The following is a 72,089-nucleotide window of genomic DNA, read 5'->3' on the forward strand; positions in this document are numbered from 1 at the left end:
GTAATGCTGAAGAAGCTGAAGTTGAACGGTTCTATGAAGACTTACAAGACCTTCTAGAAATAACACCCCAAAAAGATGTGCTCTTCATTATAGGGGACTGGAATGTAAAAGTAGGAAGTCATGAAATATACGGAGTAACAGGCAAATTTGGCCTTCAAGTACAAAACAAAGCAGGTCAAAGGTTATAGAGTTCTGCCAAGAGAACACACAGGTCATAGCAAATACCCTCTTCCAACAACACAAGAGAGGACTCTACATATGAACATCACCTGACAGTCAATATCAAAATAAGATTGATTATATTCTTTTCAAAGATGGAGAAGCTCTATACAGTCAGCACAAACAAGACTGGGAGTTGACTGTGGCTCAGATCATGAACTCCTTATTTCCAAATTCAGACTTAAGTTGAAGAAAGTAGGGAAAACCAGTAGACCATTCAGGTATGACCTAAATCAACTCTTTTATGATTATACAGTTGAAGTGACATATAGAATCAAGGGATTAGATCTGATAGAGTGCCTGAAGAAATAAGGATGGAGATTCATGACATTGTACAGGAGGCAGTTATCAAGACCACCCCCAAGAAAAAAAAAATGCAAAAAGGCAAAATGGTTGTCTCAGGAGGCCTTACAAAGGGCTGATAAGAGAAAAGATGTGAAGTAAAAGGAGAAAAGGACATATATACCCATTTGAAAGCAGAGATCCAAAGAATAGCACAGAGAGATAGGAAAGCCTTCCTCAGCAACCAATGCAAAGAAAAAGACAAAATCAATAGAATGGGAAAGACTAGCAAGCTCTTCAAGAAATTAGAGATATCAAGAGAACATTTCATGCAAAGATGAGAATAATAAAGGACAGAAATGGTATGGACCTAAAAGGAGCAGAAAATATTAAGAAGAGGTGGCAAGAATACACAGGACTGTAGAAAAAAGATCACGACCCAGATAATCACAATGGTGTGACCAGTCACCTAGAGCCAACATCCTGGAATGTGAAGTCAAGTGGGCCTTAGGAGGCATCACTACGAACAAAGCTAGTGGAATTCCATTTGAGCTATTTCAAATCCTGGAAGATGATGTTGTAAAGTGCTGCACTCAATATGCCAGTAAATTTGGAAAACTCAGCAGTGGCCACAGGACTGGAAAAGGTCAGTTTTCATTCCAGTCCCAAAGAAATGCAATGCCAAAGGATTTTCAAACTACCTCACAATTGCATGCATGTGACATGCTAGCAAAGTCATGCTCAAAATTCTCCAAGCCTGGCTTCAACAGTACATGAACTGTGAACTTCCAGACATACAAGTTGGATTTAGGAAAGGCAGAGGAAGCAGAGACCAAATTGCCAACATCCACTGGATCATGGAAAAGGAAGAGAGTTCCAGAAAAACATCTACTTTTGCTTTATTAACTATGCCAATGCTTTGAACTATGTGGATCAGACTGTGGAAAATTCTTAAAGAAATGGGAGTAACAGACCACATGACCTTTCTCCTGAGAAATCTGTATGTAAGTCAAGAAGCAACAGTTAGAACTGGTCATGGAAAACAGACTTGTTACCCATCAGGAAAGGAGTACATCAAAGCTGTATATTGTCACACTGCTTGTTTAACTTATATACATATTACATCATGAGAAATGCCAGGCTGGATGAAGCACAAGCTGAAATAAATATTGCCAGGAGAAATATCAACAACCTCAGATATACAGGTGATACCACCCTTATGACAGAAAGCAAAGAAGAACTAAAGAGCCTTTTGATGAAAGTGAAAGAGGAGAGTGAAAATGTTGGCTTAAAACTCAACATTCAGAAAACTAAGATTATGGTTTCTGGTCCCATCACTTCACAATAAATAGATGGCAAAAGAATGGAAACAGTGAGAGACTTTGTTTTCGGGGCTCCAAAATCACTGAAGATGGTGTCTGCAGCCATGAAATTAAAAGACACTTGCTCCTTGGAAGAGAAGTTACTTCTAACCTAGACAGCACATTAAAAACCAGAGATATTATTTTTCCAACAAAGGTCCATCTACTCAAAGCTATTCTTTTTCTAGTAGTCATGTATAGATGTGTGAGTTGGACTGTAAAGAAAGTTGAGTGCTGAAGAATTGAGGCTTTTGTACTGTGGTGTTGGAGAAGACTCTTGAGAGTCCCTTGGACTGCAAGGAGAGCCAACCAGTCCATCCTAAAGGAAATTAGTCCTTAATATTTATTGGAAGGACTGATGCTAAAGCAAAACTCCAATACTTTGGCCACCTGATGGGAAGAACTGACTCATTTGAAAAGATCCTGATGCTGGGAAAGGATGAAGGTGGAAGGAGAATAAGGCGTCGACGGAGGATGAGATGGTTGGATGGCATCACTGACTTGATGGACATGAGCCTGAGTATGCTGCAGGAGTCGGTGATGGACCGGGAAGCCTGTCGTGCTGCAGTCCATGGGGTCACAAGGAGTCGGACATGACTGAGCAACTGAACTGAACTGAGAATAGTTATATCACCTAAGAATGAAAATCTCTCACATGAAGGATCACCTAACACTGTGTTTACTAAGCAACGAGGAACGTACTCATGAGAAGATACCTTCATCACTGAAAAGCTTAAAGGTGCCTATCTTCCCCAGGCCAGAACTAAGACTGGAAAATGGCTTCACTGAAGTTGGTCTCCTGATAAACTAAAAGTGTAATAAATGCAAGAAATATTAGAGACTTTGTGATAATATTTAACCATTAGAAGGAAGTCAGATACAATTATCACAATGAGTTACATACAGTGGTCACCAACCTTTTTTGCCACTTAGATCAATTTTGTGGAAGACAGTTGCTTTCACGGAATAGCATCGGGGTGGGGGAGGATGGTTTTGAGATGATTCAGACATATTACATTTATCATGCTCTTCTTTCTAATTGAATGCCACTCATCATCTGACAGTAGATATCAGTCCACCACCTGGAGGTTGGGTACCCCCTGAGTTACAAGATTAGATTAGGAGTCAGGAACACCTGAACCACACAGAGCTCCAGAGATGTTACTAGAACATGGCATATTATGGGCAAGACTTATGTCTAACCAACAAGAGTTTTTTCAATTTATAGAACCAAAGGAAATGATTACATATATAATCAGATGGCTGAGGGAAGACAATAAACCGTCACCAGACCTTGCTATTTGGTTCATTGATCTGTGGGATAAGAGATATGGTAGTAGAAGAAGGCAAGCTGAAGCCTCTGAAGCCAACATAGAAAAACGAAATCCTATCCTGGAAGGAACTGCAGACTCTATCATTACAGTTAAAAACCTAAAGGATGTAGGGATAGTGAGCCTCATTATGTCCTTGTTTAGTTCACTAGTCTTGCTCCAGTAAAAGCCAGGCAGCATAAAGGACAGCAGTGGCCTTTCACAAACTCAACCAAAAAGCAAATGCCTATAACAGCATAGGCTTATGCACTAATTTTGCTGATATATGAACACTGACTCATGCACATGATATTGGGCCATTGATATAGCAAATGTATGGCTGTCACAAAACAAACCAGAAACTGTACACTCACTTGGAATAAATGAAAGTATACATCTACAGTCATTTCCTAGGCTTTTGTTACTCTTCCACTCTCTATAATAATAGAGACTAACAGAACATGTGCCATTTGGCCATGCAACATAATATCATAATTGGTTCAATAAAAGTACGCTGCTGCTGCTGTTTAGTCACTAAGTCATGTTCAACTCTTTGTGACCACACGGACTGTAGCCCGCCAGGCTCCTGTATCCATGGAATTTTCCAGGCAAGAATACTGCAGTGGGTTGCCATTGCCTTCTCCAGGGTATCTTTCCAGCTCAGGGACTGAATCTGCATCTCCTGCCTAGCAGACCGATCCTTTACCACTGAAGCACCTGGGAAGCCACTAAGTCACATGTGAGCTGCTGCCGCCAAGTCGCTTCAGTGTCCGATTCTGTGCTACCCCATAGATGGCAGCCCACCAGGCTCCTCCGTCCCTGGGATTCTCCAAGCAAGAATACTGGAGTGGGTTGCTATTTCCTTCTCCAGTGCATGAAAGTGAAAAGTAAAAGTGAAGTCGCTCAGTCGTGTCTGACTCTTCATGACCCCATGGACTGCAGCCTACCAGGCTCCTCCATCCATGGGATTTTCCTGGCAAAAGTACTGGAGTGGGGTGCCATTGCCTTCTCCAGCCATGTGAGCAAGAGGTAGCAAATATATTGGAGACCTTGGTTAGACACACTTCAGAGGATGAGAGATAAACGTTGTGAAGATTCATGGTTCTGTCATATTTGTGCCATTTTAGGAGTATAGTTGTTCAGGGGATGCTGATGTACTCCCTCCAAGGTAAAGGATAAAATATTGCATCTCTATTATAATATCAATCTATTCTTAGGAAAGAGGTTATTGTATAACCTAAAGTTTTTGAAATTAACATAAATCAAGTAATGGCAGCAATTTGGGGGCATCATTCTTAGATTTTTCCCTCTTTTTGAGAGGAAAATATTGTTAACAGAAAAATGTCAAATGGGATTCTACATAATAGCCCAGCATAGATATCATAAATCTATATATGTCTGAAAATTTTGAAATGCTATTTTTAAATATATAGCTCTGGAATATGCAGAGATCAAGGAAAATTCTGCAAAGGGACAGTCGCTATCTACTGGGAAAAAAGGCAGCAATAGTGTCTCTGATTTTAGAAGTTCTACAAAGAAAAAAAAATGAAACAGCTGTTTAATAAAAATAAGAGCTAAAGTTTATAGAGGACTTAACACTGGGGCTTCCCTGGTGGCTCATAGGGTAAAGGATTTGCCTGCCATGCAAGAGGCCCGGGTTCGATCCCTAGGACAGGAAGATCCCCTGGAGAAGAGCATAGCAACCCACTCCAGTAGTCTCACCTTGAGAAGCCCGTGGACAGAGGAATCTGGTGGGCTATAGTCCATGTGGTCACAAAGAGTCAGACACGACTAAGTGACTAACACACAGCCAAGTCTCAAGCACTGCCCTACATACAGCTTTACATTCGTTATCTCCTTTAAGTCCCACAACTCCACGAGATAGCTTATTCATTAGTTCCACCCTTTCATAATGCGGCAACCAAGTTAAATGTCTCCTGTGTAACCTATCCAAATTCCTACATGTAAGAGGTCGTAAAGCATAGATTGGTACCAAATCATCTAATTCTTATATATACATATATATGAAAGTGAAAGTCGCTCAGTTGTGGCGACTCTTTGTAACCGTGTGGACTATAAAGTCCATGGAATTCTCTAGGCCGCAATACAGGAGTGGGTAACCTTTCCCTTCTGCAGGGGATCTTCCGAGTCCAGGGATCAAACCCAGGTCTCCCGCATTGCAGGCGGATTCTTTACCAGCTGACCACCAGGGAAGCCTATATATATATATATAGCCTATATTTATATAAACGTATGGAACCTTACATGTATATGGAACATTACATATATATGGAACCTAACACTTCAATTTTCACAATTAAAAACAATAACTAAAAATATTCAGGAGATATGGGGATGACAAAGTAAAGTCTATCAAAACAACAGAGTCACATATATTCTGAATGTGGCTAAATAAATACTATATTCCTTTATGTTCTCTCCCTAGCATTTTGATTATCTTCAACATAATTAAGCCAGTGTTTTCCTGTGAACTCTGGAGGCCTTGTAAGACACTATACCAGAAGAAAAGGTATTTGCTGGTGAAGTGAAAAGTCTCCTTTGAGATTTTATTCTTTGGGTAGTTAGCATTCAGAGATGTAGGTGCCAGTGTTGGATCACTCTCCCAGGATTTATTTTTTCCTTGTATTAAGGACATTTCAAGTGTACCTTCTCTCACCTGCCATTCAAAACTTCCACATGCATGCATTTCTTTTGGGGAATTATTTCCCCGTGTCCTATTCCATATTATTTTCATGGGGTTCAAGGCAAGTCTTTAGCTGACTGCAATCTATTTCCCCACCTCTTATAACTGTGCAGGGAAAGGTTGTTTGCAGTAAAAGAGTGCAAGATGAGATCTAAATAAAGAGAGAGAGAGAGAAAATTTAAGTCCCTATTTCATATGGTGTGAAAGTCACTTCATTCCTAAATTTTCCTTGTTACACTATTCTTTTTTTTAACTTATTTATTTATTTTTAAATTTTACTTTATTTTACTTTACAATACTGTATTGGTTTTGCCATACATTAACATGAATCCTCCACAAGTGTACACATGTTCCCAATCCCAAACCCCCCTCCCGCCTCTCTCCCCATACCATCTCTCCAGGATCATCCGAGTGCACCAGCCCCAAGCATCCTGTATCCTGCATCGAACCTAGACTGGCGATTCGTTTCTTACATGATACTATACATGTTTCAATGTCATCCTCCCAAATCATCCCACCCTCTCCCTCTCCCACAGAGTCCAAAAGACCATTCTATACATCTGTGTCTCTTTTGCTGTCTCACATACAGAGTTATCATTACCATCTTCCTAAATTCCATATATATGTGTTAGTACACTATTCTTTAAATTCTCTTTTTCCCTAAATTAATCCCAGTTTTGCTCATGTTTAAACAAAAGGGAAGTAAAAGAAAAAAGAGTACACTATTTCAGTTCCAGTGACAGATTCTTATAATGTTTCTGGCCACAATGAATATATCGGTGACTTTTCACCATTGCTGTGTACCTAACATCATCTAACATCTAGGAATGTTATGTCCACATTAAAAATGGGAGCAAAACAAAGCCCATGGCTTTGCTCTATCATAACAAAACAAAATGCAGCATTAGTTACTGCTGTCTGTTCCTTGATGGCACGTTCTGTGGTATTTGGATTTCCCTGAATTTCAGGCCGCCTCCAAGGGCATCTCTGTTGGAAACCCCCACCACCCCAAACATCAAGAGTGCAGATGAACTGAGCATTGACTGCTGCATTCAGATCTCTGGTTGAAATCAGAAGCACTTATTTTGGGTGCCACTACTGCTGGAGTGTCTTCTAATAAAATATCCTGATTTAATCAGGTTATGTGTTGAAAAATTATCAGAAAAGAATGCTAAAAACACACAAATCTCAGGCCCTCCTCATACCTTCTGGGACACAAACTTTTTGAGTTCGGACATAGGAATTTGTTTTTGGATAAAGCTTCCAATGTGATTGTGATGCTCATGTCTAATTAAAAATATTTGCCATATTCTTTTGGTACATGTGTCTCAGCAAAGCAAAAATGGCTAACTTTATTCTGGAATTAGCAAGACTCTATAATCAACTAGATATCAATAACTACATTATTTACAATTAATGAGTGCCACAATGGTGGCAGTCAACACAGACAGTTGTTAAATAAATGAACAAATGAATGAATGAATAAGTTAAATGTTATACATCATAACCAAGCTAAATAAATGACTTTGTTAATTTTGACAGCTACCAGAAAGTAAAAAAAAAAAATCTGTTACTATTGTTACACATTTCTATAAAGTGCAATGCTATCCCTAGATTACTGTAGCATCTTTTTAATCTCTTTTACATTGAAATGAACCATTATAGTCCATGCCACTTTTTAGTTTAATAAGTATTTACTATTTTTCGATGATACATGATGCTGAAGTTGGCAGGGCACAGGACAATATAAGAACATAAACGTGGCTAGGGTAAAGCCCAGTTCCTACAGAGCTTAAATTCATACACTTAACACTCAGGTACTTTTATATAGAAATAAGCAGATTTGGCCAGACCTGGATGTGAATCATAAAACCAGGATGGAAGGCACAATGTTTCTTTACCATAACCTCAGAAATGAGAACAAAATGGTGAAGACTGGGCAATGACAAAGGGAGAATCCTGCATTCAACAAAATTCAGAGAATCATGCATACATGCTATTTTAAAAGCAAGTGTACCTACAGTTTATATCCCTGGATGTGAGGAATAACTAGAATACTTCATTTCTGTTCCAGAATAGAATTGACCATGGCAAAGAGTTAATCATGAAATTTGTAAGAAGAACATGCACCTTTAAGACCACAACTTCCACTTCATATGATTCATTTTATGAAATTCACAAAAAAGCAATACAGTAAATAGCTGCTGTGTTTGTTTGTCAACACTCATTTCCCCTTCATCTTTCTTATTTTCCTCTGGGAAAGTAAATCTCCCTTATTCTCCATTCTCAATCTCAGAGAACTTTGGATAGCACCTATGGCTACAACATTTTCATTGCTATATATAAACTAGAGCTGCTGGTGAATTTTCAGTATACTGAAGTAGTCTACATACAGAGGGAAACAGAAGCAAGAGAAAGAGAGTGAGGGAGAGTGAGAAAGAATGGGAAAGAGAAAGAGAGGGAGAGGGAGAAAGAGAAAATATTCTTAGTCTAAATTCCTGTCTTTGAATCTCTCAGTTATGTGACCAATGAATTCCTTATTTAGTTTTAAAAAGTTTTGATTTTTGATCTTGTTACTTGCAATAGACAAATCCTGCTAAGTGCAATATTCCAAATGACTTAAATCAAGGCTACTCTAAAGGAGATTTGACGTTTAGACTTGGTTTCAGGAAGAACTCGGGGTATCAGTCACCACTTCTGGATTCCTGAAATTCCTCTACAAAAAATCAGCAAAACAATGGACATCTCTGAGGAGGATAATATGAATCCATGTACTGAGATCACAAAAGTAGGGCAATCTTATCATTCTAGTTCATTTACTCTGAAAGGGAAAGGGAATCCCAGTAAAAATTACCTCCGGACAGTAGGAATTTACAAAATTTATCCCAGAAAAACCAAGATATATAATCATTTTACCATGAAAAAGAAGATCCTTGAATTTTAAGGCATGTAGCTCAAGTTCAAATCCTGTCTTTCAGGGCACATTATTGAGCACTTTGGCACTTAGACCTTCATTTTCTTCAATTAAAACATGGAGATGACACTTTTTCTTTTACGTAATTATAATGAGGATATATACTGGCTATGAACACACTTACAAACCAAACTGTCCCATGTTACTTTTTATTTTCTTGAGGCCTGACTCTAACAGAAAGGAAGGAACCAAAGCTCTCAGGGAGAGACAGTGAATCCTGAGCATAGATTTTAAATTTTCATCAAGATGTCAATTGTAGCCTATTTTGAAGGCAATGGATAAGCACTGAAGTGAGCATATTGCCGCAGTTTCTGGTTTTCCTAGTAGAGGCATTTTGTAAACACTTCCTTCAGGAAAATTGCTCATTGGAGAGCAGGTGGCCTGTCCAGGGTACTATCCAGAGAGAAGGCAGCCCTTCTGTGATCCACATAAACACTTGGCTCTTCTGTGATCCATATAAACACTTGGCTCTTCTGTTATCCATATAAATATTATACTTTCTACTTAAGGATATACTTGTAAGAAAACCTCCCATTTTAATTATTTTGTTCTACTATTTAGGAACAGCTTGGTATGTGTAAGAGAAGGATTAGACTTTGGAAGCTAGATGCATTACTGGCACTTATCTTTGTACCTTAACTATGTAATACTTGACATTTCATTCACTAAAATGAGTGTGTTGCAGAACTGTAGTACAGCCTTAAAAAAATTTTTTTTCTCCCTTTCTTGAAGAAGGTCTATTTATATTGACCTCACTTTCCATTTAAATTTATCTTCATAAATCCATATTAAAAAGAGATAAACCTGAAACTTTCAAAATAACTCATATCAAGGAATGCTCTCAAATCCTTAGTTTGGCTTCTTTGGTGATTGTGAAATCTTAAAATTTCTTCTTACAAATATACATAGTTATAATATATCATATGAATGTAGTATATAGAATGTGGAAAGTCATTCACCTATTTCCATCTGTTTATGCATTATTTGATACCTAACCTAAAGTTTCACGCAGCTAAAAGAGATCAAAATATTGAAGTCAGAAGAGACAGACTTGAAGCATCATGATAATAAGAGAAGAAGTGAAGAAAGACCACAAAGAGCAGGACTACTGCTGAAAGAAACAGATACTGATAAAAGTTTCATCCAAAGGCAGTGAAGCATAGCAATGTGAACATAATCATATGTGTTGTTTGGACTTGCAAAGATTTAAAGATTCAGAGAATTGGCTTTGGACCTTTTAGAGACAACGTGGTATTAGGAAGAACACCAATTTAGGAATTATGAAACTGGGATTCCAGATACACGGTTAGGACTAATTCAGAGTTTAAGCTTAGCTACTCATTTAATGGGGCTTCATCCAGAATACACACCCATCAGAGAATTGGGCTGCATTTGAAAACTTGTCCTGACTTGAAAAAAAAGGTCCTGGTTTGAAAAAAGACCCAGAACCTTCATCAGAGTCTAAGGGGGTCTATAAGTTTGCAATGTTTAAGAAGCACTGGATTACATAATTAAATGACTTATTTCGCTCGTCACATGGGAAAATCCATATTATTAATAAAAATACTATTCAAACTTTTAGCTATATTATATGGCGAAATTCACTGATGATAAATAAACACTGTATCACAAAGAAAAAGCAGTATGCCTAGAGCTCATTCAAAACTTGTATGAAGAATGTGTGTGTGTTCTTTGTTGCATCTGATTCTTTGCGACTCCATGAACTGTAGCCCACCAGGCTCCTCTGTCCATGGGACTGCCCAGGCAAGAACACTGGAGTGGGTTGCCATTTCCTCCTCCAGGGGATCTTCCCAATCCGGGGATTGAACCTGTGTCTCCTTTACCTCCTGCATTGCCGGGCAGATTCTTTACCACTGAATGACCTGGGAAGCCCATATAAATAATATAAAGGAGGGCAAATATGACATTTCAGAACTGACCCTTCTGTGCTGCCCTATAAAGCTGTATGCTGCTGCTGCTGCTCCTGCTGCTAAGTCTCTTCAGTCGTGTCCGACTCTGTGCGACCCCATAGACGGCACCCACCAGGCTCCTCCGTCCCTGGGATTCTCCAGGCAAGAATACTGGAATGGGGTGCCATTTCCTTCTCCAATGCATGAAAGTGAAAAGTGAAAGTGAAGTCGCTCAAGTCATGCCCGACTCTTAGCGACCCCATGGACTGCAGCCTACCAGGCTCCTCCGTCTATGGGGTTTTCCAGGCAAGAGTACTGGAGTGGGGTGCCATTGCCTTCTCCAATAAAGCTGTATACATCAATAAATTTTAAGTTTTAACTAATAACAGAAAAAGGACTGTTCAATCATAGATCTGATTAAAATAAAATATGCAAATAATAGGTATCCCCTGGTAGGCCCTACAGATGTTTAGTGGAATTCAGTTTTCAGTGACATTTCTTCAGGAGGCTGAAGTAAATTTGAAAATGACTAAGAGAGTTGGTTAGCCAACACTGTGATCCCCGAACTCTAGGAGTCTTTGTGGCACTGTCATTTTAAGGCGTCCATTCACATGTAACTCTTTAAATAGTGGTTCCTTTTAAGAGCTATTTGACTATTTGAATGAAGTCCTAAATGCAGCAATATTCATGCAAGCCATTGTCTATGACTCATTCTAAAGATAAGAAACTCTGTAAAGTTACTTCTAAGAAAATACCTACTGAAAGCCAAGATCTGTAATGTTTCCTGATTTTTACGTAGAACCGATGCTTAATCATTTCAGCATAGTTTTCAGATATTACATATCAATTTCACATCTTCAAAATATATTCACTTCTTTCACGTGACTTACAGAACTCCATAAATTATGGCATCATATGCTGCCTGCAGCAGTAAGAACAGAAAAGGGTTTGGTCATTGCTACTGTTTGGCTTTTCACGTACACAGTTGACAACTAAAATACTACTTTTAAATATCAGATAGCATAAACTATACGTTTCTTAATCTAGATGAAATTTTCTTTTTGCATTCATCTATATGAGCTGTTTTCTCTGAGATATCAAAGTGAAATTTTTAGTTACAGAACATCACCCCATTATTTCAATTACATGTTAAAAATTGCATTAATTATTGGTTAACTGATTGATGTTTTTAGTCTATGTGCTTCATTCAAAAAGAGAAAGGATATTTCTTTTTTTCTTGAACTTTCTTTCAGGACACCTTTGTTAATACAACTTTATTTTGCCTGATGACAGTATGTGGTCTGCTTAGTCCAAGGGAAGGCTTACAAATGCCACATGCGGCCACGTGTTACAGAAGTCTGAGCTTTAGAGAGAAGAACTGACTTAGGTACACTCTTTCCAGGACTTTATTGTTCATAAGGTACCCACATTTCTCACACTGTGCCAAAACGTATTATAAACATGTTCTCCAACCAATGACCCTAGTGTAAAAATAATTTCTTGACTATGAATTGCTGCATTAGAGCTTTAAGAACTGTGAAGGTGACTTATTTCAACAGTAAAAGAGTTGTTAATGCAGGCATTGTTTTCTCTCAGAGTATTAAAGAAGGTTCTGAAAGAGAAAAAGTTAAGTGAGGGGGAAATAAAGCATGAAAATGCTGCTTTAAGAATAGAGAATATTATCCTAGCATAGTTTTTATTAAAACACTTTCCTTCACAATATTCTCTTTATGAAGAAAATAGGTCGGTCCCTTATTGGTTATAACCTGATCTATTAATGTTATTCAGGTTTCTTCAGGAAACACTCTAACCAGTTCAGTGCCATTCTCTTTTGAAAGTTCACACATAAATCTTGATGTGTATTCTCTGCTTGCAAATGTTCATGCTTATGTCACAGTGTAATGGAGGAATGAATACATATTCTTTGCAGTTCTTCTAACATATCATCTCATGTCTTCCGCTTACTCTGTCTCTTCTCTCTCTGCTCCTTAAATCTTGAAAACTCCTCTTCTACCTTGTCTACATATAAATATGACCACCCTTCAAGACTCAGCACAAATCTTATCCTTTCAAGGAAGTATTTTTACTCCCATTACCCATTTTGTCCCAAAATAAAATGCTAATACTTATTTAAGTAACTTCCTATCATAACACCTACAATTTCTTAGTACATTCATATTTACATGCTTCTCTGCAATTAGAATGTAAGCTCATTATATCATGTGCACTTCATTATTGTATCCCAAGGTGTATCAGAGTGCCTGACATAGAGCTAGTATTCCATGATTCTGGAATGAATAGAGATAATGTGAATGCCATAAACTCATGACAACTGATAATCTGGCTTTCTCCATAATTTTTATATCAAACAGTCCTCCAAAGCTGAAAAACCTTAAAATAATCCAACTCTACACTTTAATTTTACATTAAAAAAATTTAAGCAAAGTCTCTAAAACAAACAGTGATTATCTGTGATTAAAGCCTACAACCATTCACTTCCATGTCTTTCCTGTGTATAATATTACATTTCCTTTCAACAAAAGAGTGCATTTAAATGATCTTCAAAATGACATAGCTGTATTATTTTATTGACATTTTGTAGAAGCAATCTTTGTAATACTGAAGTATAGAGTCATCATTTTTTGAGAGACCATCTAGTGTACATTGTCACTCTGCTTATTTAACTTCTATGCAGAGTACATCATGAGAAATGCTGGGCTGGATGAAGCACAAGCTACAGTCAAGATTGCCGAGAGAAAGATCAATAACCTCAGATATGTAGATGACACCACCCTTATGGCAGAAAGTGAAGAAAAACTAAAGAGCCTCTTGATGAAAGTAAAAGAGGAGAGTGAAAAAGTTGGCTTAAAGCTCAACATTCAGAAAACTAAGATCATGGCATCTTGTCCCATCACTTCATGGCAAATAACTAGGGAAACAATGGCTGACTTTATTTTTCTGGGCTCCAAAATCACTGCAGATGATTGCAGCCATGAAATTAATAGATGCTTATTCCTTGGAGAAGGAAATGGCAACCCACTCCAGTATTCTTGCCTGGAAAATCCCATGGACTGAGGAGCCTGGTAGGCTACAGTCCATGGGGTCGCAAAGAGTGGGACACGACTAAGCGACTTCACTTTCACTTTAACTTTACTCCTTGGAAGGAAAGTTATGACCAACCTAAATAGCATATTAAAAAGCAGAGACATTACTTTGTCAAAAAAGGTCCATCTAGTCAAGGCCATGGTTTTTCCAGTGGTTATGTATGGATGTGAGAGTTGGACTGTGAAGAAAGCTGAGCGCCGAAGTACTGATGCTTTTGAACTGTGGTGTTGGAGAAGACTCTTGAGAGTCCCTTGGACTGCGAGGAGATCCAACCAGTCCATTCTGAAAGGAGATCAGTCCTGGGTGTTCTTTGGAAGGACTGATGCTAAAGCTGAAACTACAGTACTTCGGCCACCTGATGTGAAGAACTGACTCGTTTGAAAAGACCCTGATGTTGGAAAAGATTGAAGACAGGAGCAAAGAATGAGATGATTAGATGGCATCACTGACTCAATGGACATGAGTTTGGGTAAACTCCGGGAGTTGATGATGGACAGGGAGGCCTGGCGTGCTGTGGTTCATGGGGTCGCAAAGAGTCGGACACGACTGACTGACTGAACTGAACTAGTGGGAAGCAACCATCTAGTATTTACAAAAATGAATGAAGAGGATGAAGCCTTGATCTTTGAATGCAGAAAGGCGCTCATCTAACCATTGTAGGATGAAAATTCTGCCTTACGGTTTTACTCCATTAATCTTTTTTTTTTTTTCCTAGCCATCTCAATAAAGTCTGGGAAATATAATTTGGATATCCTGCTGCTGCTGTTGCTAAGTCACTTCAGTCATGTCCAACTCTGTGCGACCCCATAGATGGCAGCCCACCAGGCTCCCCCATCCCTGGATTCTACAGGCAAGAACACTGGAGTGGGTTGCCATTCCCTTCTCCAATGCATGAAAGTGAAAAGTGAAAGTGAAGTCACTCAGTCATGTCCAACTCTTTCTGACCCCATGGACTGCAGCCTACCAAGCTCCTCCATCCATGGGATTTTCCAGGCAAGAGTACTGGAGTGGGTTGCCATTGCCTTCTCCGACTGAGCTACTGAACTGAACTGAATATCTTTCTTCTTGCGTGCCTGCATGCTCAGTCATTTCAGTTGTGTCCAACTTTCGTGATCACAGAGATTGTGGTCCACCAGGCTCCTCTGTCCATGGGATTTTCCAGGCAAAGATACTGGAGTGGGTTGCCATTTCCTCCTCCTTTCTTTCTTTCTTACTTACTTATTATTGGTCTATTTTCTACCAACGTGCTGGATAAAGATAACTTTTCAATCTGAAATTCTCAACTTTCAGTTATAGAAATTTACTTGGATTAGACTTTGATGATTTCTTTCCCTCCAGTTCTTTCCAAAATCCCTAGAATGCTAGAATGCATGCAAGAATACTGAAGTGGCTTGCCATTTCCTACCCTGGGTATCTTCCTGACCCAAGGATCAAACTTACCTCTCCAGCATCTTCTGTGTTGACAGGCAGATTCTTTACCATGGTGTTACCTGGGAAGCCCCACTCATTAATTACAAACCTTGAATTAATCCTATTTTATCTTATAATATTTTCTCTTCTATTTTACATCTCTAGATACCCTGGATCTCTAGATACCCTGGATGATATTTTCATCTTATCTTTCAATCAATATATATTTTTTCAATTTTATTTTCATATTTTTAATTTTCAATACCTTTTTATTATGTGACTAAATCTTTTATTGTTGACTACAACATCTTCTTGATGTATATTAATATATATGGAATCATTTAAAATTTTTTTCCTACATGATTTTAATTTCACCCAAATTGTTATGCCCACTTATCATTGTTTCTAATTTCAAAAAATATCTAGTGATCCCAGATTGTATAATCCTACTTAAAAATTGGTTAATTAAAAATAGTCTGAAATATCTGTGCTATGGGTGGAGCTAACTGACTGAATATGCTGCTTCATTGAGGAATCCTGTGTCATTTACTCTTCTCCAGAATGATGAAGATCCCTCAGCTGTTTCGACCACTGTCAATTTTTTTTTTCTCTGCATGGAAGACAAACATCTGCATAACAAGATTTTGTAAATTAAGTGAGAAGAGATGGAGTGAGTTTGTCTAAGAGAGGGGAAACCCAATATTTAATATATAAGCTTTCACTTTGTCTTCCTATTTTTCAATGTGGTCTCTCTTAACTTCAACAGTGACTTTTATCTCCAGCCCAATTATCTTGTTTTATGATCAGTTTTCTGCCAAAATGAATTCACCAACTATGTCTAGAAGTCTTACTGAAAAAATCCACAGTAACAAGTCTCACTGTATCTGCCAAGAAGTTCGGAGGCCTAATCCTTGATATTATGGCAATGTGCTTCATAAAGTTTGCATAGTTATAACCATGCATTTCTCACAGTATTGCAAAAGAAATGAAGAAATGCAATCTCTTCTAAAACATATATGTAAATTTTCCATTGAAACTTTAATTCACCTGTTTTAATTCATCTGTTAAATCTGAATAATTTTATATATGTCTATGTCTCTACATAATAGCAAGAATAAGCATATTACAAGGTAAAAGCTTGAGTTACAGTAAGAACATCAAACAGTATTACATACAGTATTATTCTCTTAAAAATGAAATCATGAGGCATTAGCTATTAGCTCCAGTATCACAAAACAGAAGATCATTTATTTATAACCCTGCAGGGTGAAATGCTACAAAATATGGAAAAGGGCTGACAGGGTATAAGTTACAAAGGTTTTGAATATTTTCATTCAGTGCAAACAGGAACTTCCTGTGAAGTACATTTGTCAAATATTTTGGTCAACATTGTTGCTTTGAAGTTATACATTTATATTCTGAAATAACACAGTAGTGGAGAACTCTATAGACTGTATATTCCATGGGGTGGCAAAAAGTTGGATACGACTGAGCGACTTTCACTCTCAGGACTTTTAAACACAAGAAAGCAAATATCAAACTGGATTTTAGCTATGTGATATTTAAAACTCTAGTCAATTCAGCAAAACAGAAGTAATATCAATGAAAGCATGAATTTATTTTTCTTATGCAGAAATTATACTTTTTTTTTTCATTTTCAATTGATTGCTCTGATTTTATGAAGACTGCATACCTAGGTTAAACAAACTCTATACTAAAAGTTGCTGATATTTAAAATTATGTCAAGTTTGGGCTTCCCTGGTCACTCTGCTGGTAAAGAGTTGAACTGCAATGCAGGAAACCCGGTTTTATTCCTGGGTCAGGAAGATCCCCTGGAAAAGTGATAGGCTACTCACTCCAGTATTCATGTATTCAGTAATACAGTGTTCAGTATATATATACTGAATATATGTATCCAGTATCCAAAATACCATCCAGTGGCTCAGACAGTAAAGAATCTGCCTGCAATGTGGGAAAACTGGGCTTGAAACCTGGGTTGGGAAGATCCCCTAGAGGAGAGCATGGCAACCCACACCAGCATCTTTGCCTGGAGAATCCCCATGGACGGAGTCTGGTGAGGTACAGTCTGTGGGGTCACAGAGAGTTAGACAGACACGACTAAGCACAGCATAGCTTGTCAAGTTTACTAAAGTGAAAGTGAAGTAGCTCAGTCGTGTCCGACTCTTTCCGACCCTGTGGATTGTAGCCTACCAGGCTCCTTTCTCCATGGGATTCTCCAAGCAAGAATACCGGAGTAGGTGGCCATTTCCTTCTCCAAGCAACATTCCAAATAACAAAGGTAAATTACCAATTTAGATTTTGTGGTGGACTCTATACAAGTATGTTGCTGCTACTACTGCTAAGTCGCTTTAGTCGTGTCCGACGACCTCATAGACGGCAGCCCACCAGGCTCCCCCGTCCCTGGGATACTCCAGGCAAGAACACTGGAGTGGGTTGCCATTTCCTTCTCCAATGAGTGAAACTGAAAAGTGAAAAGTGAAAGTGAAGTCACTCAGTCGTGTCCGACTCTGTGAGACCACACAGATGGCAGCCCACCAGGCTCCCCCATCCCTGGGATACTCCAGGCAAGAACACTGGAGTGGGTTGCCATTTCCTTCTCCAATGAGTGAAACTGAAAAGTGAAAAGTGAAAGTGAAGTCACTCAGTCGTGTCCGACTCCTCGTGACCCCATGGACTGCAGCCTACCAGACTCCTCCACCCATGGGATTTCCCAGGCAAGAGTACTGGAGTGGGTTGCCATTGCCCTCTCCGCTATACAAGTATAGACTAGTATTTATCAAATATTTTAAAAAGAAAATGATTTATCTTATCTAATTGCAATGGCTAATACCCATGTGACGATGTTGAAACATCATGGAGAGAGAACGTAGTTTTTCCTTATTTCCAGTGTTAGGAGAAATACCCAATGCCTCTAGTGTGTTTCCCTAATATTTAAAATACCAGCTTTGGGAAATTTATTATTTCTCAATTCCTTTTTAGTTAAGCATTTTTACTAGAAATAGGTGTTGAATTCTGTCACTGACTTCTTAACATTTATACAATTTCATTTTAGTTCTATTCCATCATTATTCATTATTCATTAATAATAATATTTATTATTATTCATTATTCATATAGTAGGTAAAAAAAACACTAATTTTAAATATCAGCAACTTTTAGTATAGAGTTTGTTTAACCTAGGTATGCAGTCTTCATAAAATCAGAGCAATCAATTGAAATTATTCTCCAGGCAATTATTCTATATTACAGAATAATATATCTATTTTTGATATATTGTCTATGTACTATGTACAGTGTTTGATATAATCAGTATAATATTGTCTCCTAATATTTTATTTTATATTTTATTGAGGTACATGAATGATAATTGCAGATTTGTTTTGGTACTGTTTTTATCAGTTTTAAATCTAAATTCCTACTTATTATGTGAATTGGAAAGAGTTCTTTTTCTATGCTATGGAATGTAATACTATAAAATATTTTATAGAGCATTGTAATGATTTAGTCTTTAAAGGTTTAGTAGAATACCCATGTGAAATCATTTTGGGCCTGGTGCTTTTTGATGATATAATTTCTTAAAATCTTTCTCTCTTTGAGATTAAAATAAATGTCTTCTTTGGTTACATCTTCCTCTCCTCAGAGCTTTGAATACAAGTTTCTGGGAGATAAAGGACATCTAAGAAATAATCTGTGTCATAGATAGTGCTGCACTTGGCTTTTCTATTGTAATGAATAATCATCTTCAGATACATTGGCGGTAATATATTTTGTATCCTTTGTAGATAAATGTATTCTTCACTTAAATATGCTGCATAGTTTCCTTTATATATGTTTAAATTATAGGTTATAAAGTTAGAGTTAAGGCTACTATGTTTCTGAATGTGTCTGCTGTTAACTTTATGCACAAATGTCACTCATATTTAAGGCATGCATTTCTCCTGTGGGAGTCTGAGCATAAGAAATGGAAGATGGAGTAGAATGATTAAGTAGATGACATCTTATATTCAACTCAAACAAAACAAAAACTGATAAATATATTTACCATCTCAAGTAATTAGTAGTGGATTGAGCAACCTATTTTTCTTAATCTCAAAAAACCAAATTCAAATCGAAAAAATTCTAATAGATTTGGACTTCATTTGCAGTGCAGAAAAAACACATTACATTATTTAAAAGTTGTATGCTTTTTCTTTACCTGGGAGTATTTCCTTGAATATTTCCATAAATCACTTGAGATATTGTTTTATTCCAATGGGAAAAAAAAGCAAAATGGTTCGTCTCTACCACTTTTTTGCAGGTTGATATTGTCAAGTAAAGACTAAGTTAACTGAATAGAGAATAAAATACAATCATCATTGGTGCAGTCACTAAGATTATTTATATCATTCAGTAGTAAAAGAATCTAAGGGAGGGGTATCATTTAAGAGGTGCTAATGCTACTGAGCAGGACGTATGGTGCTAAACGTTACCCACACTTTCTATGATCCCAAGACCTTCCATTGAGAAAAAATTCTAGTTTCTCAGAAACTGTTTATATGGTAGGTGAGGATTTCTCAACCTTTTAAGCCACTGACTCTTCAATATATACACAAAATCTCAATCTCTTAATATTATTCAAAATTCTAACAATCATATTTTAAACTAAAAATAAAATAATAAGAGAAATGTAATTTTGTTTTCTATCCACAATTTATGCTCTGATTCCCTGGAACAGTTGTTGTTCAGTTGCTAAATCTTGTCCAACTCGTTGTGAGTCCATGGATTGTAGTCCACCAGCTACTCTGACCTTCAGTATCTCACAAAGTTTGCTCTAATGCATGCCCATTGAGTGGGTGATGCTATCTAACCATCTCATCTGCTGCTTCCCCCTTTTCCTTTCATCTTCAGTCTTTCCCTGGAGCAAAGCATGACTCAATTCTGAATTGCTATTGTCTTACTATATATATAAAATCAGGAATTGAAAAAATGGCTTAGAATGAGGAGTGCTATGAAAGCAAAAGAAGCAGGAGATAGAAGCAAGTAGGGTTTAGCATTTAAAAAAAAAAAAAAAACCAGAAGATTAACCAGAGCACTGTGCTATATAGGCACAGAAGGAATGATGTTGAAGAAAAGATGCCCTGCCCCACCAAATCAATATTAGTGAGAAGGCATTGTGATATCTGTCATGAAAGTAGGAGCGTTATTAGAATGTATTAAATAAAGACTGCAATCTCAAGCCCACGTATCTCTATCCAAATCTAAAGACTTTAGAAAGAGGCTATTTTCCCTTATCAGTTTACTTATATGAACTCAACTTTTTCTTATAAATATCTTACCCTCTGAGGAAGTTGTTTATTTGTAGCATTAAAGCATAAATAAATTAGGGAAAGTTAGATATATATGAGGAAGTTGATACAGAATGCAAGTGATTAGGCAAAAACACACATAGAGGATAAATTAGACAAGATGCATCATCCTGAATGATATATGAAGTCATAAGGTATTACTCCTATAAATTGTCTCATCATGTCACGGAAAGTGAACCAATTCCCTAATGAAGTCAGAAGGGGATTTTTAGCATTCGACAAATATTGCTTTAAATCTTGGCTCTGCTATTTTATAGACACTGGCAAATTATTAATACTTATCTTAAAGTCAAGGTAATGCTTATGTTATAGCACTGTTGTAGTATTTAAATGAAATAATGAGTTTTAAAGTCCAAGCAACTGTGTTACCCTCAATATTAATATTAATATTCACATTCCTAAGTGCCTATACAGTTTCTATGGTCCATTACTTGAGTAATTAGAGACAACTTTAAAGAAACACTGGCAACATCAAGGTAAGTATAGCACACTAGTAAAAGAGAGGGGAAAAAAACACCCCTGTACTTACAGTATCAAATGTCTGTGCCAGGGAACCAGAAGCAGTTTCAATGTTCTTATCAGTATGTTAATAAGGAGAAACAATTTCAAGAACAAGGAAATGAACTTAAGTCTTTATGGCAAGTTATAGGGTTATAGGGAGTTCATCCTCCAAAACCTCAATGTCACTGCTGCTCTAGTCAAATCCTATAACTCAACTCTGGAAGGCATAATGGACCACTCTGTCAATGGGGATAAGGACACTGCTACAAAAGGTTCAACTGCATTGTTGATGTGTGAAAGGCACTCAATCAATGCAAATTATCGTTTTACTATTGCATGTCACCCATAGACCTCATCACCAATATGTGGAGGGTCAAAAAAAGTTTTGTTGTGTTATATGAAAGTGAAAAGCAAATAGGTTTATATTATTATTTCAGTTAGTTCTAGGCTTGTCAAATTTTACCAAACCAGTATTTCATCCTCATGCTAATTTAATTCCTTCTTTAAAAAAGTGATTGATGTTACAAAAATAGTTTTTCTCAAGAGTATATGACAGAAGTAAATAGGCAATCAGAATTTTGGTTTTGCTGTTTTGATAGCATGACTCTCTTTGAGCAAATGTAAACTGTTTAGTTTTACAATCATAAAATGTCATCCACTTCCGTTAGTTTCTCTAATTACAGTTCATGGCTGACATGTAATGTGATGTTATTTGAAATGCTTTGCCAGTTCTTGTCTTCACTCTCTCCTGTATCCCAAAGCTGTTCACACAGGCCCATCCTACCTTTTGAGCTACAGTGGGTCATTCACCAATTCATCATTAAGCAGCCTATTCTCTTGTTCAAACTCTGCCTTGCTCCTGATCATTTCTGTGGTTATTGCTACCCAGTTTGTTCTTTAGTATTCTAGAAGAAAGCTGAGTGCTGAAGAATTGATGCTTTTTAATTGTAGTGTTGGACAAGACTCTTGAGAGTCCCTTGGACTGCAAGGAGATCCAACCAGTCCGTCCTAAAGGAGATCAGTCCTGGGTGTTCATTGGAAGGACTGATGCTGAAGCTGAAACTCCAATACTTTGGCCATCTCATGTGAAGAGTTGACTCATTAGAAAAGACCCTGATTCTGGGAGGGATTGGGGGCAAGAAGAGAAGGGGACACCAGAGGATGAGATGGCTGGATGGCATCACCAACTCGATGGACATGAGTTTGGGTAAACTCAGGGAGTTGGTGATGGACAGGGAGGCCTGGTGTGCTGCGATTCATGGGGTCGCAGAGTCAGACACGACTGAGCAACTGAGCTGAACTGAACACAGTTCTTTATAAACTTAAGTGTGCACTTGAATTACCTACAGATTTTGATTGGTGTGTCTGGAGTGAGACTGTTCATTTCTAACAAGACTTCAGGTAATTTCAATACTGTCTGTCCAAGGATCACCTTTTGAAACCTAAGTTTCTTCCCATTGGACTTTCCGCTCCAGGCTGCCTCATATAAGTTTCTGTTCTCCTATAATATTCCCCATTAGACATCACCCTATTTTAGACGAAATGAGAAGAGAGTAGTCAATTTTTTTTTTCTCCTTTGGTCCTTGAACCTCAAAACTGCATGTTTGAGTTTACACCACTGTCTTCAAATCCAGCTAATTCACCTACATCATCAGTACCAGAATGATTTTATTCAAGTAAATGAAATTAATTTGAATCTATGAGCTATTAGCTTTAAAATCTAAAAAATAAATCTACCATTTTATCTCCCATATCTGGAAGCATAGTGGGTAAAGAGTACTGACATATTTGGAATAATTCATTTAGCATCACATACATATTTCAGAATACATTATAAAAGAACACTGATCTTCAAAATGTAAAGAATGTGTTTTCTAAAATCACTATGAATATTAGTCTTCTATCCAAGATTTGAAAAAATGGAACTAAGAAACTCCTCAGTACATTCTCAGATATTGATGTGGCTGTGGTTTCAGAATATAAATTAACTCAAGTTGGAAATGACAAAAACTGTTAAAAAATAGAACACTGATAAGACCTAATAATTCTAGATTTAAAAGATACCTAAAGGTTTGCGATTTCAGTGCTCATATTTAGAATGTTATATAGCTATATAATCCAAGGAGTTCAGGCTTATGATTCACAGTCATTTCATTCTCTGAAAAATTCTACAGACATTATATTTATTATTTGAACATGTACTCTAGTAAAATGGTCTTGTAGGAACAATAAATCATAAATTTTTACTCTGTATATAAAATTCAAATTTAATATGGTAGTGGGTAGAAGACATTTTTTACAGTAATGGGCTATTACACTAATGTAATCCATTGTATGTATTAATTATATTAATGTAATTTAAGTAATGGAACATATATATAACAATGATCCATATTATACACAACATCATAAATATTCTAGCTATTTGTTGAAGTTAGTTTAGGAATAGCCAATAAATTTTATTGAGTAGATATTTATTTATTTACTTAATTTAGATTTCAAATTAGAAAGTAAATGTAATTTCAAAGAATATATGATAAGGGTATAAGCTAAGTATTGCAATATCAAGTGATACAACTAATTCTTATTCTCTTTTCTTACTTACAGATATTAATTCTGGGTGACCTGTGACAAATGACTCCTCAGATCACTCCAAAATCTTCTCAGTCAAGTAAAATTAAGTTTAATAGACTTAATATGATAAGGGAGAATCTCAGATTGATTGTGTCCTGCATTATATCAAAATGAGAAAATTAGTGAAGACTATTTAAAGTGTCTTAAGGCTTGATATGACTGAAATTAAGGCAAGTCTTGCAAGATAGGGACCTAGTTTTGATGAGGCACAATTGATAACAAAGACAGCTCTTGACTGGTAGACAGAGTGAGATGAAGATCTGGAAACAAGTATTAAAGAGCTAACTGTTAAGCATGCCTTTATAATACAAACTTTAAAGAAAGTTGTTTTAGTTAGTTCATAGTGTTATGTTCCAGGAACAGATGTTTCTTGGAAGAAGTATCTAAGTTACTGTTGTCTAGTTTCATGTTGTTTAACGTAAGGATATAAAAGTATATCTGATAAATTATCATTTAACATAAGGATATAAAACTATGTCTGATATATTATTGTTTAACAGAGGCACACAATAGTATAACTCATTATGGTTAGTTTTTAAATCCTTTAACAGCTTTATGGATATTTTATTCACATAACATGTACAATTCTCCCATTTAAACTGTTCAGTTCAGTGGTTTGCTGCTGCTAAGTCACTTCAGTCGTGTCTGAGTCTCTGCGACCCCATAGATGGCAGCCCACCAGGTTCTGCTGTCCCTGGGATTCTCCAGGCAAGAACACTGGAGTGGGTTGCCACTTCCTTTTCAAGTGCATGAAAATGAAAAGTGATAGTGAAGTCGCTCAGTCGTGTCTGACTCTTGGTATATTCCAATTCTTTGCGACCCCGTGGACTGTAACCCACCAGGCTCCTCCTTCCATGAAATTCTCCAGGCAAGAATACTGGAGTGGGTTGCCATTTCCTTCTCCAAATTCTAATGTGACTTGCCTTTAAATGAAAGCTGTCTCTCCCCACTTCTTTATATAATTGCTATGGGTAAAATTTCTGATGGGAGTCTTTCCAGTCTCCTTAAGAATCAGATTTTCTTGTTCCTTATATTGAAAAGTTAGCTGTTTGGATCTTTGCATGGGCCAGAGTTTATGCAACAGCATTTGAGATCACATACCTGAGACTTGATACAGAAAAATACTGATAAAGATTATGAGAGTTTGTAATTTATTTCTAAACCAGGTGTCATAAGTTAATTAGTTCAATTAAAAACATATCTATTTCTTCAATATAAAGAGGCTGCATAAAATATAGTAACATTGACCAAATTACCATGTTTTATGACTCTTTTTTAGTTTTTTAATTTATTTTTAGTAACAGTAGTGATATTAAAAAGATGGAAAGTGGAAAGTACAAAATTTTCTCCCTAAGGCAACATATTTTGCACCTCAAATGACTAATATTATATTGAGAGAAATTTTATTTTAATTTGCTACATGTCTAAAATCATGAAACTCTCAGAAAACAAGTTTTATGGTTTAGTAACATTGTTAGTACTCTTCAAATTTTTCTGACATATATTATCCTAATTTTTCATGCTGTTTGTAAGGCATGAAATTAAGAGACTTTGGGATAAAAGAAAGCAGAACATTCCCCTCTAGGTATTAAAATTATTGCAATTAAATTATGTGTCCATTTTCTATTATTCTTCAATTTAAAAAAAGTAAAACTTTTCTCTTCCAAAGATAGGAATATGAGGGCTAAAATATATCTTAGATTATATCAGGAACTATCCTGCTTATAGGTATGCACCTCTATCTAGTTGTGTGTGTGTGTGTGTGTGTGTGTGTGTGTGTGTGTGTGTGTGTATTAGTCATTCAGTTATGTCCAATTCTTTGCAACCTCATGGACTGTAGCCCACCAGGCTCCTCTGTTCTTGGAAGTCCCCAGGCAGGAATACTGGAGTGGGTAGCCATTCCCTTCTCTAGGGGATCTTCCCAACCCAGGGATCCAACCTGTGTCTCCCGCATTGAAGGCAGATTCTTTACCATCTTAACACCAGGGAAAACCCCTATCGAACTGTGGGTAGCAGCTAATAGATTTTCTGTATTGAAAAATAAGTACCATCATTATGGACCAATCAGTCATTTTAAGGTTAAAATAACCCTGCTTTATTGAATAGTATTATAATAGCTTGCAATAATTCATCAAAAGTGCATTTCAGTGTTAGGTGATCAAATATGTACCTGGAATATCATTGGTTAGATCTAAAACAAACAAACAAACAAAAAAACCAGCTTGGGATTCAACCTAGATAGTGAGTCTTTCTTATAAGATTTATAAAAATGAGACAGCCTCTGAATATACTTCATCTATTCTCCAGCTCTATTTCTGTAAAAGTTTGTTTAGGGGCTAGTTACTATAAAAGGTTCCATAGTGTTGTTTATGAGATAACTGCAATCTTTAGCTCCAGAAGAACTGTACAAGAAAGATCTTCATGACCCAGATAATCACGATGGTATGATCACTCATCTAGAGCCAGAGATCCTGGAATGTGAAGTCAAGTGGGCCGTAGAAAGCATCGCTACGAACAAAGCTAGTAGAGGTGATGGAATTCCAGTTGAGCTATTTCAAATCCTGAAAGATGATGCTGTGAAAGTGCTGCACTCAATATGCCAGCAAATTTGGAAAACTCAGCAGTGGCCACAGGACTGGAAAAGGTCAGTTTTCATTCCAATCTCAAAGAAAGGCAACGTCAAAGAATGCTCAGACTACCGCACAGTTGCACTCATCTCACATGCTAGTAAAGTAATGCTCAAAATTCTCCAAGCCAGGCTTCAGCAACTCATGAACCGTGAACTTCCTGATGTTCAAGCTGGTTTTAGAAAAGGCAAAGGAACCATAGATCAAATTGCCAACATCTGCTGGATCATGGAAAAAGCAAGAGAGTTCCAGAAAAACATCTATTTCTGCTTTATTGACTATGCCAAAGCCTTTGACTGTGTGGATCACAATAAAATGTGGAAAATTATGAAAGAGATGAGAAAACCAGACCACCTAACCTGCCTCTTGAGAAACTTATATGCAGGTCAGGAAGCAACAGTTAGAACTGGACATGGAACAACAGACTGGTTCCAAATAGGAAAAGGAGTACGTCAAGGCTGTATACTGTCACCCTGCTTATTTCACTTATATGCAGAGTACATCATGAGAAACACTGGGCTGTAAGAAACACAAGCTGGAATCAAGATTGCTGGGAGAAATATCAATAATCTCAGATATGCAGACGACAACACCCTTATGGCAGAAAGTGAAGAGGAGCTAAAAAGCCTCTTGATGAAAGTGAAAGAGGAGAGTGAAAAAGTTGGCTTAAAGCTCGACATTCAGAAAACGAAGATCATGGCATCCGGTCCCATCACTCCATGGGAAATAGATGGGGAAACAATGGAAACAGTGTCAGACTTTATTTTGGGGGTTTAAAAATCCCTGCAGATGGTGACTGCAGCCATGAAATTAAAAGACGCTTACTCCTTGGAAGAAAAGTTATGACCAACCTAGATAGCATATTCCAAAGCAGAGTCATTACTTTGCCGACTAAGGTCCGTCTAGTCAAGGCTTTGGTTTTTCCTGTGGTCATGTATGGATGTGAGAGTTGGACTGTGAAGAAGGCTGAGTGCCAAAGAATTGATGCTTTTGAACTGTGGTGTTGGAGAAGACTCTTGAGAGTCCCTTGGACTGCAAGGAGATCTAACCAGTTCATTCTGAAGGAGATCAGCCCTGGGATTTCTTTGGAGGGAATGATGCTAAAGCTGAAACTCCAGTACTTTGGCCACGTCATGCGAAGAGTTGACTCACTGGAAAAGACTCTGATGCTGGGAGGGATTGGGGGCAGGAGGAGAAGGGGATGACAGAGGATGAGATGGCTGGATGGCATCACGGACTCAATGGAAGTGAGTCTGAGTGAACTCTGGGAGTTGGTGATGGACAGGGAGGCCTGGCATGCTGCGATTCATGGGGTCGCAAAGAGTCGGACATGACTGAGTGACTGAACTGAACTGAACTGACGTGGTGATAAAAAGTTTTAGATTTTTGTATGTCTGGACTTCGTTTTGTTTTCTATCTAAAAAGTAGCTAGTGATTAAGTCTAATAACCAAGGATACTAACTGATTACTATAAGAAACTGAAGCTCAAGAAAACTGAGTGGTTTTTAAAAGGATGTTCATACAAAGTCAATAGTATGTTTGGTTGTATAGAAAATCCAACTAGTCCAACCAAAAGGAAAACAGTCCTGAATACTCTTTGGAAGGACTGATGTTGAAGCTGAAACTCCAATACTTTGGCCACCTGATGCAAAGAACTGACTCATTTGAAAAGACCCTGATGCTGGGAAAGATTGAAGGTGAGAGGAGAAGGGGACAACAGAGGATGAGATGGTTGGATGGCATCACTGACTTAAGGGACATGTGTTTGAGTAAACTCCAGGAGTTGGTGATGGACAAGAAGGCCTGGCATGCTGTAGCTCATGGGATCACAGAGTCAGATACAACTATGGCAAACTCAGATATACATTCTACATTTTTCCTAAGGGCCGCTGCTCATTTAACAAGTAAAGCAATTATTAAAATAACTTGGAATAATGATGAGCCTATTTGAACAGAGCAATGGCCCTCTGCAAAAGAAAAACTACAGGCTGCTAAAGAACTTATAGACACACATTAGAATTAAAACATATTGAGGAATCTTGCTCTCATTGGAATTCTCCTATTTTTGTTATAAAAAAGAAATCTAACAAATGGCCTCTCTTAACAGACCTTAGAAAAGTTAATGCATCTATGAAACCTATGGATGCATTACAACCAGGGGTCCCGTCACCTACTACTATTCCTCAAAATTGGCACATTATTATTCCTGATTTACAAGATTGCTTTTTTAATATACCTTTACACCCTTTAGACTGGGAGAGATTCACTTTCTTTCTCCCTTATCCTAATCATATTGGGCCTCATAAAAGGTTTAAATAGACTGTGTTAACTCAGGATATGCTTAACCATCCTACTATTTGTCAAAATTTTGTAGTCAAGACTTCACATCCAATGTGACAGCAATTCCCTCATGCATATATATCATTAATAATATACTGTGGGCGCCTGCAATGGTGCACAAGCTTGGTAGAGAGGAGCTACACCATGTCTGAGGTCAGGGGCAGAAGCCAGGAGGACCCCATGCCTGAGGGGCGGCAGCCAAGAGGAGTTACCCCATGTCTGAGATCAGGGGCAGCGGCCAAGAGTGCCAGGCTGCAACAGTGAAGAAATGGTGGAGAGTAGCTACCCCACATCCGAGGTCAGGGGTGGCGGCCCGGAGAAACTATGCCGTGTCCGAGGTCAGGGCAGCAGCTGAGAGGAGCAAACCCATGTCCAAGGAGCAGTGGCTGCATGGATGCAGGAGGGCCTAGATGAGCTATTCCACGTTCAAGGTCAGGAGGGGCACTGGTAAGGAGATACCCCTCGTCCACGGAAAAGAGCAGTGGCTGCACTTTCCTGGAGCGGCCGTGAAGAGATGCCCCACATCCAAGGTAAGAAAAACCAAAGATGGTAGGTGTTGTGAGAAGGCATCAGAGGGCAAACACACTGAAACCATAATCACAGAAAACGAGTCAATCTAATCACACTAGGATGACAGCATTGTCTAACTCAATGAAACTAAGCCATGCCCGTGGGGCCACCCAAGACGTGCCGGTCATGGTGGAGAGATCTGACAGAATGTGGTCCACTGGACAAGGGAATGGCAAACCACTCCAGTATTCTTGCCTTGAGAACCCCATGAACAGTAGGAAAAGGCAAAATCATAGGATACTGAAAGAGGAACTCCCCAGATCGGTAGGTGCCCAATATGCTACTGGAGATCAGTGGAGAAATAACTCCAGAAAGAATGAAGGGATGAAGCCAAAGCAAAAATAATATGCAGTTGTGGATGTGACTGGTGATAGATGCAAGGTCCAATGCTATAAACAGCAATATTGCATAGGAACCTGGAATGTTAGGTCCATGAATCAAGGCAAATTGGAAGTGGTCAAACAGGAGATGGCAAGAGTGAACGTCAACATTCTAGGAATCAGCAAACTAAAATGGACTGGTATGGATGAATTTAACTCAGATGACCAGTATATCTACTAGTGTGGGCAGGGATCCCTTAGAAGAAATGGAATAATCATCATGGTCAACAAAAGAGTCCAAAATGCAGTACTTGGGTGCAATCTCAAAAACGAAAGAATGATCTCTGTTCATTTCCAAGGAAAACCATTCAATATCACAGTAATCCAAGTCTATGCCTCAACCAGTAATGCTGAAGAAGCTGAAGTTGAATGGTTCTATGAAGACCTACAAGACCTTTCAGAACTAACACCTGAAAAATATGTCCTTTTCATTATAGGGGACTGGAATGCAAAAGTAGCAAGTCAAGAAACACCTGGAGTAACAGGCAAATTTGACCTTGGAATATGGAATGAAGCAGGGCAAAGGCTAATAGAGTTCTGCAAGAGAACACACTGCTCATAGCAAACACCCTCTTGCAACAACACAAGAGAAGACTCTACACATGGACATCACCAGATGGTCAACAGCGAAATCAGATAGATTATATTCTTTGCAGCCAAAGAGGGAGAAGTTCTATACAGTCAGCAAAAACAAGACCTGGAGCTGACTGTGGCTCAGATCATGAGCTCCTTATTGCCAAGTTCAGACTTAAATTGAAGAAAGTAGGGAAAACCACTAGACCATTCAGGTTTGACCTAAATTAAATCCCTTACGATTATACAGTGGAAGTGAGGAACAGATTTAAGGGACTCGATCTGATAGATCGAGTGCCTGATGAACTACGTACTGAGGTTTGTGACACTGTACAGGAGACAGGGAACAAGACCATCCCCATAGAAAAGAAATGCAAAAAAGCAAAATAGCTGTATGGGGAGGCCTTACAGATAGCTGTGAAAAAAAGAGAAACAAAAAGCAAAGGAGGAAAGGAAAGATACAAGCATCTGAATGCAGAGTTCCAAAGAATAGCAAGAAGAGAAAAGAAAGACTTCCTCGGCAATCAATGAAAAGAAATAGAGGAAAACAACAGAATGGGAAAGATTAGAGATTTCTTTAAGAAAACTAGAGATACCCAGGGAATATTTCATGCAAAGATGGGCTCAATAAAGGACAGAAATGGTATGGCCCTAACAGAAGCAGAAGATATTAAGAAAAGGTGGCAAGAATACATAGAACTGTAAAAAAAGATCTTCATGATCCAGATAATCACGATGGTGTGATCACTCACCTAGAGCCACACATCCTTGAATGCAAAGTCAAGTGGGCCTTAGAAACCATCACTACAAACAATGCTAGAGGAGGTGATGGAATTCCAGTGGAGCTATTTCAAATCCTGAAAGATGATGCTGTGAAAGTGCTGCACCCAATATGCCAGCAAATTTGGAAAACTCAGCAGTGGCCACAGGACTGGAAAAGGTCAGTTTTCATTACAATCCCAAAGAAAGGCAATGCCAAAGAATGCTCAAACTACCACACAATTGCACTCATCTCACATGCTAGTAAAGTAATGCTCAAAATTCTGCAAGCCAGGCTTCAACAATATGTGAACCATGAACTTCCTGATGTTCAAGCTGGTTTTAGAAAAGGCAAAGGAACCAGAGATCAAATTGCCAACATTTGCTGGATCATTGAAAAAGAGAGTTCCAGAAAAACATCTATTTCTGCTTTATTGGCTATGCCAAAGCTTTTGACTGTGTGGATCACAATAAAATGTGGAAAATTCTGAAAGAGATGGGAATACCAGACCACCTGATCTGCCTCTTGAGAAACCTCTATGCAGGTCAGGAAGCAACAGTTAGAACTGGACATGGAACAACAGACTGGTTCCAAATAGGAAAAGGAGTATGTCAAGGCTGCATACTGTCACCCTGCTTATTTCACTTCTATGCAGAGTACATCATGAGAAACACTGGGCTGGAAGAAACAGAAGCTGGAATCAAGATTGCCGGGAGAAATATCAATAATCTCAGATATGCAGATGACACCACCCTTATGGCAGAACGTGAAGAGGAACTAAAAAGTCTCTTGATGAAAGTGAAAGAGGAGAGTGAAAAAGTTGGCTTAAAGCTCAACATGCAGAAAACTGAGATCATAGCATCTGGTCCCATCATTTCATGGCAAGTAGATGGGGAAACATTGAAAACAGTGTCAGACTTTATTTTGGGGGGCTCCAAATCACTGCAGATAGTGACTGCAGCCTTGCACTTAAAAGACACTTACTCCTTGGAAGGAAAATTATGACCAACCTAGATAGCATATTGAAAAGCAGAGACAGTTCCTTTCCAACAAATGTCCATCTAGTCAAGACTGTGGTTTTTCCAGTGGTCATGTATGGATGTAAGAATTGAACTGTGGAGAAAGCTGAGTGCCGAAGAATTGATGCTTTAGAACCATGATGTTGGAGAAAACTCTTGAGAGTCCCTTGGACTGCAAGGAGATCCAACCAGTCCATTCTAAAGGACATCAGTGCTGGGTGTTCTTTGGAAGGAATGATGCTAAAGCTGAAACTCCAGTACTTTGGCCACCTCATAGGAAGCAAGGACTCATTGGAAAAGACTGATGCTGGGAAGGATTAGGGGGAGGAGGAAAAGGGGATGACAAGAGGATGAGGTAGCTGGATGGCATCACTGATTCTATGGATGTGAGTTTGAGTGAACTCCGGGAGTTGGTGATGGACAGGGAGGCCTGGTGTGCTGCGATTCATGGGGTTGCAAAGAGTCGGACACGACTGAGGGACTGAACTGAACTGAACTACTAAAAGGAGAAATGATATTTTTGACACTGAACGTCCATGATATTCTTTAAACTCCAGAGAAAACTGATTATAATAAAATCTTTTTTGAAATTGCAAAACCAATTCTTCTTGCACATGCAATTAGGGAAAAGTTAACTTGTTAAAATACTTTTCTGGATCTCCAATTCTGTCTGGGAAACAAAAGCAGGCCTAACAAAAAACCTAAATTTAACTCTTATCATGTCCTTGGCATACACAGCCCACTCTATCTTGGACTCCAGCCATAAACAAATTGGTGGAACTCAAAAAAAAAAAAAAAGATATTTTAAATTTCAGGCAGAAAACCATGTCTGTCTAACTAAAATTATCTATGTCTCAATGTACGTTTGTTTTTGGATAATATGAAGTTAATTAGCTCTATTTAAATTCAAGTTCACATGAACTGAAAAATATTCAATATTAATGTTTATTTAAATATAAATGTATAATTTAAGTATAATTGTTTGCTAATCTATTTAAGACGTGTCTTAAATCATCAACACTATGTAATAGTTTTATTATGCCTAGGTTTAAGTTAAACTAAATTGTTAAAAAAAGTAACTCTTTATATATGTATATATGTAAATATATAAATAGCATGAAAATTTTTAGATAAACTCCATTAAAAATAATTATATTTTAGAAATTATAAACTAAATGCTTAAAGTTTATTAAATAGCTAGGTCATTTCCAAATGAAGTAAGATTTTAAAACATTAATTACTGAACACTAACTTCCTCTTACAAAAAGTTTTCCTTACTGAAAAACTAGTGAGATTTTAAACTATTAATAAATGTATATATAAAGATAAATATATATGCTTTAATATATAATATTATAAATGTACTCACCAATCTATAAAATACTAACATACAAAACACTTCATAATTGCTAAAGAAAAGTAAGATATACGCTTTTAATAAAAAGATATAAGAAACGGCAAATAAAATGATGAATAGACTTTCTGGCTGAGGATGGAGGGACTGGTGGAGGCAGCACCTATGTCCCCAAACCAGTCAGCTGGGCTGATGAAACAGACGATCTGGAAGGGGATGTTTCAACCACTTGGCATAGTAATGATGATGATGTGTATCGGGCACCTCCAATTGACCGTTCCATCCTGCCCACTGCTCCACGGGCTGCTCGGGAACCCAATATCGACCGGAGCCGTCTTCCCAAATCTCCACCCTACACTGCTTTCCTAGGGAACCTGCCCTATGATGTGACAGAAGACTCCATTAAGGAATTCTTTAGAGGATTAAATATCAGTGCGGTGCATTTACCGCGTGAGCCCAGCAATCCTGAGAGGTTAAAAGGTTTTGGTTATGCTGAGTTTGAGGACCTGGATTCCTTGCTCAGTGCCTTGAGCCTCAACGAAGAGTCTCTAGGTAACAGGAGAATTCGAGTGGACGTTGCTGATCAAGCACAGGATAAAGACAGGGATGATCGTTCTTTTGGCCGAGATAGAAATCGTGATTCTGACAAAACAGATACAGACTGGAGGGCCCGTCCTGCTGCAGACAGCTTTGATGACTACCCGCCTAGAAGGGGTGATGATAGCTTTGGAGACAAGTATCGAGATCGTTACGATTCAGACCGATATCGTGACGGGTATCGGGACAGTTACCGTGATGGCCCACGCCGGGACATGGATCGATACGGGGGCCGAGATCGCTATGATGACCGAGGTGGCAGAGACTATGACAGAGGCTACGATTCCAGGATAGGCAGTGGCAGAAGAGCGTTCGGTAGCGGGTACCGTAGGGATGACGACTACAGAGGAGGCGGGGACCGCTATGAAGACAGATACGACAGACGAGATGACCGGTCCTGGAGTTCGAGAGATGATTACTCTCGGGATGATTATAGGCGGGATGACAGAGGTCCCCCCCAAAGACCCAAACTGAACCTAAAGCCTCGGAGTACTCCTAAGGAAGATGATTCCTCCGCTAGCACCTCCCAGTCCAGTCGCGCAGCCTCTATCTTTGGAGGGGCAAAGCCTGTTGACACAGCTGCTAGAGAACGAGAAGTAGAAGAGCGGCTACAGAAGGAACAGGAGAAACTGCAGCGTCAGCTGGATGAGCCAAAACTAGAGCGACGGCCTCGGGAGAGACACCCGAGCTGGCGAAGTGAAGAAACTCAGGAACGGGAACGATCAAGGACAGGAAGTGAGTCATCACAGACTGGGACCTCAGCCACATCTGGCAGAAATGCACGAAGAAGAGAGAGTGAGAAGTCTCTAGAAAATGAAACCCCCAATAAAGAGGAAGACTGTCAGTCTCCAACTTCTAAGCCTCCCAAACCTGAACAGCCTCTAAAGGTAATGCCAGCCCCTCCACCAAAGGAGAATGCTTGGGTGAAGCGAAGTTCTAACCCTCCTGCTCGATCTCAGAGCTCAGACACAGAGCAGCAGTCCCCTACAAGTGGTGGAGGGAAAGTAGTTCCAGCTCAACCATCTGAGGAAGGATCAGCAAGGAAAGATGAAAATAAAGTAGATGGGGTGAGTGCCCCAAAAGGCCAAAGTGGGAACTCCAGCCGTGGTCCGGGAGACGGAGGGAACAAAGACCACTGGAAGGAGGCAGACAGGAAAGATGGCAAAAAGGATCACGACTCCAGATCTGCACCTGAGCCAAAGAAAGCTGAAGAAAATCCAGCCTCGAAGTTCAGTTCTGCAAGCAAATACGCTGCTCTTGCCATTGACGATGAAGATGAAAATGAGGGAGATTACACCGAATAGACCTCTGCATTCTGTGCTTTCTCCTAGTCTCTCTCCAACCTGGAACATTCGAGAGCAAATCAAACCTCTATCCAGACAAGACAAAATAAAACTCACCATCTCCTGGAGACCTTTCTTAACTTTTTTTTAAAAAAACACAAAATGAAATTAAATTCTCTTGCATGCTGCTGCAGCCTTTAAAGTATTGAACTAACAGGAGAATCACCAGTGTAGCCAGAGAAAGAGGCGCACAGCTAATGGGAAAGTTGTGGTGTGTGTTTATGACACGTGCAGTTGCCTGTGTGATTAGTGCCTAGGGGCCTCCGTTTAGCAGAATGCAGTGATGGTGATGCCGTGTCTGGAATCTAGTTGGGCAGTAGACAGGTATAAGGAAGAGTGAGGTTCCTGCCTTTACTTCTTATCCTGTTGTGGCATACATGAATTCTCAAATATTACCTGAATAAATTCTCCATCCTCGGCAAGGTAGGTTTAGTCTCTGATGTTTTAGTCTCCAGAGGCTGCCAGCCCCTCCTCTCATTTAGTTCTGAGTTACTGGGGCCAGCCTACGGGGAGTTCCTTCATTTGTACCCCCCAGGGGGGTAGGTGGAAGTGAGTCTGCAGGCCACTGAAGAATAGGACTGTTTGGTGACCAAAATAAATGGGGAAATTGTGGTTTGAAAAGAAGCTTCGGGGTTTGGTGAATTATTTTGCACCAGTAATAGAGAAAATGGTATATGACCTCCAGTAAACACATGAATGGTTTACTTCCTGGAGCAGGAAGCACTTAGGGTTCGTGGGAATTCCCAGATCTTTTATGTGTCCTGGTTTCACCCTTTCTTAAATACTATCCCTTCTGAAAGTTCAGATAAATCCACATTCTGTTGAAATCTTGAAGTTTTAAAAATTCAGACTCTTGTCATCATCTTAGGTTCCTCGTGCTAGTCTTTCCTGTTACCTTCCCACAGACGGCTTGGACTTCGGTCACACTCTTGGTCTCCTAGGCATCCGCTAGAGCCCCCGGGAGCTGTCCCGTGAGGAATCACTACTGCTTTTCTTAAGCGATTCTTGGCTCCTTCTTGTCTCGAGTCTCACTCCTTCCCTCCAGCCATTCCTGCTCCTGCTGCTTTGACCCCTTTTGCACCTCAGAAAACTTTAGAATTACCAGTCTTGAGTGGTGTGTGTGGTTACGTTGGAAACCTTTCTTACAACCTTGATTGGTGTTGGGGGGTGTGCTTTTTCAAAAAGTTTCCATCTCTGCACTGAAATCCCACACAAATGTTTGGGTTTATAATGTGGCCTAGACCAGTGTTGGGGGGGGGGGGTGGTTCTTTTTATTTTTTAGCATTCCTTGCGAGAATGAATGATAATGGAGAACAATTTAACAAGGTTTTTGCTTCTCTTGCAACACAATAGCTTTACTTGCCCACTTTTATGTGCACCTTGGTACTGTCAGCTCAATAGATGGTGTCCTTATGGGCAGTACTGGTACCTACAGAGAAAAGACACCTTGGTCTCTTACTTGCAAACTTTTTTCCCATCAGTCCTAGGTTAGACCCTGTCCACCCTTGCAGGGTGTTGGTTTATGAGTGCTGCAGCAGTGAGCCTAATGAATCATTTACCCAGTGGACATAAAGGACATACCAAGTGAGGTAACTTTAAATAATTGGCTTGGAGTGGCTAGTAGCTAGGAAGTGGCTTTTAGAGATACCCAAGGTTGAAAGGGTATTTTTTTAAACCATTTGCTATAGATGTTGAAAAGGTAGGGTTTGCCCTCTAAATGTCTACTCCTTCCAAATAGATGTATACAAAAAAGCTGGTTTTTTTCCCCCCGTTCCTCTACTCTGTCACCCTGTTAGAACAAACAGGGATTTATGACCCGCTCCTCATTACATGTAAAATTTGTACAAAAATATCTTCTATGAAAATGATTTGTAATCTGTAGACTTAATACCTGGGAGATGTCTTGAAATGTAAAATCCCATCCTTTGGGTTTTGGGGGTTTTTTGTTTTCTCCAAATAAATCTGATCTTTAAAGTTCAAAAAAAAAACAAAAAAACAAAAAAACAAAAAAAACAAAAAAAAAAACAAAAATATATAAAAAAGGTTGATAACAAATGAAAGAAAATTTTATGTCAAATGTATATAACTCATTGCCCTGAACTTTCTTCCTCTTCTTTCTTATGTGTTTCGATTGATACAAATTCTTCTTTTATATGGGCCACGTCTCTCCAAGGTGAAACTACACAACATATTATAACCCACCTATTAATTTACTTTGCAATAATGAGAACACCTAATTCTTCACTGGAAGGACTGATGGTGAAGCTGAAATTCCAGTATTTTGGCCACCTCATGCGAAGAGTTGACTCATTGGAAAAGACCCTGATGCTGAAAGGGATTGGAGGCAGGAGGAGAAGGGGACAACAGAGGCTGACACGGCTGAATGGCAAAACCGACTCAATGGACATGAGTTTGGATAAACTCTGGGAGTTGGTGATGGACAGGGAGACCTGGCGTGCTGTGATTCATGGGGTCGCAAAGAGTCGGACACGACTGAGCGACTGAACTGAACTGAATTCTTTTTTTTTTATTATTATTTATTTTTTTAATTTTTCTTTTACTTTACAATACTGTATTGGTTTTGCCATACATTGACATGAATCCATCACGGGTGCACATGAGTTTCCAATCCTGAATCCCCCTCCCACCTCTCTCCCCATATCATCTCTCTGGGTCATCCCAGTGCACCAGCCCCAAGCATCCTGTATCTAACCTATACTGGCAATTCATTTCTTACGTGATAGTATACATGTTTCAATGCTATTCTCCCAAATCATCCCACCCTCTCCCTCTTCCACAGAGTTCAAAATTCTGTTCTATTCTATAAAAACAGACAATGGCCTGCCTATATTTCTAAGCAGTTCAAACAATTTTTACCTTCTTTCTCTATTAAACAGATTACAAACATTTCTTATAATCCGCAAACACAAAACATAATTAAACAAACGCATTACACACTGAAGCTACAAATAAAAAATTAAATGAGGAAATACACATGTACACTTTTATCTTCCTTATCCAGAACAAACTTTACTGGATTCTAATGTAATATATTCTTTAAGCCTATAACTACTGTTAATATAGCTTTATTTCTTTTTCTAGTCTGTAAGATTCTTAAAACAAAATAACTTCAACTCCAGTGCCTGTTTCACAATACAAAACAAAAACAACATTAAAAAGACACCATTTGCTGAATAAGCTATTTGTTCCTAAGAGTATCAAAAGTGCAAAATATTCACCTTCTTTTCAGGTCTGTCTTGAAAGTACAATCATCTTCCTTAACACACTGAACAGAGATTCAACAGCCGCTAGGCTGCCTTTGTTTTCCAGGGACAAGGTCAGGTATTTGGATGTGAACAACGTTTCATTTGTCAACTTGTTCTGCATCAGCTTTTCAGTAATTTCACTCAGGAAAAAATGTTTGACTGTTTGCTCCTAATCCTTTGCCCCAAATAACGAAAACCACTTAAAACACAGTCAGATCCCATTTCTTTTTATGTCAAGAAAAATGTATGTACTGAATGAGGAAGAAATTAACCTATTAATTCAAAACCACAACCAAATACCAGTCCCCAAACAGATCACTAGATGACTTTTTTTGGACTGAATATTTCCTAGAAATGTTTTCATCATTATCGCTTTCCTTTATTTCTATAACTATTGTTAATATAGCTTTATTTATTTTAAATTTTTTAAACTTACCACAAGGAGATATTTTGACAAAAACAAAAAAAAACATTTCGAGACATTGAAGGACACCTCCCGTCCTTTGCCCATTTGGTATCAAGATGGGTTAACTAATCAATGGAAATCTAAGTAACTAATCTTACAGGGAAAGGGATATGCTTCTATTTCTCTAGATGGATCCAACAAATTCAAATGGCTTCCGCTTTAGAAGATTCAACCTCAGGGGGCCCCCAGCATTCAAACTAGAGACAAAACAACAAAAACCCCAAGAGAAAGAAATTCCAATACAAGCCATGGCGGCTTTAAAAGTTTCCAAAAAACGCCGCGCTCAACGTCATCGACCTCATGATCTCCCAACTTGGGGACAGATAAAAACCCTTTCTAATTAAGCTGAAAATCTGTTTTCTCAACAGGGAATGCCTCAGAATCCTGAAAATATTTTTGTCTCTATGCTTGCCTTGCTTGTTTTTGCTTCCCCCGCTCAGGCTGACTTGATTGATCACACTTATTGGGCTTATATACCTAACCCCTCCCTTTTATTATTGGTTATAGAATGGACAGATATAGGACCAATCGTATCCACTAATGACTCAACACATATTCCCCTCCTTGGAGCTTGGAGGGGCCCTCTCATCCTGAAGAAGAAGGAAGACTAATTAACATTTCTCTAGGCTATCAAATTCTTCTTTTATGCATGGGCCCAATAAAATTATGTATTAATGTTAATAGACAAACATGGGCTTTCATCCTGCCTCCAAAACAGGAACTTCCACACATTGCTTGGACTGTTTACTGCCCTGTCCTTTTATAAAAACCATGTCAATACTACCAAAACTCTAGGAAAAGGACAAAAGTTAAAGTGTAAGGGGTTTATTTATAAAGACTTTAAATATACTCCTATTTATTGAGATAAATGTCAAGCTAAATCAGGGAAATTAATGTTTATGGCCAAGTACACCATTGTTGATTGGAGACCTCATGATATGTGTGTATCTAACTGCTCAGATGATATTAACAGCACTATGAGGGACTATACTACTCAAATAACATAAAAGGTTACTAACACTACAATGGAACATTATGATGACAAAGGACATCTTTAGTCTTCAAATCGTCCTCGATAAACAGATTGGGCCTAAAAAATGAGACATCTAGAAACTTGCTGTGAACACCAAAGAACATGAGACTTTGACTGGACATTTTGCAGGGACCAATCATAGTCATGACCACAGGAAAAACCATAGCCTTGACTAGACGGACCTTAGTCAGCAAAGTAATGCCTCTGCTTTTGAATATGCTATCTAGGTTGGTCATAAATTTTCTTCCAAGTAGTAAGCGTCTTTTAATTTCATGGCTAGCAGTCACCATCTGCAGTGATTTTGGAGCCTCAGAAAATAAAGTCTGACACTGTTTCTCCATCTATTTCCCATGAAGTGATGGGACTGGATGCCATGATCATCGTTTTCAGAATGCTGAGCTTTAAGCCAACTTTTTCACTTTCCTCTTTCACTTTCATCAAGAGGCTTTTCAGTTCCTCTTCACTTTCTGCCATAAGGGTGGTGTCATCTGCATATCTGAGGTAATTGATATTTCTCCCGGCAATCTTGATTCCAGCTTGTGTTTCTTCCAGTCCAGCGGTTCTCATGATGTACTCCGCATAGAAGTTAATTAAGCAGGGTAACAATATACAGCCTTGACATACTCCTTTTCCTATTTGGAACCACTCTGTTGTTCCATGTCGAGTTCTAACTGTTGCTTCCTGACCTGCATACAGGTTTCTCAAGAGGCAGGTCAGGTGGTCTGGTATTCCTATCTCTCTTAGAATCTCCAACAGTTTATTGTGATCCACACAGTCAAAGACTTTGGCATAGTCAATAAAGCAGGAATAGATGTTTTTCTGGAACTCTCTTGCTTTTTCCATGATCCAGCAGATGTTGGCAATTTGATCTCTGGTTCCTCTGCCTTTTCTAAAACCAGCTTGAACATCTGGAAGTTCACAGTTCACATATTGCAGAAGCTTGTCTTCGAGAATTTTGAGCATTACTTTACTAGCGTGTGAGATGAGTTCAATTGTGCTGTAGTTTGAGCATTCTTTGGCATTGCCTTTCTTTGGGATTGGAATGAAAACTGACTTTTCCAGGCCTGCGGCCACCGCTGAGTTTTCCAAACTTGCTGGCATATTGAGTGCAGAACTTTCACAGCATCAGCTTTCAGGATTTGAAATAGCTCAACTGGAATTCCATCACCTCCTCTAGCTTTGTTCATAGTGATGCTTTCTAAGGCCCCACTTGACTTCACATTCCAGGATCTCTGGCTCTAGATGAGTGATCACACCATCGTGATGATCTGGGTCATGAAGATCTTTTTTGTACAGTTCTTCTGTGTATTCTTGCCACCTCTTCTTAATATCTTCTGCTTCTGTTAGTTCCATACCGTTTCTGTCCTTTATCGAGCCCATGTTTGCATGAAATATTCCTTGTTATCTCTAATTTTCTTGAAGAGATCTCTAGTGTTTCCCATTCTGTTGTTTTCCTCTATTTGTTTGCACTGATCACTGAAGAAGGCTTTCTTATCTCTTCTTGCTATTCTTTGGAACTCTGCATTCAGATGCTTATATCTTCCCTTTTCTCCTTTGCTTTTCACCTCTCTTCTTTTCACAGCTATTTGTTAGGCCTCCGCAGACAGCCATTTTGCTTTTTGCATTTCTTTTCCATGGGGATGGTCTTGATCCCTGTCTCCTGTACAATGTCACGAACCTCATCCCATAGTTCATCAGGCACTCTATCTATCAGATCTAGGCCCTCATATCTATTTCTCACTTCCACTGTTTAATCATAAGGGATTTGATTTAGGTCATACCTGAATGGTCTAGTGGTTTTTCCTACTTTCTTCAATTTAAGTCTCAATTGAGAGTTGGACTGTGAAGAAGGCTGAGCACCGAAGAATTTATGCTTTTAAAATGTGGTGTTGGAGAAGACTATTGAGAGTCCCTTGGACTGCAAGGAGATCCAACTAGTCCATTCTGAAGGAGATCATCCCTGGGGTTTCTTTGGAAGGAATGATGCTAAAGCTGAAACTCCAGTACTTTGGCCACCTCATGAGAAGAGTTGACTCATTGGAAAAGGCCCTGATGCTGGGAGGAATTGGGGGCAGGAGGAGAAGGGAACGACAGAGGATGAGATGACTGGATGGCATCACTGACTCAATGGACACTAGTTTGAGTGATCTCCGGGAGTTGGTGACACACAGGGAGGCCTGGCGTGCTGCAGTTCCTGGAATCACAAAGAGTCGGACATGACTGAACGACTGAACTGAACTGAATTGTAGTCATAGTAATTATTTATTTCACTATAATCAATCATATTTCATACAAGTCTGTGTTCCACTCCCTTTTATTGTAGCTATAAGAAATTTACATTTAGTATGACTTTACATCTGTAACTTGTATAAATTGCAAACTATATACTTGTCTTAACTCTTCTGTTTCCTTAAGAAATGAATCCCTTTTGAGTCTTTGATCTCAACATAGTCTAAGCATTATTATGGTTACCAATAAATCTCCAGCGGCCCTGGCAAGCCTGGGGATGATCCCATGGCTGGACTTGCTCCTCAGTTACTTACTAAATTGCTCCGGTGATCTAAATGATTCATTGGATGGCTGATTTTTGGCATTTGGGGATTAATAGCTATTTGCACCACTGCTGCCATCACTGGCATTACTTTACAAACCTCAATTCAAACACATAATTTTATCCAAAATTGGACTAAAGATGCTCATACTACGTAGGCCATTCAGGCCCAGATAGATGAGTATTTTCAAGATGAAATGCAGAAAGTAAAAACAGCCACAGAAGGGTCAGAAATCAATTAACAGACATACAAAAACAGGTGATGCTAAAATGTGATTGGCATTCTACTCAATTTTGTTTTGCTCCTGATCAGTTCAATAATAGGGCCTACAACTGGGAACAAATCAAATTTCATTTACAAAACATACATGATAATGCCTCTCTGAATGTAAAATTATTAAAAAAAAGAGAAATCTTTGAAACCTTTACTAAAAATATGCCCTCTTCCACTAATTTGAAAACTTTAGCTGAACAACTAGCTGATCAATTATCTGGGCTAGACCCACGCAGATGGTTTCAAAGCATTACTCACAACATCAGGTCTGGAACTGTAATTTTAGTGATTGTCTTAACAATTATATTTGTCATCTACCATTGCCTTCATGCAAAAATTGTTAAAAACTAAACAAACTCTAATGGTCAGAATCCTTTTTACAAATATTATAAATAAACAAGGGGGAATTATCAGAGAATGTTTAACGGGAGGATTCATACGTGCTATTTCTCATAAATCCTCTGTTCCTTATCACTTTCTGTTGTCAGAACCTAGTGGAACCACAAGCTGCTCCCAGGACTGAGGTCATTATGTGAGACAGGTTTGAATCTCCTTCAGTAAACATTCTCTTTATGACAAAACTGCTTAGTCTCAATCCCCTTTCTTGAGATATGGATTGTTTCCTGACCTGGTGACCATTATTAATCCCTTGTTCCCTTGGTAATGGTTTATCGTTGTTGAAAGGAATTTCTTGTACGACAGCTTATATATACTCACAGAAAGATCAGTAAAGCACCTTTGCTCCATCAGAGCTTGGGTCCCCATGTCTTTCTTTCTTTCTTCCTCTCTCTCTCTTTCCCTCCCTCCGGCTCTCTTTCTTTCACTTTCTTATATGGACCGCCAGGTCCCAGTCCATTAAAGGACCCCAACACTGAGCGACTGAACTGAACTGAACTTTAGCCAAATTATAAGCAAAGTCAAATCAGTTGTAGAACTTATATCAAGGTGTGACTATGAGTGCATAAAACATTTAGGGATAGGATATTTATAGCTATCACAATTTATGCTGCTGCTGCTAAGTCGCTTCAGGCATATCTGATTCTTTGCATCCCCATAGTCTATAGCCTGCCAGGCTCCTCTGCCCATGGGATTCTCCATGCCTGAATACTGAAGTGGGTTGCCATGCCCTCCTCCAGGGCATCTTCATTCCAGGAATCAAACTTGCATCTCCTGGGTTGACAGGTAGGTTCTTGACCACTAGCATACCATAATTTATGATAAGGTGTTAACATGACCAAACCATAAACCAGCAAAGAAAAAAACAAATTTTAAGAGTCAAAATGTCTGTGGGCTTTCGATGGAACTTATCAACTCCATGCCATTGTACACTTGACCTGAAACTCTTGAGTGAAGGATTGTCTGATTATTAAGCATTTCTAAGACACCCCACGAGGATGAGATGGCTGGATGGCATCACTGACTCGATGGACGTGAGTCTGAGTGAACTCTGGGAATTGGCGATGGACAGGGAGGCCTGGCATGTTATGATTCATGGGGTCGTAAAGAGTCGGACACGACTGAGTGACTGAACTGAACTGAACTGAAGACACCCCACACTTGAAATACACAATAAGAGGAAACAGTTTGACTAACTGCTGTGATGTTGCTTTGCTATGTGCAAAAGCTAGCTTGGTCTGGAATAGAAAATGCTTTGTGAAAGTGCAAACTCTACAAGGGATTGTGTATGGCTAAAGGGAGAGATAAGAGAGGGGGGACAAGTGACCAAGCAAGAAGTTTAAATTGTCATATATATATATATATATATATATATATATATGGATAATTTCTTCTCCATCTCCTCAGGAAAATGAGCAAAATCCACATTAGTCACTATTGTTTTGGCAATCTGATGTGGGATGGGGAAAAAGGAATATGAAAAAGTACTGAATTAATACCCTGGATTAGCAGAGGGTCAAGCTAATCTGCCAGTCACATCATGATCATATTAATTTTTTATTATTTGTGTATAAACTTCAAATACTGGAAGATAAATTTTATTCCCAATAAATTTTGAATTCTTCCTATTGTTAGCTTGTTGTTCTGGAAATACATAGTATCTAATACTTACATAGTACTGAGGGCATGCTAGGTACCATTTGAGTATATTATATGAATTAGCTCATTTAATTTTATGAGGTTGGAAATAATATTTCCCCATTTTACAGAATAAGAAACTGATGCTCTCAACATCAAAGGTTACTTAACAAGTTAGGTTAAGGAGCAGGGTAAGGATCGAGGCAACTAAGCACAGAGTCCATCCACTTGACGACTGTGTCATAGTGAGCCCCACGGTGGGTTATCAAATGCTAAATGAATGAGAGGAATAGCTTCTTGATGCGTTATAGATACTTAAAATGAGTATACTCAAGGTTTATTTTTGAGCTTTTCAGACAAATTATATAGAAAATTTAGGACTTCTTCCCTAAACATTTTTACATCAGAGACAGAATATAAAGATCTATGAACCAGAATCAGTGTCTTCAAGCTTCTCTTTTGTGTTGGAGTTTTGAATTTCACCTCAGCAAATTGACCACAGTCATGCTCAACTTGTTACAAAAAAAAAAAAAAAAAAAAAGGCAATGAAGATAGAGTCATTATTTAATGTTCAGAGAAATTAAAGAACTGGAGCAAATCCAAAGATTCAGGAATATTGTTAGTACCAGGCGGTACATAAGTAATAATGTGGCTGTGTGATGTATGGGGAAAACATGGTAGTAAAATTCTGAGGTATAGGTGATGGATATAAATTATCGCCTTCTTTTTCCAGTTGTCATATACTGAAATATTTCTGAGAAGTAAAGGATCAGAGTGCATTCAATAGACAAAAGGAAAAAAAGTCAATTCAAGAATGGAATGAATCAAATAGAAAAGAAGTCAAAACAATTGGCAGGAAACAAGATTTGGTCTCAATCTGCAGGACCATTTTGCTTTTTTGCATTTCTTTTCCATGGGGATGGCCTTGATCCCTGTCTCCTGTACAATGTCACAACCTCATTCCATAGTTCATCAGGCACTCTATCTATCAGATCTAGGCCCTTAAATCTATTTCTCACTTCCACTGTATAATCATAAGGGATTTGATTGAGGTCATACCTGAATGGTCTAGTGGTTTTCCCTACTTTCTTCAATTTGAGTCTGAATTTGGCAATAAGGAGTTCGTGATCTGAGCCACAGTCAGCTCCTGGTCTTGTTTTTGTTGACTGTCTAGAGCTTCTCCATCTTTGGCTGCAAAGAATATAATCAATTTGATTTCAGTGTTGACCATCTGGTGATGTCTAAGTGTAGAGTATTCTCTTGTGTTGTTGGAAGAGAGTGTTTGCTATGACCAGTGCATTTTCTTGGCAAAACTCTATTAGTCTTTGCCCTGCTTCATTCCGCATTCCAAGGCCAAATTTGTCTGTTACTCCAGGTGTTTCTTGATTTCCTACTTTTGCATTCCAGCCCCTGTAATGAAAAGAACAGTTTTGGGGGGTGTTAGTTCTAAAAGGTCTTGTAGGTCTTCATAGAACCGTTCAACTTCAGCTTCTTCAGTGTTACTGGTTGGGGCATAGATTTGGATTACTGTGATATTGAATGGTTTTCCTTGGAGACGAACCAGATTGCACCCAAGTACTGCATTTTGGACTCTTTTGTTGACCATGATGGCTACTCTATTTCTTCTGAGGGATTCCTGCCCTCAGTAGTAGATATAATGGTCATCTGAGTTAAATCCACCCATTCCAGTCCATTTTAGTTCACTGACTCCTAGAATGTCGATATTCACTCTTGCCATCTCTTGTTTGACCACTTCCAATTTGCCTTGATTCATGGACCTGACATTCCAGGTTCCTATGCAATATTGCTCTTTACAGCATCAGACCTTGCTTCTATCCCCAGTCACATCCACAGCTGGATATTGTTTTTGCTTTGGCTCCATCCCTTCATTCTTTCTGGAGTTATTTCTCCACTGATCTCCAGTAGCATATTGGGCACCTACCGATCTGGGGAGTTCCTCTTTCAGTATCCTATGATTTTGCCTTTTCATACTGTTCATGGGGTTCTCAAGGCAACAATATTGAAGTGGTTTGCCATTTCCTTCTCCAGTGGACCACATTCTGTCAGACCTCTCCACCATGACCCACCTGTCTTGGGTTGCCCTGAGGGCATGGCTTGGTTTCATTGAGTTAGACAAGGCTGTGGTCCTAGTGTGATTAGATTGACTAGTTTTCTGTGAGTATGGTTTCAGTGTGTCGGCCCTCTGATGCCCTCTTGAAACACCTACTATCTTACTTGAGTTTCTCTTACCTTGGATGTGGGGTATCTCTTCATGGCTGCTCCAGTAAAGCACAGCCGTTACTCCTTACCTTGGACGAGGGGTATCTCCTTACCGCTTCCCTTCCTGACCTTCAATGTGGGATGGCTCCTCAAGGACCATTCCCATGGAAAAGAAATGCAAAAAAGCAAAATGGCTGTCTGGGGAGGCCTTACAAATAGCTGCGAAAAGAAGAGAGGTGAAAAGCAAAGGAGAAAAGGAAAGATATAAGCATCTGAATACAGAGTTCCAGAGAATAGCAAGAAGAGATAAGAAAGCCTTCTTCAGTGATCAATGCAAACAAATAGAGGAAAACAACAGAATGAGAAAGACTAGAGATCTCTTCAAGAAAATTACAGATACCAAGGGAACATTTCAATCAAAGATGGGCTCGATAAAGGACAGAAATGGTCTGGACCTAACAGAAGCAGAAGATATTAAGAAGAGGTGCAACAAAAACTTAGAAGAACTGTACAAAAAAGATCATCACGACCCAGATAATCACAATGGTGTGATCACTCATCTAGAGCCAGACATCCTGGAATGTGAAGTCAAGTGGGCCTTAGAATGCATCACTATGAACAAAGCTAGTGGAGGTGATGGAAATCCTATTGAGCTATTTCAAATCCTGAAAGATGATGCTGTGAAAGTGCTGCACTCAATATGACAGCAAATTTGGAAAAACTCAGCAGTGCCCACAGGACTGGAAAAGGTCACTTTTCATTCCAATCCCAAAGAAAGGCAATGCCAAAGAATGCTCAAAATACTGTACAATTGCACTCATCTCACATTCTAATAAAGTAATGCTCAAATTGTCCAAGCCAGCTTCAGTAATACTTGAACCATGAACTCCCTGATGTTCAAGTTGGTTTTAGAAAACGCAGAGGAACCAGAGATCAAGTTGTTAACATCCGCTGGATCATGGAAAAAGCAAGAGAGTTCCAGAAAAATATATTTCTGCTTTATTGACTATGGCAAAGCCTTTGACTGTGTGGATCATAATAAAATGTGGAAAATTCTGAAAGTGATGTGAATATCAGACCACCTGACCTGCCTCTTGAGAAATCTGTGTGCAGGTCAGGAAGTAGCAGTTAGAACTGAACATGGAACAACAGACTGGTTCCAAATAGGAAAAGGATTACTTCAAGGCTGTATATTGTCACCCTGCTTATTTAACTTCTATGCAGAGTACATCATGAGAAACCCTGGACTGGAAGAAACACAAGCTGGAATCAAGATTGCTGGGAGAAATATTAATAAGCTCAGATATGCAGATGACACCACCCTTATGGCAGAAAGTGAAGAGGAACTAAAAAGCCTCTTTATGAAAGTGAAAGAGCAGAGTGAAAAAGTTGGTTTAAAGCTCAACATTTAGAAAACAAAGATCATGGCATCCGGTCCCATCACTTCATGGGAAGTAATTGGGGAAACAGTGGAAACAGTGTCAACTTTATTTTTTGGGGCTCCAAAATCACTGCAGATGGTGACTGCAGCCATGAAATTAAAAGACGCTTACTTCTTGAAAGAAAAGTTATGACCAATCTACATAGTATATTCAAAAGCAGAGACATTACTTTGCCGACTAAGGTCCGTCTAGTCACGGCTATGGTTTTTCCAGTGGTCCTGTATGGATGTGAGAGTTGGACTGTGAAGAAGGCTCAGTGCTGAAGAACTGATGCTTTTGAACTGTGGTGTTGGAGAGGACTCTTGAGAGTCCCTTGGACTGCAAGGAGATCCAACCAGTCCATTCTGAAGGAGATCCGCCCTGGGATTTCTTTGGAAGGAAGGATGTAAAGTTGAAACTCCAGTACTTTGGCCACCTCATGCGAAGAGTTGACTCATTGGAAAAGACTCTGATACTGGGATGGATTGGGGACAGGAGGAGAAGGGGACGACAGAGGATGAGATAGCTGGATGGCATCACTGACTCAATGGACATGAGTCTGAGTGAACTCTGGGAATTGGTGATGGACAGGGAGGCCTGGCGTGCTGTGATTCATGAGTTCGCAAAGAGTCAGACACGAATGAGTGACTGAACTGAACTGCAGGTCCAAAATTAATTTAAAATAATATAGCTCAGCTAAAAACTAAGTCCTGTTTATTTTCCCTAATTTAATTATCCAGTAAACAAAAGTCAATAGTAAAAAAAAAAAAAAAAAAGAAAGAAATAAAATATATTGGGCTTCCCTGGTGGCTCTGTGCTAAAACTCCAGCTGCCAATGCAGGAGACACAGGTTTGATTGCTGATCCAGGAAGATCTCACATGCTGTGGAGCAAGTTAAGCCCCTGCACCCCAAATATGAGTCTGTACTCTAGAACCCACGAACCACAACTACTGAGCCCACCTGCTGCAACTACTGAAGCCTGCACGGACTAGAGTCTGTGCTCCACAAGAAGAGAAGCCACTGCAATGAGAAGCTCATATACCACAACTAGAGAGTAGCCCCCACCCCCCACAACTAGAGCAAACCCACACAGCAAGGAAGACCCAACAGCCAAAATAAATAAATAAATATGAAAATAAAATTATTTAAAAAAAATCTTACTTGAGCCTGCTTTGGTATGTCTAGAGATAAAAACACAGTTTACTAACAAGAAGAAGAAAATCAAGTTTTAAAATCATGGAATCATATAAACATGAAAATAAGAATAAAATCAAATAAACTCTGGAACTTATTGAACCCTACTTTCTAGATTTATAGATCTGTCTTCTATCCTAATATCTTTCCAGATTTCTACACTCACTCATTGTTAATTTTCAGTGCTAAATTCTATGGAAAACATGTTTTGAAAATTGTTGTGATAGTTTGGCTTAGCATTACGATAATAAAAATTATCCACACTACACTCATTAGTGATTCATTCCTAAATGGATAATTTTCATTTTCTTGATGCAAAGCCAAACTACAGTAACAGTTTTCAAAGCATGTTTTCCATATAACTAAGAGCTGCAAATTCAGAGAAGCAGCTGTTTCTAAAGAATTAAAGTCAGATCCAAATAAAACAGTAATTAGTAGAAAATATGAGTAATTATTAATGTCAAGATATTTTTGTTTCAGCTCACTGCTATTGAGTAATAGTAAAGTCTTGTTAAGCATTGACATTCAATATGATATGCAACATGGAGTGGGCAAGGGTAGAGGCTGGAAATGATGGCATCTGGAACTCTTAAATGAAAAGTTCTGTATAATCGAAAACTAGATGAGGCAGCATAGGGTAGTGCTATTAGCATAGACTTTGGATATTGATGTCCTGGTATGAGTTCTGGGTCTTTCATATTTTACTGGTACTAATTCTTTCTGATTATCAGTTCTGTCATCAGCAACGTCAGAACAATTGTAGGATATATCTCATTTTCACTTATGAGGATTAAATTAGATCACATTTATATAGAATTTAGAATCATACCTATACCTAGTGGTCAGGATATCCACTGAGTGCCTTCAGTTCAGTTTAGTGTTCACTCATGTCCGACTCTTTGCCACCCCATAGACTGCAGAATTCCAGGCCTCCGTGTCCATCGCCAACTCCTGGAGTTTACTCAAACTCATGGCCATTGAGTTGGTGATACCATCTAACCCTGTAATCCTCTGTCATCCCCTTCTCCTCCTGTCTTCAGTCTTTCCCAGCATCAGGGTATTTTCAAATGAGTCAGCTATTTGCATCAGGTGGCAAAAGTATTAGAGTTTCAGCTTCAGCATCAGTCCTTCCAATGAATATTCAGGACTGATTTTCTCTAGGATGGACTGGATGGATCTCCTTGCACTGCAAAGAACTCTCAAGAGTCTTCTCCAACACCACAGTTCAAAAGCATCAGTTCTTTGGTGCTCAGCTTTCTTTATAACCCAACTTTCACGTCCATAAATGACTACTGGAAAAACCATAGCCTTGACTAGACAGACCTTTGTTGGCAAAGTAATGTCTCTGCTTTTTACTATGCTGTCTAAGTCGATCATAACTTTCCTTCCAAAGAGTAAGCTATTTTAGTTTCATGGCTGCAGTCACCATCGGCAGTGATTTTGGAGCCCCCAGAAGTAAAGTGTGCCACTGTATCCACTGTTTCTCCATCTGTTTGCCATGAACTGATGGGACCAGATGCCATCATCTTGGTTTTTTGAATGTTGAGCTTTAAGCCAACTGTATCACTCTGCTCTTTCACTTTCATCAAGAGGCTCTTTAGTTCTTCTTCACTGTCTGCCATAAAGGTGGTGCCATCTGCATATCTGTGGTTATTGATATTTCTCCCAGCAATCTTGATTCCAGCTTTTGCTTCATCCAGTCCAACATTTTTCATGATGTACTTTGCATATAAGGTAAATAAGCAGGGTGACCATATACAACCTTGACATACCTCCTTTTCTTGTTTGGAACCAGTCTGCTGTTGCATGTCCAGTTCTAACTGTTGCTTCCTGACCTGCATAGAGGTTTCTCAAGAGGTAAGTCAGGTGGTCTGGTATTCCCATCTCTTTCATAATTTTCCACAGTTTATTGTGATCCACACAGTCAAATACTTTGGCATAGTCTATAAGGCAGAAATAGACATTTTTATGGAACTCTCTTGCTTTTTCCATGATCCAGTGGATGTTGGCAATTTGATCTCTGGTTCCTCTGCCTTTTCTAAATCCAGCTTGAATATATGGAAGTTCACAGTTCACGTATTGTGGAAACCTGGTTTGGAGAATTTTGAGCATTACTTTACTAGCATGTGAGATGAGTGCAATTGTGCTGTAGTTTGAGCATTCTTTGGGATTGCCTTTCTTTGGGATTGGAATGAAAACTGACCTTTTCCAGTCCTATGGCCACTGCTGAGTTTTTCCAAATTTGCTGGCATATTGAGTGCAGCACTTTCACAGCATCAGCTTTCAGGATTTGAAATAGCTCAACTGGAATTCCATCACCTCCAATAGCTTTGTTTGTAGTGATGCTTCCTAATGCCCACTTGACTTCACATTCCAGGATGTCTGGCTCTAGGTGAGTGATCACACCATCATGATGATCTGGGTCGTGAAGATCTTTTTTGTACAGTTCTTCTGTGTATTCTTGCCACCTCTCCTTAATATCTTCTGCTTCTGTTAGGGCCATACCATTTATGTCTATTATTGAGCCCATCTTTGCATGAAATACTACCTTGGAATCTCTAGTTTTCTAGAAGAGATCTCTGGTCTTTCCTACTCTATTGTTTTCTTCTATTTTTCTTCACTGATCACTGAGGAAGGCTTTCTTATCTCTCCTTGCTTTTGTTTGGAACTCTGCACTCATATGGGTATATCTTTCCTTTTCTCCTTTGCTTTTCACTTCTTTTCTTTTCACAGCTATTTGTAAGACCTCTTCTGACAGCCATTTTGCTTTATAAAATTTCTTTTTCTTGAGAATGTCCTTGCTCCCTGTCTCCTGTACAATGTCACGAACCTCCATCCATAGTTCATCAGGCACTCTATCAGATCTAGTCCCTTAAATCTACTTCTCACTTCCACTGAATAATCGTTAGGAATTTGATTTTGGTCATACCTGAATGGTCTAGTGGTTTTCCCTACTTTCTTCAATTTAAGTCTGAATTTGGCAATAAAGAGTTCATGATCTGAGCCACAGTCAGTTCCAGGTCTTGTTTTTTCTGACTGTATAGAGCTTCTGCATCTCTGACTACAAAAATATAATCAATCTGAATTTGTTGTTGATTTTCTGGTGATGTCCATGTGTAGAGTCTTCCCTTGTGCTGGTCAGCACTGAGTGCCTTGGTGTTGGCTAACAGAACTGGCATGAATTTTAGCACCTCAGCAAAGTACATTGTTTTTTTTTGCTTCAATATAAAACCAAGTATCTCAAATGGTGCATCAAAGTCATGATTTTCCTATTAAAACTATTAAAAATTATTAGGGACCTTTATTCATAACATTATTCAATACCCAAAAAGAAGTGGAATAAGGATCAGAAGACCAGAGATTTCTACAAGCACTATACTGATTATCTGTGTTTTGTTAAGACAACTTCACATGCATTTTCTATAAAATAGAAACAGTAATAATTTTGATCTCCAACTCCCCAATAAGACTCATAAGTGTAATTCAGTACTCAGGTCATGAACAGCTGCACCACCTGAACAAAATATCTGTTGAGTTTTTAAAGGGATGGGGATCCAGGACTGATATTTACACAGTTTGGGGACTAACCTCAAGTAGTTTGAATGGGCATTTCACTGGGTATCTAAATGGAATTTGGCAAAAATTCACAAAATAAGGGTTTAGAATTTGATTGAAACAGAGAGGTGAGGATGTTGAAATGAGTCTGAATAGGCAAACCACTGCAGCTTGCCTGTTAAAGCAATCTGTTTGTTGTCACGAGAACAAAGCTGTGCAGATGAACAACTATTGTCCTAAGACGAAGGCTGTTTGAATAGTCTATTATTTGTATAAACTGATTTTTAACAAGCTACTGCAGCAAATAAGACATTTACTGGTTCATAGTCTTATCTACCTGGGTAAGAATTTCCTGAAACAAAGAGTAAAGTCACATTGATGAAGGCATTGTTAGTTGTTAGTCTTATAGGTAAGCTGTAAAGATTCAGGCAGTCTCAATTCTCACTTTGTAAAAAGGAAAATAACTTCAGAAGGCAGAGCCAGGTACAAAATAATAGAACTGTGTAGTGGAATGGGACTTTAGAAATCACCTCATTCACATCAATCTCCTCCCTCCCCAGTTGATGGATGAAGAAGATGAAACTTGGAGGAAGAACAAATGAGTTCCCCACATTCTGCCTCTGGAGCGACTCAGTCTTTTCACCCTGAAGTCAAAACTTTACTGTTGGGTCCCTGACCTCATTATCTAATCAAACGATATAATCGAAATCCAAGCTCATCACATAGTGCTGCTTCTCTTACGTTTTCATCTCTCCCTAACTTCCATCCGAAGAAAAACTTCAAAGCATTTGTCTGAAAGAGAGATGACCCAAAGTAAATAAAATTGGTCAGCTGTGTACAAGTGATTCCCTGGTGGCTCAGAGGTTAAAGTGTCTGCCTGCAATACAGGAGGCCTGGGTTCGATCCCTGGGTTGGGAAGAACCCCTGGAGAAGGAAATGGCAACCCACTCCAGGATTGTTGCCTGGAGAATCCCACGGACAGAGAAACCTGGTGGGCTACAGTCCATGGGGTCACAAAGATCTGGACACGACTGAGGGACTTCACTTACTTACTTACTTACTATGTACAAGTGAGGTCACATCCACATTTAAATACACACTTTCAAAAACATCCCCAAAGCCAAACAGACATTTAAGTTAGTAAAATTTGCATTCAAATTAAACTAACAGGGCAATATTCTTAGAGTTTTAATAATTTCCTTACTGACCATAGAGCTGATCAATATGCAAAAAAGGTTGTATATTAAGGAGTTTCTTTTAGCCCTAGATTGCCTGCCCCCCCCCACCCCAAGAAAAGCAATATGCACTTGGCAGATTGTTTTACAAAGTTATTACAACTGAAAATGTAAACCCATATATTATGTATAATAACCTAATGGTTAACTTCCCATTTGATAATATTTAAAGCTGATTGTAAATAAGAATCTGTTCTTATATATTTAAGAAAACCCAGTTTATGTTATTTAATTAGACCAGAATTGCACCAGATTCTATCCAGTTCATTTTTAGACTTTTACTTTAGAGTTTAACTTGGTTAATTTTTTTTTTTTTCATCTGAAATGACTTCTTTCTTATTTAAACTTTAAGTGGTTGGTCAGGAAGAACTATTTATTTTCCAAAGAGGCCACATACCATAGTACATAGCTAGACAAGGGGCTCCACAGTTAGTTGGTATACTGCAAATTATGTTTATTTTTTAACTATTAGGCATATTAGTGCAGCCATGAAATTAAAAGATGCTTGCTCCTTGAAAGGAAAGCTATAAAAACTTAGACAGCATATTAAAAAACAGAGATATCACTTTGCCAACAAAGATCTGTGCAATCAAACCTATGGTTATTTCAGTAGTCATTTATGGGTGTGAGAGTTGGACCGTAAAGAAAGCTGAGCACAGAATAATTGATGCTTTCAAATTTTGGTGCTGGAGAAGACTTGAAAGTCCCTTTGACTGCAAGGAGATCAAAGCAGCCCATCCTAAAGGAAATCAACCCTGAATATTCATTGGAAGGATTGAGGCTGAAGCTGAAACTCCAATACTTTGGCCACCTGATATGAAGAAGCCAACTCATTGGAAAAGACCCTGATTCTGGGAAAGGCTGAAGGAAGAAGGAGAAGAGGCGACAGCAGATGAGATGGTTGGATGGCATCTTCTACATAGAGAACATGAGTTTGAGCAATCTCTGGGAGGCAGTGAAGGACACTCAAGCCTGGTATGCTGCTGTCCACAGGGTCACAACGAGTCTGACATGACTTAACGACTGAACAGCAAGTCATGCAGGGCTTCCCTGATAGCTCAGTTGGTAGAGAATTTGCCTGCAATACAGGAAACCCCAGTTCGGTTCCTGGGTCAGAAAGATCCAGTGGAGAAAGGATAAGCTACCCACTCCAGTATTCTTGGGCTTTCCTTGTGGCTCAGCTGGTAAAGAATCCACCTGAAATGTGGGAGACCTGGGTTCGATCCCTGGGTTGGGAAAATCTCCTGGAGAAGGGAAAGGCTACCCACTCTAGTATTCTGGCCTGGAGAATTCCATGTACTGTATAGCCCATGGGGTCGCTAAGAGTCAGATACAACTGAGCGACTTTCACTTTCACAAGTCATGAGACCTTGGAAGAATTACTACTCTCTCTGCTTCTTAGTTTCCTCACTTGTAAAATGAGGCTTCTGTTGAAATTTTACATGAAATAATATTTGAGAAGAGCCTAAATTCTTAATAAATATAAATCATTATTATTATTTACATTGAAAGATTTTGTATCAAAACATCAGTCATTTTATGGAAAGCAGAATTCCCCAGTTATGTAGAATATTATACTAGAGTACTGTAAGTTTCTTTTTCTGAAACCCATACAACCGTTTTCTACAATAGCCTGCTTATGATTCCCTACCCTTATAAGTGAAGCATTGACATATATAATTAAAACTTTCAAATCATTAGTTGTATAATGAACACACTGTTTATTTTGCTAATTTCTACCTATACTTTCTTAATTGTCTTTCTTATTGTTCAAAGTAGCTGTCATGAAGGGAACACCCAATTCTGATATCACCTACTTCTGCACATGCCACTCACCGTGCCTGACCCTCTAATGAGCTTTTGATATGGCTGAGCTCCTTGGGCTTCAGTATGATCTAGAGCAATCTGAACCTTTCATCCAAATATTACTGGGTGATATATATCACTTGCATCTTCCACATAAATTCAACGTTACATAAACTATAAGAACATATAAGAATAGACATAAAGTGTTTTTAATATAAAAATAGCTAGGCCATTTTTCTTTCCACTCTACATTTTAGCCTGTGTACACACACACTTTCTCAGATACAATATTCCACCTGAAAATGTAGCAAAAACTGACCTCTCTTTCAACTATTTCTTTTAAGGCATGAGAAATTGTAACGCCTTTAAGAAATAAAATCTATTATAATCACTTATTCCCCCATGTTCCTTCAACATTCCCCCAGGTTCCTGTTAGGACTGAAACCATATGTTTTAAAACTTCCATCAGCATAGCTAGAACAGTGATTTCAGATAGGTCAGCTTTAATCCAAATAGAATAAATGCCATCTTTGTAGTAGAATTATGTTGAAGGAGGATTTCTTTCACCTGAATCTGATATTATATCTAAAACTCCACAAAGAATATATTTGAATCAGTTCTAATGAGGTGGATCAAACTGCAGCCTATTATACAGAGTGAAGTAAGCCAGAAAGAAAAACACCAATATAGTATACTAACACATATATATGGAATTTAGAAAGATGGTAACGATAACCCTGTATTCAATACAGCAAAAGAGACACAGATGTATAGAACAGTCTTTTGGACTCTGTGGGAGAGGGAGAGGGTGGGATGATTTGGGAGAATGGCATTGAAACATGTATACTATCATATAAGAAACTAATCACCAGTCCAGGTTCAATTCATGATACTGGATGCTTGGGGCTGGTGCACTGGGATGACCCAGAGGGATGGTATGGGGAAGGAGGTGGGAGGGGGGTTCAGGATGGGGAACATGTGTACACTCATGGTGAATTCATGTTGATGTATAGCAAAATCAATACAATATTGTAATTAGCCTCCAACTAAAATAAATAAATTAAAATTTAAAAAATAAAATAAAATTCCAATGCTCAGAGCACCACATTTTTGAATTTTTAGATAAAGCCATTACAAATGCCTGGGCCTCTTTAACAAGTAACATGTGATATTATGTTTTTAGTGGGGCTAAATATAAAATGATATTTTATAATCATCAGAGCAAGATGAGAAGCAATAGTATAAAGTCAAAATCTAAGAGACAACTTTTTGCCAAGGTCCAAGTAGGGCATACAGAGTTTTATTCAGAATGAGCAGTTTTAGGGGTACCCTAAATGGTATATACCTGGGATCTAGAATGTGTGTGCAGAGGAGCTTCCAGAAATAGCCAAACTATTTAAAAAACAAAGAAAGCAGTGGTCACAGGCTCATCTTGCAAACTAAACCATTTCGCTTTTCTGTGTAATCAGTATAATCTGTGTAATTCAGAAAGACACACAGCAGTGATATATAAGTCCTATCCTTCCTACATGTTTATAGTCACATAAGTAGGCTCTGATAGCACTGAAGTACAAGTGTAAAGACAGAATCATTTTTATGTAAAATAATATTTTATAGCTTTATACACCCTGTAAAGCAAAACTTTAAAAAGCAACATTATGTTTTCCTTAAGGGATATTTCAATTGTCTCTTGACATGTTTAAGATTTAGAGGGTGCCAGTAGATGTCAGTTTTAAGGATCTAGAAAGACATATTTACCAAAGGCTTCAGAAAGCTATAATTTTTAAGGAACTAACAGTTGTGAGTTTCATCTCAGAGGAAAAACACATTTTTTTGATATGATGAAGTGCTTCACGGTCTCAGGTATATCACTATGGAAAACACTGGCAGATTCACTTTAATGGGTAATTTTTGCTTAATTACCTTCATCTCCTTGTCACCACTCCCTAGTAGCTCTTATAAAGAATGTGCCTGCAAAGCAGGAGACACTGATTCAATTCCTGGGTAGAAGATCCGCTGGAGAAGGGATAGGCTACCCACTCCAGTATTCTTGGGCTTCCCTGGTGGCTCAGACAGTAAAGAATCTGCCTGCAATGTGGGAGACCTGGGTTCGATCCCTGGCTTGGGAAGATCCCCTGGAGGAGGGCATGGCAACCCACTCCAGTATTCTTTCCTGGAGAATCCCCACAGACAGAGGAGCCTGGTGGGCTACAGTCCATAGGATAGCAAAGAGTTGGACATGACTGAGCGACTAAGCACTCCACTAAGATCTGGATCACTCCACTAGAATCACAAGTGCTTTAGGACTTGAGTTCTAGAGGGCTCATGTGAAACAGATTACAAAAGACAACTTGAGAAACATTACAGCAAATTTAAAAGAACAAAAAGAAAGAATATTCCATACACAGGCTAAATTACTGGTGATTTTTCATACATGTATTTAATTTAAAAATGAGAACATTATACTTGTCTCATATTTCCACAAAAGGAAAAATATTTAAAATAAGTAAACTGAGGTTAATTTACTTACATGACAACCTAGTTTTGAGTTTTAGAATTACAAGTTTATCTAAATGAGAATGCTGAAATGATATTACACCAAAACAAGAGGATCCAAAACAGTTTATCAAATGACATTTCCTCATCATTTAAAAATAAATAGCTTCACTATTCCTATTTGTAGTAGAAAGTTTTGTCATTTCAACCATTTCCAAATGAACTTCCAAAAAGATAACCATTCATTACCCTTTGACTATACCAAAGGTTCTTTCTTTTTATCTGGTTCACTTATTCAGATATTAAACTCTCTTCCTTGATGAGTCAACGAGGTATTTCTTTCTCTCTCTCTCTTTATTCTCCTTTTGCTTTCTAACTGAGGAATGACTTAACTGAAAATGGAGGAACTATTTGATTTTAACTGAAAATGACTATTTCTTTCCTTCTTTCAAGAGCCATTTATTTTAAACTTTGAATATGAAACATTTATCTTAAAAAGTTCCAGCTGAATGGACTAATATCTGCTCTGGGAAAAGAATGTTTCTTTTCAGTGAGAATATCTAGATAGGTAGGAAATTACCCCAGAGAAAGAATATTTTCTACCTCAAAGCCAAAATTCTCCCCAATAACCACAATTAACCATAATTGTTACCCTGTTTTCCCAGTTTAAAAATTGTCATTTCAGAGTTTTAATTTCTCCTTACATCTTCCTGATCTATCATTTTGAATAACAATTTGAATTAGGTATTGAGATATAATGAATTCATCAGAATGCTAGAGCAACCATTTAAAACAAGCTATCAGTTTCCCAACTTTAAAGCATTTCAGTAGCTATTCTTAGAACAAAATCCCAATTCCTCCTTAGCAAAGAGGAAAAGATTTTATGTGACCTGGGTCCAGCTTACTCCTATAGTCTCAAATCATTATGTGTACATGCTAAGTTGCTTCAGTTGTGTCCCACTCTACAACCCTAGGGACCTAGCCTGCCAGGTTCCTTCTGTTCATGGGGTTCTCAGGCAAGAGCACTGGAGTGAGTTGCCATGCTCTCCTCCAGGAGATCTTCCCAACCCAGAGATCAAACCCACATCTTATGTCTCCTGCACTGGCAACCAGGGGCTTTGCCACCAGCACCACCTGGGAAGCTCAAATCATTTGTTTTCTCCTTAACTCATGTACTCCAGCACTTTGACCTGATTTTATCCTTCAAACGTACCAAACTCATTCCTTCCTTAGAAGCTTTGCATTACTTGTTCCCCAACAGACACTGTATAGTTGACTCTTGCACTGTGGCAGTCTCAATTCAAATACTATATCCTTTAGGGAAGCCTTCTCTGTCTTCTTATCCAAAGTGTTAACTTTATCTTAGTTGCTCTGTAATTTTTCCCTCATGGACCCAATAAGAATCTTAAATGAGCTTGCTTTTTATTGACTTTACCTGTTCATTTTGTCTTTCTCAACATGAACATGATCTACTTGGCAACAGGGTTGAGATTTAATACTTAATTTTATTGTTCATTTGTGAATTTCCTGAGCCAGGAACACTGCCTGACATTTGAAATGCCTTCAAGAAGTATTTGTTAAGTGAATGATGAAGTGTGTGAGGGAATGAACAAAAGATATGTCCCAGACTGGAATCAATTCCAAAACTTATCGCTTACAAGTTGTATCTGTACACACCAGTTCTAGATCTAAATAAATGAGAATTCATTTCATACCCCTTCCCCTAATGAATTAAGTACAAACTGAATATTGCAATCATTGATTCTAAAACACTATTGGACTCAAGATTAAAAATAAAAACTTTGCCAATTAACAACCCCCTCTTTCAACAGGAGATCCACAATATGAATTGTGCTTACTAAGTTCTCAAGTACATAAAGAGCAAAAAATTTATTTACAAAATTACTTTCATTATTATCTCATATAGATTTGGCCAAAAAGTTCATTAATGTTTTTCCATAATTTCTTACTATCTTCTCTCTGTCTCTCTTTTTGTCTCTCTTTCTCTCTCAGTCCTTACTATAATTGCCAAAATCCAGTGCTTTCTTTTTAGTTCTCACACTGTTAACTTCTAAATTTCTGTCATCAGTGACAAATTTCATGAAATATAGTATTGAAAACTATGGAAGAAGTAGCTTTATGTGGTCACCTTGTGATAGATAGCATTCTTAGATGAGCCTAGCACTAAATCAAGATTGCTGGGAGAAATATCAATAACCTCAGATATGCAGATGACACCACCCTTATGGCAGAAAGTGAAGAGGAACTAAAAAGCCTCTTGATGAAAGTGAATGAGGAGAGTGAAAACGTTGGCTTAAAGCTTGACATTCAGAAAATGAAGATCATGGCATCTGGTCCCATCACTTTGTGGCAAATAGATGGGGAAACAATGGAAACAGTGTCAGACTTTATTTTGGGGGGCTCCAAAATCACTGCAGATGGTGATTGCAGCCATGAAATTAAAAGACACTTACTCCTTGGAAGGAAAGTTATGATCAACCTAGATAGCATATTCAAAAGCAGAGACATTACTTTGCCAACAAAGGTCCATCTTGTCAAGGCTATGGTTTCTCCAGTGGTCATGTATGGATGTGAGAGTTGGACTGTGAAGAAAGGTGAATGCCGAAGAACTGATGCTTTTGAACTGTGGTGTTGGAGAAGACTCCTGAGAGTCCCTTGGACTGCAAGGAGATCCAACCAGTCCATTCTGAAGGAGATCGGTCCTGGGTGTACTTTGGAAGGAATGATGTTAAAACTGAAACTCCAGTATTTTGGCCACCTGATGGGAAGAGTTGACTCATTGGAAAAGACTCTGATGCTGGGAGGGATTGGGGGCAGGATGAGAACGGGACAACAGAGGATGAGATGGCTGGATGGCATCACCAACTCGATGTACATGAGTTTCAGTGAACTCTGGGAGTAGGTGATGGATAGGGAGGCGTGGCTTGCTGCAGTTCATGGGGTCGCAAAGAGTCGGACACGACTGAGTGACTGAACTGAACTGAAATAAAGTGTTTAGACCACTTCCCCTCCCTCTCCAAATTTGATTGCTTTCCATTTTTAAAATCAGGCTTCCACACAGGACTCTACTTCAAGAAATGGAAAGTCTACTCTACTCTATTTTACTATAAAGAAATGGAATAACCAAGTTCATTTTCCAAGGGAAAGTGTGAACACACACACAGAGAAGCCTTCCGATGTAGAGTAATAATCACCTACTCACTCAAGTCTATGCTTCTTCCCATATAATTGCCATTAAATTATTAAGATAAATTCACAGAAGCAATATGCCAAAACCCAAACACACTTGCCCCTTTCAAGGCAAGATGATCTTCTTTTACTTTAGAGCTCCTAGTTTTTCAAACTAATTGAATACTGTATAGATGTGCCTATTGCAACCTGAACTATAAGTAATCCCCTTCACTCTAACACTTTTCATGATATTTCTTTCCCTGTGAATTATTATCAAAACAAGTTTCAAAGAGAAAATGAGTTTATGTATTTGAGGAGAGAAATCAACCACAGTCTGCATCACTTTTAAGGGCTGATTATTAATTTGTGATGGTTATGGCTTATTTATCCTAGAATTGCTCATATTTCAAATATTTTGATAGCATAAAAGAGTTACATAGTAAGTGGGAGAAGTAAGAAGACAGAATCTTTTCAAATTAAAAAAAAATGTTCAGGGAATAAATTAAAATTTAAAAAGCAGTACAGTGTTTTAAACTACAGTAAATAGTTTGGTTCAATCACAAATATCGTGGCCTGATCAAGTAATTTATACAACAGATATAAGAATCTGAATGCAGAGTTCCAAAGAATAGCAAGAAGAGATAAGAAAGCCTTCTTCAGTGATCAATGCAAAGAAATAGAGGAAAAAAACAGAATAGGAAAGACTAGAGATCTCTTCAAGAAAATTAAAGATATCAAGGGAACATTTCATGCAAAGATGGGCTCAATAAGGACAGAAATGGTCTACCTAACAGAAGCAGAAGATATTAAAAAGAGGTGGCAAGAATACATGGAAGAACTGTACAAAAAAGATCTTTACGACCAATGTAATCATGATGATGTGATCACTGATCTAGAGCCAGATATCTTGGAACGTGAAGTCAAGTGGGCCTTAGAAAGCATCACTACGAACAAAGCTAGTGGAGGTGATGGAATTCCAGTGGAGCTATTTCAAATCCTGAAAGATGATGCTGTGAAAGTGCTACACTCAATGTGACAGCAAATTTAGAAAAACTCAGCAGTGGCCGCAGGACTGGAAAAAGGTCAGTTTTCATTCCAATCCCAAAGAAAGGCAAGGCCAAAGAATGGTCAAACTACTGCACAATTGCACTCATCTCACATGCTAGTAAAGTAATGCTCAAAATTCTCCAAGCCAGGCATCAGCAATACATGAACCGTGAACTCCCTGATGTTCAAGCTGGTTTTAGAAAAGGCAGAGGAACCAGAGACCACACTGCCAACATCCACTGGATCATGGACAAAGCAAGAGAGTTCCAGAAAAACATCTATGTCTGATTTATTGACTATGCCAAAGCCTTTGACTGTGTGGATCACAATAAACTGTGGAAAATTCTGAAAGAGATGGGAATACCAGACCACCTAACCTGCCTCTTGAGAAATCTGTATGCAGGTCAGGAAGCAGCAATTAGAACTGGACATGGAACAACAGACTGGTTCCAAATAGGAAAAGGAGTATGTCAAGGCTGTATATTGTCACCCTGCTTATTTAACTTCTATGCAGAGTACATCATGAGAAACGCTGGACTGGAAGAAACAGAAGCTGGAATCAAGATTGCTGGGAGAAATATCAATGACCTCAGATATGCAGATAACACCACCCTTACGGCAGAAAGTGAAGAGGAACTAAAAAGCCTCTTGATGAAAGTGAAAGAGGAGAGTGAAAAAGTCGGCTTAAAGTTCCACATTCAGAAAACAAAGATCATGGCATCCGGTCCCATCACTTCATGGGAAGTAAATGGGGAAACAGTGGAAACAGTGTCAGACTTTATTTTTGGGAGCTCCAAAATCACTGCAGATCATGACTGCAGCCATGAAATTAAAAGACACTTACTCCTTGGAAGAAAAGTTTTGACCAACCTAGATAGCATATTCCAAAGCAGAGACATTACTTTGCCGACTAAGGTCCGTCTAGTCAAGGCTATGGTTTTTCCGGTGGTTATGTATGGATGTGAGAGTTGGACTGTGAAGAAGGCTGAGTGCCGAAGAATTGATGCTTTTAAACTGTAGTGTTGGAGAAGACTCTTGAGAGGACCTTGGACTACAAGGAGATCCAACCAGTCCATTCTGAAGGAGATCAACCCTGGGATTTCTTTGGAAGGAACAATGCTAAAGCTGAAACTCCAGACTTTGGCCACCTGATGGAAAGAGTTGACTCATTGGAAAAGACTCTGATGCTGGGAGGGATTGGGGGCAGGAGGAGAAGGGGATGACAGAGGATGAAATGGCTGATGGCATCACGGACTCGATGGTCGTAAGTCTGAGTGAACTCCGGGAGATCGTGATGGACAGGAGGCCTGGGCGTGCTGTCGGACACGACTGAGCGACTCAACTGAACTGAACTGACTCAGTTTCAGTTCATTTCAGTTGCTCAGTCGTGTCCAACTCTTTGGGACCCTAAGAATCACAGCCCGCCACTCCTCCCTGTCCATCACCAACACCGAGAGTTCACTCAAACTCATGTCCATCGAGTCAGTGATGCCATCCAGCCATGTCATCCTCTGCTTTTAAATATGTTATCTAGGTTGGTCATAACTTTCCTTCCAGGGAGTGTCTTTTAATATCATGGATGCAATCACCATCTGTAGTGATTTTGGAGCTGAAAACTTAGACTCTGACACTATTTCCACTATTTCCCCATCTATTTGCCATGAAGTGATGGGACCAGATGCCATGATCTTAATTTTCTGAATGTTGAGCTTAAGCCAAATTTTTCACTCTCCTCTTTCACTTTCATCAAGAGTCTCTCTAGTTCCTCTTCACTTTCTGTCATAAGGATGTTGTCATCTGAATGCTGCTGCTGCTAAGTCACTTCAGTAGTGTCCGACTCTGTGCGACCCCATAGATGGCAGCCCACCAGGCTCCACTGTCCCTGGGATTCTCCTGGCAAGAACACTGGAGTGGGTTGCCATTTCCTTCTCCAATGCATGAAAGTGAAAAGTGAAAGGGAAATCGCTCAGTTGTGTCTGACCCTTAGCATGGACTCCAGCCTACCAGGCTTCTCCATTCATGGGATTTTCCAGGCAAGAGTACTGGAGTGGGGTGCCACTGCCTTCTCCGAAAATAGCCTCTATGCTTATTAAAAAAATTTTTTTCTCTGTCATATCATAAATATAAGAAGGTCGTCTCATTCCTGATCCTCCAAAGTAAGAAAATCTACTTTAAAAAATAAGTTAATGATTTCTGTAGTAAGAACTATGGATAACATTTAGTGAGTAGAGATCCTTCAAAATTAAGGTAAGAAAGTCGACTAATACTCAACACAGCTCTGCCTCTACCTTCTCCAATTTTGTTCGTTTCATGACATTAAGCTACATGTTAACACAATATTTTCTAAGGTTCTTTATATAAGGAAAACATGATTTGCTTTCTCATTTTTTTAGGACTTTCAGGAAGCCCTCCTAATTCCTTCAAAGGTACTGTCATTTTGAAAATCTCAAGAAGCCTAGCTACATATTCTACTCACTAAATTTTGCTGTGTAAAAGTACATAAGCTTACTTTTAGGTAATACTTGAAAAAAGTGTGAATTCTTCATGTTGACACTTAACACTCTGACCTCATTCAAGGTCGTCTTTCCTGGAAGGTCAAGGTCTAGCCTTTCAGGAAAGATGCTACCAAGCATATCTGAGGTTATTGATATTTCTCCTGCCAATCTTGATTCCAGCTTGTCCTTGTTCCAGCCCAGCATTTCACATGATGTACTCTGCGTATAAGTTAAATAAGCAGGGTGAAAACATACAGCCTTGACGTACACCTTTTCTTATTTGGAACCAGTCTTTTGCTCCATGTTCAGTTCTAACTGTTGTTTCCTGACCTGTATATAAGTTTCTCAAGAGGTAGGTCAGGTGATCTGGTACTTCCATCTCTTTCAGAATTTTCCACAGTTTATTGTGATCTACACAGTCAAAGGTTTTGGCATAGTCAATAAATCAGAAGTAGATGTTTTTCTGGAACTCTCTTACTTTTTCCATGATTCAGCAAATGTTGGCAATTTGATCTATGGTTCCTCTGCCTTTTCTAAAACCAGCTTGAACAGCTGCAAGTTCACGATTCACATATTGCTGAAGCCTGGCTTGGAGAATTTTGATCATTATTTTACTAGCATGTGAGATGAGTGCCATTGTGCAGTAGTTTGAGCATTCTTTGGCATTGCCTTTCTTTGGGATTGGAATGAAAGCTGACCTTTTCCAGTCCGGTGGCCACTGCTGAGTTTTCCAAGTTTGCTGGCATATTGAGTGCAGCATTTTTACAGCATCATCTTTCAGGATTTGAAATAGCTCAATAGGAATTCCATCACCTCCACTAGCTTTATTCATAGTGATGCTTTCTAAGGCCCACTTGACTTCACATTCCAGGATGTCTGGCTCTAGGTGAGTGATCACACTATCATGATTATCTTGGTCGTTAAGCTTTTTTTTTTTTTTTGGTACAGTTCTTCTGTGTATTCTTGCCACCTCTTTTTAATATCTTCTGCTTTTGTTAGGTCCATACAATTTCTGTCCTTTGTCGAGCCCATCTTTGCATGAAATGTTCCCTTGTATCTCTAATTTTCTTAAAGAGATCTCTAGTCTTTCCCATTCTGTTGTTTTCCTCTATTTCTTTGCATTGATCCCTGAGAAAACCTTTCTTATCTCTCCTTTCTATTCTTTGGAACTCTGCATTCAGATGCTTATATCTTTCCTTTTCTCATTTGCTTTTCACCTCTCTTCTTTTCACAGCTATTTGTAAGGCCTCCTCAGACAGCCATTTTGCTTTTTTGCTCTCTTTTCCATAGGGGTGGTCTTGTTCCCTGTCTCCTGTACAATGTCCCAAACCTCCATCCATAGTTCATCAGGCATTCTATCTATCAGATCTAGTCCCTTAAATCTATTTCTCACTTCCACTGTATAATCATAAGGTATGTCAAAAATGACAGAATGATCTCTGTTCATTTCCAAGGCAAACCTTTCAATATCATGGTAATCCAAGCCTATGCCCCAACCAGTAACACTGAAGAAGCTGAAGTTGAATGGTTCTATGAAGACTTACAAGACCTTTTAGAACTAACACCCAAAAAAAGATGTCCTTTTCATGATAGGGGACTGGAATGCAAAAGTAGCAAGTCAAGAAACACCTGGAGTAACAGGCAAATTTGGCCTTGGAATATGGAATGAAGCAGGGCAAAGGCTAATAGAGTTTTGCCAAGAGAATATGCTGATCATAGCAAGCACCCTCTTCCAACAATACAGTAGAAGACTCTACACATGGACATCACCAGATGGTCAACACCGAAGTCAGATTGATTATATTCTTTGCAGCCAAAGAGGGAGAAGCTCTATACAGTCAGCAAAAACAAGAGCAGGAGCTGACTGTGGCTCAGATCATGAGCTCCTTATTGCCAAATTCAGACTTAAATTGAAGAAAGTGGGGGAAACCACTAGACCATTCAGGCATGACCTAAATCAATCCCTTATGTCTCCGTTTACCATCTACGAAAAGAGTATTATATCCTGTTTCAAATGCAAGGGCATTTATAGAAATAATGGAATAAAACATAAATAAATAGAACTGTTTAATGTAAGTACTTTTTGAATTCTAGACCTATATTTAAAGAAATATATACTTAATATAAATCCTTACTACTGTGGGTTTCAGTTTTCCCACCTACGATCCCTTCTTATTCTGGTGCCACTTCTCTGACATGAAAATATAAAGCTTTCACAAATTATTGTTCTAACAAGTCAAGGACTGTTCTTCACATACAAGTACCCTTTTAGAAGAAATGACCTCTCAAAGCTGTTACCGACACTGAGGTGTGACATAGGAAGCCATTTAAAACCACATGACTTACTAAGCCAGTTTTTTTTTTTTAATTTATATATTTATTTTAAATGGAGAACAACCACTGTGAGCCACAACTTTTTAAACCATAGCTACTCAGCAGCTACAGCCTGGTGTAGTAACAAATTCCTTCTCTTAGTCATACATTCTGGAGATAAACAATGAATTTTCAATTAAGAGTTGGATAGGAAAAGGAATCACTATGCTTTTGATCAGACAGAAATGCAGCGTGCATACGAGTATGCTAAGTTGCTTTGGTCATGTCCAACTCTTTGCGACCCTATGGACTATAGTCCACCAGGCTCCTCTGTCCATGGGAATTTTCAGACTAGAATCCTGGAGTCAGTTGCCCATTTCTTCCTCCAGGGGATCTTCCCCACCCAGAGACTGAACCTGCATTTCCTATATCTCCTGCGTTTCTTGAACTGCAGGCAGCTTCATTACCCACTGAGCCATCAAGGAAGCCAACACACATGAAGCTCTAGAATAATATAGGAAAGTGCTGTTCTGCAAAGAGAGAGAAATAACATTGTTCTAAAGACACTGTTCAACCCAAGAAATATTAAAGGAGAACATACTGCTTCTCCCTTTAAAAGGCAGAATCTGTTTTCCCTCCTATTCATCATGGCTGATCTTGTAACTTGTTTTTACCCACGGAATTTACAGAATTGAACAACCCTGCATAGTTACTTCAATTATCTTTATCTCAGTTAAACATACTTTTTACCGTTTCCTTAACATTTGTTGATCTTATAATTCGGCACTTGGGAGATTCTTTTCATATTTAAAATGATTTTAAAAAATCAATGACAAAAATATCATTTAACTTACTATAAATTTTTTCGTAATTTATAATTTGAAAGTCTGGATTTGGTTAAAATTAATTTACATAATACAAAAGCTGACAAAAAATAGGTTTCATGAACAACAGTTTTTAGAAAATGCTGATCTCTAACAGAAAGGAAATGACTAATCAATTTTTGTGCTATCAATTGTCATTGCCTTTTTCTTGCAAGTGTTTCAGAGAAATATACCACAAAAGAGAACATGAGTAGAAACAAACTGCAATAAGCAATCAAAAATTCTGTTAATAAAATGATAAATATTAAAATGAATAATCAGTCTTAGAAGAGGCAAATTGATATACAAATACTTGAAAAATGAAAATAAGTTCACAGATTTCGAACAGAGTGTAAAGGACAGCATTTGAACCAGACAGAGGCAGAGTTGCAGGATTGCATATTGTTTAAAGATGTCATGACCATTATGAAGAAGAAAATCAAAAGTAACCTCAAAAAAGAACATAAAAAATCCTGAAAACTTGGCTATTAATGTGCACTTTAAATATTACCATTTTCCCCTGAATATGAAGTTTTGTTGATATTATTCTCTTGCAAGTTATTTTTTATTATTTCTAATTATTACCCAGTTATCATATCACTGGCCATATATGTAAAAAACAAACAATCATAAAAAAAAAATGTGTTTATAGGTTCTCTGAATTTAAGGCCTTCCAGAGCTGAGTTTCTTTTTGACCAGAGCTCCCCAATATAATGTTCAATGTATGGAGTATCAGCGCATTATCTAAAACAAATAATTCAGTTACTTCCAAAAGGCTTTGGTCTAATTTCATCATAAACAGGTACATGTCAATATTTTTCAAGGATTTGAATTTTGGATTCAATGTTTAGTTTACTGAATAAAAAGAAAATGCTTACCGTACAATCATTCCTGTCCAACTAACTGGTCCCATATCTGATCATCATTTTGAATCTCAGTGGAGTTTACTTCAACCTCCAAATAATTTTTTCTTCTCCAAATGATCTACTTCTTCATCCCAATGCTAATATCATCTGCTGAGAATTGACCCTAAAGAGAGTATAGTAAGCAACATTCCCTGCACCTTTATGAGTCTTCCTTTTACAGAACCATATACATGTTCATCACAAAGTACTTTATATCCTTAATAACACGACTAGAGCAGATTGGGTTTCCAAGTGATTTTCCAATGGCAAAAACATTTCTCTCAACACTAGTCAGAAACAGTGAGCTCTTTGCTTCTTTCTTTGTCCCTTACAGACTATCCTCAACACTGCTCAGTTCAGTTCAGTTCAGTTTGCCGTTCAGTTCAGTCGCTCAGTCGTGTCCGACTCTTTGCGACCCCCATGAGTTGCAGCACACCAGGCCTCCCTGTCCATCACCAACTCCTGGAGTTCACTCAGACTCTCATTCATCGAGTCAGTGATGCCATCCAGCCATCTCATCTTCTGTCGTCCCCTTCTCCTCCTGCCCCAAATCCCCCCCCCACACACACCCACCCCCCTCCAGCATCAGAGTCTTTTCCAGTGAGTCAACTCTTCGCATGAGGTGGCCAAAGTAATGGAGCTTCAGCTTCATCATCATTCCCTCCAAAGAAATCCCAAGGTTGATCTCCTTCAGAATGGACTGGTTGGATCTCCTCACAGTCCAAGGGATTCTCAAGAGTCTTCTCCAACACAACAGTTCAAAAGCATCAACTCTTCGGCACTCAGCTTTCTTCAATCCAACTCTCACATCCATACATGACCACTGGAAAAACCATAGCCCTGACTAGACGGACCTTTGTGGGCAAAGTAATGCCTCTGCTTTTCAATATGCTATCTAGGTTGGTCATAACAACCCCCATGTCTAAGCAGAGTTTTCAATTCTACTGAGAATGCTACAGTAGCTCCTATCTACCTCAGTATGCAAGCAAGTGAAAGTGAAGTCACTCAGTCATGTCTGACTCTTTGCGACCCCATGGATTGTAGCCCATCAGGCTCCTCGATCCATGGGATTCTAGAGGCAAGAATACTGGAGTGGGTTGCCATTTCCTCCAGGGGATCTTCCCGACCCAGGGATTGAACCCAGGTCTCCCACATTGCAGGCAGATGCTTTAACCTCTGAGCCACCAGGGAAGCCTGTCCGTACTTTTAAGACTGTCTTACCACTGATTATTTTTCTAATGTCATCCCTTATTCCACTCCAGCTCTTAACTCTGCAGTGCTCACTGAAGATACCAAACAGACCACTCCCACTTTAAAGTCTTTATGGTTTGTTCACTCATTTCCTTGACCTTTTCACCTTCACTTTTAATGTCACCTTATCAGCTTTTCCTATTCAGGCACTTGTAGCCAGGGTACTTTCTGCTCATGAGTCCCTGAGAAAGGAAATCTTATCTACTACTGATAAAGATAAAAGATGGTATAACCACTTTAGAAGAGCGTTTAACAGTTTCTTACCAAACTAAATATATCTTTAACACTCGATCCAGCAATCTCACCCCTTGATGTTTACCCAAATGAGTTAAAAATTCATGTCTATACAAAAACTTGTTCATGGTTGTTTATAGAATCTTTATTCATAACTGAACAGACTTGGATACAGCCAAGATTTTCTTTACTAGGTAAATATATAAATAAACTATGGTGAATCCAGACAATGAAATAGTATTCAAAACTAAAAAGAAATGAGCTCTCAAATTATAAACAGGCATGGATGAACATTAAATTCATATTTATAAGTGAAAGAAGGCAATCAGAGAAGACTACATACTGTATAATTTGAATTATATGACATCTTGGAAGAGAGAAAACTATGGAGACACTAAAAAGATCAGTAGTTGTCAGGTGTGAAATAGAGGGGGACAGGAATAAATCCAATATAGGGGAAATTGGGGGAAGTGAAGTTACTCTGTATAGTATTAAAATGATAGATATATGTCATTATACTTTTGTCCAAACTCATAGAATGTACAGTACCAAGAAGGAACCCCAGGGTGAACTATGAACTTTAGGTGATGATGATGCAGCAATGTAGCTGCTGTTGCTGCTAAGTCGCTTCAGTCGTGTCTGACTCTGTGCGACCCCATAGACGGCAGCCCTCCAGGCTCTCCCGTCCCTGGGATTATGAAGGCAAGAACACTGGAGTGGGTTGCCATTGCCTTCTCCAATGCATGAAAGTGAAAAGTGAAAGTGAAGGCGCTCAGTCGTGTCCGACTCTTAGCGACCCCATGGACTGCAGCCCACCAGGCTGCTCCATCCATGGGGTTTACCAGGCAAGAGTACTAGAGTGGGGTGCCATTGCCTTCTCTAGCAATGTAGGTGCAAC

At 38.7% G+C, this 72,089-nt stretch overlaps 1 pseudogene; it reads left to right on the top strand.

The window, feature by feature from the left end:
• The first annotated feature begins 29,257 nt into the window (after positions 1–29,257).
• LOC138427913 (eukaryotic translation initiation factor 4B pseudogene) lies at positions 29,258–35,963 on the top strand (annotated as a pseudogene).
• The last annotated feature ends 36,126 nt before the right edge of the window (positions 35,964–72,089 follow it).

The sequence above is a fragment of the Ovis canadensis genome, chromosome 22 (assembly GCF_042477335.2).
Source record: "Ovis canadensis isolate MfBH-ARS-UI-01 breed Bighorn chromosome 22, ARS-UI_OviCan_v2, whole genome shotgun sequence".
Taxonomy (NCBI): domain Eukaryota; kingdom Metazoa; phylum Chordata; class Mammalia; order Artiodactyla; family Bovidae; genus Ovis; species Ovis canadensis.